At 37.5% G+C, this 72,089-nt stretch overlaps 2 protein-coding genes across 2 annotated transcripts; one reads left to right on the top strand and one right to left on the bottom strand.

Annotated features, from left to right (window-relative positions):
• Positions 1-19: 19 nt before the first annotated feature.
• tacr2 (tachykinin receptor 2) lies at positions 20-10,761 on the bottom strand. The gene is made up of 8 exons (XM_041791206.1): positions 10,724-10,761; positions 10,019-10,167; positions 9,208-9,503; positions 3,487-3,681; positions 1,419-1,569; positions 731-850; positions 578-654; positions 20-508 (listed from the first exon to the last, which is right to left on the bottom strand). Exons 2-8 carry the CDS (start codon positions 10,151-10,153, stop codon positions 226-228), a joined length of 1,257 nt encoding a protein of 418 aa, XP_041647140.1. The 5' UTR covers positions 10,154-10,167; positions 10,724-10,761; the 3' UTR covers positions 20-225.
• A 13,752-nt stretch (positions 10,762-24,513) lies between these two features.
• Positions 24,514-71,674, top strand: tspan15 (tetraspanin 15). Its single transcript, XM_041794511.1, has 8 exons — positions 24,514-24,669; positions 42,963-43,148; positions 44,581-44,655; positions 52,645-52,740; positions 63,398-63,514; positions 67,278-67,328; positions 68,817-68,933; positions 71,409-71,674. Exons 1-8 carry the CDS (start codon positions 24,580-24,582, stop codon positions 71,574-71,576), a joined length of 900 nt encoding a protein of 299 aa, XP_041650445.1. The 5' UTR covers positions 24,514-24,579; the 3' UTR covers positions 71,577-71,674.
• Positions 71,675-72,089: the final 415 nt, after the last annotated feature.

Raw genomic sequence — 72,089 nt, 5'->3', positions numbered from 1 at the left:
CTTTAGGGGATGAGTGAGATGAGATCTTAAGAAAACAACTGTAAATAAAATGTAAGGATGCATGTCTGTTTAGGGCTCCCATACCAACAACTTTCCACATTGAAGGTCACCACAGCTGTGAAACTCTGGTGGACACAGGAAACGTTCTCCTCGGTCTCCTCATCAGTCTTTCCATTGTGAACTCTGTTGCAGCGTTACAGAAACCATGCTTCCTCTCATCAGCAGTCAGTGGTTGTACTTGTTAGATGCAGATCTTGTATGGTCTGACCTCCTCCCTGCATGCACATTGTTTGAGCTGTTTCTTCTCGCTGTCTGCATGCAGACATCTCTCTCTCTTTCAGTGTCGAAGGTGTTGTGTGTTTTGATTGAGGCGTGTGCGTTGTCATTCCGATGGCTGCGTGTCATGGTCACTCTGAAGGTGTGCGTGTGCTGCAGCTCCATCTTGTCCTCTTCTGACACTTGGATGAAGGGACACCAAGAAAATGCATGACGAAAACCAGCACGAAACCTGCAGGAAAAGAGGAAAAGTTGAGTTTTCTTATTGGAAAAGGAAACTTAAGTTAAATATGCCTTATACCTTTGGTTTAGACAGCAGTAGATGATGGGGTTGTACATTGTTGAACTCATCGCCAACCAGAATATGGCCAGATACACCTAGAAGGAGACATGAGGCCCATTACTAAAATGATCAAATGAAACCAACATGAGGATCAAATAGGCAGCTGCTTACCTGTTGAATGTAATGTTGTTTATAAATATCTCTGTTAAAGGATCCCAGTATGAAGTAGATGTGATAGGGCAACCAGCACAGGGCAAAAGTCACCACAACGACAACCATCATCTTCACCACCTGTGACAAAACACAGAGATGAGGAGGGAGCATAATGCAGTTTTTTATCAATCCAGCTACATGTAGATTCTCATTAACATTATTCTAAGAGCCTAGAGAAGTGCATCTCATTCACATGAAAAAATGAAAATTTGCTTTGTTATTCTAAGTTAGTGATATGAGTGTCTCAGAATGAAGAGAGATGCTTTGTGGAGAAATCAAAACACTTCTGCTCTCTTTTTTCTGATTTTTTTTATTTATTTATTTTTTAATGTACACTCGCCTGTTCCCTAGCTGAGGCTGAAGCTTTCACCTGCATGTGGTTGCTGGTTAGAGCTTCAGCCTCAGCTGCCTTTTTTCACAAGCATCTCCAAAGTTTTGAAACCCAAAAGAAATATAAACTGGATTAAACTAACAATCAGACCATGCTTATTTATCTAAAAAAAAAGCTACATGAGAGCCTCTTCTTCAAATTTAAGGTAATTAACTCAGAAGAAAGAAAAAAGAGAAAGAACAAGTATTTTCTCATGTGAATGCATTACACTTTAGTTAAAGCCCAGATATAGTTGAAACAATTAGAGCATGTGACTTTTCTCTTGGCTGTTATCTGGCTGTGATAATGGTCTGTCGCCTCTCCAGGGATGTGTCCGCCCCACAGCGTGCGGCCGACTACACTGTAGGTCACCAACATCACCAGCAGAGGGAGCAAGTAGATCAGTAAAATCACAGCATACTGGTAACTACAAAGACAGAGGGGGAGAGAGAGAGAGAGAGATGAAATGGTATCTAACGGGCAGATAAACCTCCTCTGCCAACTTTTCTTTTAACCCTAACCATTTTTTGACTGAGAACATTTTCGGTGATGACAGTGCTTGTAAAATGGAAAACAACAGTCATTAAACCTGCTCTGCCTTGTTATGTCTCCATATGCCATATACTGCATTACGCTATATTCCTATTCAAAAAGTTAAATTCATCCCTCGGTTGTAACTTTATACTGCTGTTTACTTTGCTGCTATTAATCACACAAAGTCACCCTATCTCAGAACTTGTCACTTTTTTTGTTTCTTACTGCATAACATGTATCAATCATTCTGTATGGTCTTCTTGGCCATAAATGGGTGTATAGTTTATCTGCCCTACTAACAAGTTTTAAATCCCTTTAATCCCAAAGTGATTCTTATCTATTGTCATTTATATTGCACTTACTTACTCACTCACTTATTTTGCCTTTGTGTGCTGCTGTAACACTTAAATGTGACCTCTCAGATACATAAAAAATTTTCTTATCTTATCTTATCTTATCTTTAACCTTATAACCAGATAAAGACCAACTGAGATTGAGATCTCTTTCACAAAGGTGACCTGGCCAAGAGTTCAGCATCACATAAATAATAAATATTCAAGAGACAGATTACCTACAATAAGTTAAAATTAAGGCTACCAAAAGATTCAAATTTTTAATTGAAATTAATTTTACACCCTTTCAAAACCAAAACTGTTTTTGTCTATTTTTTTATTGTTCTATTATTTTTACCTATGGTTGTTGACCTCCTGTTTGGATACAAACCTGCTAGGGAGATCAAAGATTTCATTATCAATTTAACTAAAGAAAAAGGAACTTTTTATGATTTGTAAAGGAAATACAAGGTGCTGATGACTTTTGACATGTCCACTGAGCTGTCTGAGTTTTTTTAAAGTGACATTTTTTAAGTCAGTATACTTGCAAACACTCAGAGAAAGCCAGTCAGATTTAGCATAGCGTTCACAGTGATTAATGAGGTGACTACAACCAGTGACAAACTTCAGTGCACAGTAACAAACAATATTCAAAGACTAAGCATTTGGCTGAAGCACTCATATGAACACCTTACATCACCATAATCAAGCAAAGAAAGGCTGCATATACAAGACATTTACGAGCTCTAAGGGTGGGAGGGTTCATTTCTAGAAAGTAAATCTAATTACACTCTGAGTGTTTACTTTAAACACTCACATTCATTTAGAAAACCTTGATATTTATAGTATGAGGCTAGCTGAACAGATCTACTTCAGCATCCCTTTCAAGACTGAAGGGAAGTTCCCTGGTAGCTCACTTAAATAAGAGAATACCGTGAGTTTGGTTTTGTCTGCATTTAAAACCAGTTTAAGTTCCTACAGTTGAGATTGAAAAGCATTAAAACCAGACTGTAAAAACTCAAAAGCCTGTGTAATTGATGATGAACAGCAATAAATGAGGGTGTCAGCTGTATAAAAATTATATGAGGCATTTGACAATTTATCACACAGATTGTTAATATAAATACCTTATCTTATCTTATCTTATCTAACTTGTATCCAACATGTTAAAGACAACCATATAGGCTCACTTTACTCTTGTCATTTAGGTTACATGTGTCTCAATAAATTGACACATTATTGTCAGTTCTTGTAACTCCCTTATAATAATTTCTGAGTCAGATATCATATGTCTTACCTACATGTGCATGTTTGTGCATTGGAAGAAAAAAACTACCATATGCTTCATGATACAAATCTGCCTTGTTGTAGATGTCAACGTCTATTGTTCTATCTGTTGTTTTTATCTAGTATTCATATAAATGTTCATGTAGATCTGCCTTGTTGTAAATGTCACCATTTCTGTGTTTATTCCTCACCTTAGTTGATGTGTTCCTCCATAGTCATCAGGCCAGTCCACCATGCACACAGTCCTGGGGTAGTAAAACCTGGTCACACTGTAGTAGCACTGAGGGAAAGCCAGTAAAATCGCCACAATCCAGATCACAGCAATCACAACCTTTGTGGATGTGGAGGAGAGGCGGGGCTTCAGTGGGTGGATGATCGCCATGTACCTTAAAGGGGATAAAAGGTTTGTTCAGTTATATTTTCAGATTTATTTCATTCACTTTTACACTAAAGATCAGAGTTACTCCACAAAAGCTACAAATATTTGACCACATATTAATGAAAGTGTCAAGGTAAGTCAAACTTCTACTCAGCTCAGAAAAGTAGAGATGATTCATTTATCCTTGACAGGGAACATGTAGTCTTATCAACTGTCAGGGTTACCAAGATGAAGCATTATTATCGTGTTAGTGTTGAGGTAAATGAGGTTTCTTTTCTCTTGTTCTTCCTTTGCCTTTCCTCCAACAACCAAGCCATGATTTTTTCAACTTACTAATCTTTATGATCCTGTAATTTAGAGTAATAATGATGATTGAGGGCTCTGTCACCTTTAAATCAATTAACTTTTTCTCCTGAAAGCACTGACCTCATGTTTCACTCTGAAGGAAATGTTAACAAAATGACAACACTGATTCTGTCCACTAGATGTCTGATTCTGAGATGAGTAAGATTAAAATAAAGAGCAGCTCTGTACTAGGAGATACCATGTCTAAATTTGGTTGGTTTTGGTGTATTACCATTTTTTATGTGGTGAACAGCTTAAGTTTCATTAAACAAAGAAGAAGAGGCAAATTGATGCATGAACCTAATTTGAGTGATCATGACTGTCTTCTATCTTTAAATATCTTCCTGTTGTCTATATTTGTCTCTGGTTCTGTTCCATCCATCTGCCATAGAGAAATCATTTTCTTTGGCCTGCTGTCAGTTTGTTAGAGACTCTTTTCTCTGCACTGGCAGTATAAGAATATAGCGATAGCTGACATTTATCAGCGATGCCAGTTATAGAAAATAATATATATGTAAACGACCACATTATCTTTTGTTATAATAGAAATCCTTTTAAGCGAAGTATGTAACTGCCCATGGAGAACGACTGAACAGTAAGATGGATGTGAACACACCATATATACCTATAACATAAATTACCATAAATGAGAGCTACTCTGTGAACTTGCATATCTTGAGTGAAAGGCCCTTCATGTGTGATGGTGTAAAATGCACCATGTTGAAAAGGAAAATTTAGTGTTGTGTGAAACCAGGTAATCTACAGGTGGCTGCTTTGTTTATCAAAGTGGTTCAGCAGTGGTTCTCAACTGGTGGGTAAAGACCTAAAAGTGGGTCATGGAGGGAAAATAAATTAGGGCAGAATGTCTGCAGACATACATATGTTTTATTGCACCACATTTCATCATGACACAGTACATGTTCACTTGTGTTCTCAAGATCCTGACTCATGTACCCTGTAATTTTGAGATTGCAAAGCTGCTTTTCCCATGATTATCTGTTACCTTCTGAAGATCTCTAGGAAATGGCCAAAATTTAAATGCAGTAGTGTTAGCGCTAGCCACAAGGTTAACATTCTACTCCTGTGCATGGTTCCAAACAGCTTAGGGTCATACTATTGTTACACTCTGAAACAAGCAAAAACACTAATTACAAAACCTTAAATAAAGCACTGACGTAGCTAATTTAGCTGCATAAGCTACGTAGCTAATAGAGCTAAGTGGCTCATGGAGCTATGTAGCTTACATGGCTAATGCTAAGCTCACAAAGAAGCTATGTAAGATATTATGTTATTTTTAGCTAATTAGCTTTAGCTATGTTTGCTAAAGCTCAAGTTGTTAAAGCTATCATCTCTCGAAAACTTAGCTATGTAGCTAAAGCTAAGCTCACAAAGCAGCTATGTAAGCTACTTAGGTACATTATCCACATAGCTATGTTAGCTTTAGCTATGTTTGCTAAAATTAATGTTGCTTAAGCTTACTTAGCTACATTGGCTTACGTGGCAAAAACACCAATAAAGCTGGCAACCAACTACTATGAATGTTGGCCTATGAATAATTGATACCTGGATTAGACCTCTGACCTTTTTCTCTGTTTTATTTATGAAATGTTTCTTAGTCTGTGATGTTTGTAATGCGATTATTTCATGACAAAAAAAAAATCTAAAACTGGAAATGAGTTGTGGCAGTAAACTATGGCACTTCCTTTCTGAGATATTTCAGAGGCACGGTCTGTAAGAGTGTCCGTCAGAAATGTGCAGACTGCTGCCAGACCCCTTTTAACCTGATTTGCTCTGGAAAAAAAAAAGATTTGAAATGTCCGCAATAAATGGGCATTTAAACTTTACTTATTCTTTCCTGTTTGGTTGATATATAGTGTAAATTATTTCGAAATTAATGTACACAATGCCTTAAATTTACTTTTATAGAACAAACATTAAACTTGATTAAAAGCTCCAGTATTTCATCTGCCAGTGTTGAACGCAGCTAAAATCTCGAAGCTAGGTTTGAGCTAGTCGAATGTAGCCTAAAGTAATAGCTCACCTCCTAAATAGTTTAATCAAAGGTCTGTGAATAAAACTGTGTTAAGAAAAACGTGTACCTCATCACAAATTAAAACCCTTCTTGCCACACGTGTAGTTTAGGTCATAATGACACATTTCAACACATATGTCAACCAAAATGAAATGAACTGTTTGAAAACTGCTGGAATCATGTTTAAATGTGAGCCCATAAATGGCCCAATAGCCTGCAGCGATTCAGTCTTAGTTTTTTAAATGTACATCTAGATATTTTAGGGCTCTATTGTTCTTTTGCTCATTATTGTGTGAAATGCATTGTAAACAGATTTTCATTAAAAGTTAATTCTGTTTTTATAGCTTTCTATCCTCAAATCATTCCTTATGGAGCATAAATGAGAACAAATTACAGAAATAATCAGTGACAGTTAGCTGAAATTAAGCAGGCAGACAATTAACTGCTTTTATTTGGTAGGTATAACAGCATTTCATACCAACCCTGAGGAACTGGGCATTTCTCTCTGGTTTGATGCAGCAGTGTGGAGATAGCACAGAATGATATTCCCAATGACCCAATGATATTCTATGTGATGTTTTCATGCCATATGTACAATTGGTTTTCTGCTAGATGTTGCAGCCAAGGACACCAAAGAATGTGTCTGAATAAATCCAGGGAAAATGTTAAACTGGAAAGAAATTAAAGGGAACAAATGAGCTATAGAAAATTTAACATTGGAGACCTGCACATGCAGGGCTCATTCATCATTACAGCTGTCCTGAGACAGGCAGCCACATACCATATGTCATGCACATATAGCCTACTATATGAGAATAATGAAATGCTCCAATAAATCTGTCTCTACACTGCAGTGTTCACACATATATGAGTGGTCTAGATCCACCTGTGAGAGAAAATGACATCAGTGCTGGCGATCAAAATAGGCAGGGTATTGATTCAACATGACGTCAGCTGTTGAGGCCAAGTGACATTGGACTGAACTGTATTAACATTGGTCCCTCTGATCTGTTTACTGAGGCTGCACCAAAGCTGTCAGTCACATACATCCAAATATGACAACAGGAGACTATCCAGTCTAACCTTAGTACAAAAAATGTCTGTTCCATGTCTGACGTAACTCACTTACATGTAACATAAGCACAGAACAGACTGATCCCTCATGCTTCATGTATGTTTTAATGACTTCTCTCTGCTGCTTTTTGACTCATCTCTCCTTCATCAAGTTTCTCTCAAAACTGAAGCTGCTGATGATACAAAGTAACACCGCTGTTCAAAAAAATGAATGTAGCCTATCTGAACAAAACCTGTGACAAAAGTAACAAAAAACCTCCCTGAAAGGGTCGGAAAAGAATTAACAGTCGGGATGTCAAACACTTAACACTCAGTAGGATATGAACTATGATGCATTAGGACTATTTCATTAAAAATGAAAATAAAGTCACTTTAGCAAACAGATGTATTTTTTATTTCAATAAAACTTTAAAATTACAGAGTAGTTAATTACTCACCTACTAAATATGAACACAGTTTGTGTACCTTATCTATTTTTGAAGTCATGATTAACTAAGAGTTAACTGGATGTTAATTATTCTTTTGTTAATGGTTAACTTGTGGATAACGGGAAAAAAATGACAGGATGAGATGTGCAATACCCCTTCTTACTCCTCTTGATAGGATGACGGTTCATCTCTGATTCATCAATAGAGCAGTATTTATAGGCGCTTCTCCAGTTTAATAACGTTTGTTTATGACGGCTTCTAGCCTGATGCTCATTACATTATACTATGGAGGTTCTTAGCCGAGTTATCTACATGTCTCTCTGTACTTTAACAGAGTTAAAAAAAATTGTTTGTGCAATTTTTGATCCACACAGTCATAAGTTCTTGTTGTATATCTACCTGTGCAGATCTTGTTACATTTTACATATTTCTATAATGAGGTTAACAAGTGAGCACTAGATCTTGAACATTTGAAATTGTAAATATTGCACGTAGCCACTGGTTTGTATGTTGACATGTGTTTTTTTTTTGTCCTTGAAACATGTTCACGTGATGACTCTCAGATCAGATCATGTGATTGTCTGTAATTACCTTCACCTGTATATAATGAGGCGCTTTGCACTTGTCACTTTAGTCTGATGAAGAGCAGCTCTGCTTGAAACGTCACTACTTTGGTGCAATAAATAACTATATTTTTGGAGCCCTGCAGTGTGCGAGACATTTTTCTGTTCTTCAACTTGTGGATAATACCATCTTAAATAGTTAACTGGTAGCTAGTTGCTCATTCTTTAATGGTTAACAGTTTGTTATTCATTTATTACCTACTTACTATTTTGTTTACCTTATCTGTTTTTTAATTATGGTTAACTAATGGTTAACAGGTAGTTAGTTACTCATTAGTTTATGGTTAACTATTAGTTAAACTTTCATTGATGGTTTACCATTAAGTTACTTATTCATTACCCAATAACTATTCAATATTAATACCTTGTGTATTTGTCAAGGACATAAGGTACTAAAACTATAACACAGACAGCCAGCAGTACATTGGTGAAGTTGTTTATTTGCTAGCATAAGTGTTTAGTTGATTGGTTTCGTGCTTGTCCACAACTTCTTTAAAAAATGAAGCGGATAGTGAAGATAAAGGGAACATATCATAAAAACCTTTCAATTATTTTTACACACTATATATTTGGGTATCCAGAGTTTTTACTAACCCATATAATGTTTAATATGCTCAAACAGTGCTTTGTTTGTGATCTGCCTATGTCTATCACATGATATCTAACGATCTGTTCAGAATCTGTGCTCCTCTGACATCACAATTAGCCATTATGAAAATACCTGACCCTCACCTGGTGTTTCCTCCACCTGTGAACTCCATCTATGGCCATAAATCACACATTGTAGTTGTGTCACTGCACACCAAGGGACAGAGGGGTGGAGGAGGAAAGAGCTGAGCATTTAAAGGGACATGCACCAAGAATGAACATTCTGACAAAGGATGTTTTTAGAGCTGGGTTACACAGGGTCAAAACCTCCTCCTGTGCTTGATCCAGCTTCCTATGTACACAATTATTCAATCGAATAAAGTTTGATAAAAGTACAAGAAAACTCTGATTTATTAGTCTGCTTATTGGATCGTCTTTCGTACCTGTCCACTGCGATGGCAGCCATGGAGTATATGGATGAAAACATAGCCGTGATGGGGAAGAAGTTCTGAAACCTGCAGTAGCCTAGACCAAAGTACCAGTCATTGTGAAGGGCGTAGACAAAGTTGAACAAGGTATTGAAGGTTGCCATGGATACATCTGAGAAGGCTAGGTTGACGATGAAGTAGTTGGTGACAGTCCTCATGCGTCTGTGAGCCAGAATAATCCAGATCACTGTGACATTCCCTGTGATGGAGACCAGGATGATGAGGGAGTATGCTATAGCCCACAGAGCCACCTGAAAGAAGAGGAGAGGAGGCTGTTAAAAAAAAATCCTCAATAAAATTGTACTTGCACAAGAAGAAAAAAATTACTGAATTAAAAAGGAATTGATTATTTTGCCCCTGGTAGACTTTCTTCATTTAGTTAATTTAGTTCTTAAAAAAAACATTAATCAGCCAGGTACTTCACAAACAAAAGGAGAACAGTGCACTTAGATTTAACTGTTCTATATAATAGTTTATATTTATTTGTGGTGTCTGAACAGAAAGAAACAAATACCAGTTCTCCTGATTCTGGAAAAAACACGATAGAAATAAACATTTTAGGCGCATTTTGAGGACTAGAGCTTCCCTCAGATACACTTTCTTGAGTGCTATGAGTTTTGGGGAATAACCAGTCATGCTGCAGGGCACTATTTCTCCTTTTTGTCTCATTTACTTCAGTGTCTGGTCAAAGTTTCCCCTCAGAGCCCCCAGGCTGTTATCAGAATTGGCCCTGAATCAACTCTCTGTGATCCTGCTGCTCTCCCACCTGCCAGTCCGGCTGCTGGAACTGATTCCCAAACGAGTCGTTTCCATCCTCAGGCCAGTCAGTGGTCTCTAAAAGCGGCCACAGAGTGGGCTCCGCGTCTCGTTCAATGTGCTGAATAAGACTCTCTGCGTCCATCTTCTTTTCCCGGGCTACCTGGGGAAAGAAACAGTGTTTAGGCTTCAAGTGCACGCGTGTGTCACGCGTCTTGCGTAATGAGGCTTTATCAATGGACGATTAATGAAAGCATAAAAAAAATCCGGATGAGCTTTTGTTCGTTTGTTAAAAATTGTTTAAGTATAGAGATAAGCTTATTAAACCCAAGCCAATATTCCAAATCTATTTTTTAAAACAATATATATATATGACTCAAAAATACAACTCCCATAGAAATCACTTTCACGTATATGCTGATTTGCAAGCTATACTTAGTAAGGAGTTTGGTTGTGATTTATCACGGACTATCCTTTCCCCGTGCGTCAAATAAAGCTACAGCTGAACCATTACTGTTCCAAAGACCATCATTCATACAGAATGCGTTAAAATATTTGGCAGACTCACACAATGATGAAATGCTTCATTGGCTGCAGTGAGCGCAACAGCCTCCAGCACCAGTGGTGAGGTGATGCAGTGGATGGCACCAGAGAAAGATGATCTCTACACAAATGAAGCAAATGTCCATCAGGTTATCACTTTCACCTCACTTACCTCTCTGATTCTGCAGGCGACCTGTTAGTTTCCACACCTGTTTGTCCGTCCCATCCTTAATAATCTCAGAAAATCAGACTCCCTTTGCGTAACGCACAACCAGCTCCATCCTGTAATCCATCAGACATCTCGAGACAACACTGCGCGCGCTCTCTCTCTCCTTCTCTATCGGACACACACAACTACGCACTCCCTCCTCTGGAATGTGTACCCAGCTGATTACGTTACCTCCTCTCTTGGTGTGACATAGATGCACAGCAGGCACGAGACTGTGCGCGGGAAACTCCATGCAGTGTTGGGATGGAGATCTATAAAATTCAGAGAAAGCTCTAACTTCCCACTCCTTCTTTTTCTTGAGCAAACCACAATTAGCTCTTAATTTACTCTCCATGAATATGTAAAAAATTGTGCTATGCTATAGAAGGCGTGTGTTGATTCAGACAAGCCTAAGATATTTAACTGAGAAATAATTTTTTTGTAAATATTTGGGGGAAAAGAAAGGAAAGGCACATTCTTGTGACACAAAGAACTGCACAAGGACAGGATTCAGTCAGATGGGGTGTTCAAAAAGGAAGGTCGTTCATTACAGTCTAAGGTTCTGTGCACAAAAAGGCAGAGCAGTTAAGGCAAATAAATCCAGAGCTAACATAGCTACTCTAGCTACATAATTAACGTTACTGCATAAGCCAATGAAACTAAGTTTAGCTTTAGCAAATGTAGCTAAAGCTAACTTAGCTAGATGTTGTGCTGGAAATGAAAAGTTAGGTTGTTATGAAATTCCTTTGAAAAATTAAACTCAGTAAAAGTTTCTAAGTTAAAATTGAGGATTTAACTACATAGTAAACTGTCACTCCAACTGAAGCCTTACTGTAGAGTTTTGCTGTCAGTAAAGTTAATTTAAATGCCTTTAAACATGGTCTTACGTCTTATCTGATGCTGGTAATGTCTAGTCTTGGAAGGATGTGTTTATTTTTCATAAGGCATGTCAGTAATCTTTGTACTCACTGCAGAAGAATTGCATATTCAACAAGAACAGATCATAACAGTTGTTTTGGTACCAAAATGCCCAAACATGCATGACTGTTTTTATTTGGGGACAATAAACAAAAAAAATACATTTATTAAATAGACAGCTGAAAACCTTCGATATTTGACACACCTTGTGGAATTACCTGAAGTCATGGTTTTGTGTTACTGATGTTTTTTGGTTTATTTTATTTACTTACCTTTTGGTGACTGTGACTCAGTCAGTCATCTCTCAAACAAAAGGTGGGCTTGATCCCCCAGCTCCTGAAGTCAAATGTCAATGTGTGGGCAAGACACTTAACCCAAGTTTGCTCCCACTGCTTCGTCAGTGGAGTGTATACAGTGCTTAACAAATTTATTAGACCACTCTAACCCTAACCAAAGTAAGGTTTATGCCACAGCTGCCCTAAATCAACAGCATTGGTAATTACCAAAATCATTTTTTATGTTTCTGCAATGGTTAATACACCAATATGTAGAAGCTTTTTAACCCAAATGATATTTTTAATGCTAAAATATAACTACTATTGGTATCCATGAATTTTCAAATGTACTGATTACAAAAAACTGAAAAAATAGTAAAGCACATTATTATTTCTTGATTAATATGTCAAATTATAGTTATTTACTTGCATTCCTGAAGAGAAAAATGAGTTTTAGTGGTTGAATGTTATGCTTGATTCATTTCTGACTTCTCAGAGAAGCCCAGAGAGCCAGCTCAAATTTGGGTGAATTCAGTTTGAAATCCCTCATTCCTGTTCAGAATGGTAAAATGTGGAGAGCTGACTGAAAATGAAAGACACTGCATTAAAGCACTTAATCATGCTGGATGGTCTTTGAGACAAATATGACAGGTGGTCTAATACATTTGTCAAGCACTGTATGTGTGAATGGTGGATGGTGTGAAAGCGTATGAATGGGTAAGTGTGACCTGCAGTGTAAAAATGGTTTGAGTTGTCACATAACAAGAAACCAACAGACCAACAGAGGTTTACTTTGGGATCCACAGACATAAAACACACATATGAATACACATATTAAGGACTAAAAATCACTCACACAGGAAATTTTAATCTGGCTGTGAATGAGCTCAGAGAGAACAGAAGAAGGGCTTTTAATTTCAAGTATATTAATTTACCAGTCACAATCTAGCTCCAAATCTTTGAATCAGTGATTGAACCAATATTACCATATGTTAGTGAAGTGTGGGGTCCTCTTACAAATCTAAATTATGACAGATGGGACAAACAAAAAGATAGAGACCATGCATACAGAGATCTGTAAGAGTATTCTCAGGGTTCACAGAAACACCACTAACAATGGGTGCAGAGCAGAATTAGGCCAATTTCCACTTTGAATCCCCATCCTAAAAAGAGCCATCAAATTTTACAAACACCTAAAAAGCAGTGAGTCCAGGTCCTACCATCACAAAGCTCTACTTTACCAAGAGGGGACCCTGGAGATGAGCCCTCACAGCCAGCTGATCCTGAGGCTCAGCTCACCTTACAGACCCAGGCCTCCGGACAGGCCTGACACCATCCCAACCAATCAGATTGTAGAAAGAGAAAAATACAACTACATTACCTATTGGACATGCACAACAAGGAGTCAAAGTAAACTCCAGTGTTATTTGGCTCTAAAAAGACAGTACACTGTGGCAGAGTATTTAAGCACAGTGTCTGATAAGAAACTGAGGAAGACCTTGACCATGTACAGACTCAGAGATTGCCTTCTGAACAAAGAGACAGGTAGACACACACACACACCTGGCTACCTAGAGAGGACAGACTGTGTCAGCTCTGTACGCAGACCCAGGTAGAAATAGAAACACACTTCCTGCTGCACTGCAGCAAATATGAACACAGAAAAGAAATCAAACAAAGGGTTCCTCACTCTGATTCACAAAAGATGAAGTTAAAATGACATGTACAGTGCTTAACAAATGTATTAGACCACCTGTCTCAGAGACCATCCAGCATCAAGAAGTGCTTTAATGCGGACTCTTTCATTTTCAGTGAACTCTCCACGTTTTGCCATTTTGAACAGGAATGAGGGATTTCAAACTGAATTCACCGTTTTAAACCCAGATTTGAGCCGGCTCACTGGGCTTCTCTGAGAAGTCAGAAATGAATCAAGCATAACATTCAACCACTAAAACTCATTTTTCCTGTTCAGGAATGCAAGTAAATAACTATAATTTGACATATTAATCAAGAAATAATAATGTGCTTTACTATTTTTTCAGGGTTTTTTGTAAATCAGTACATTTGAAAATTCATGGATACCAATAATAGTTATATTTTAGCATTAAAAATATCATTTGGGTTAAAGAGCATCTACATATTGGTGTATTAACCATTGCAGAAACATGAAAAATGATTTTGGTAATTACCAATTTTTACCAATGCTGTTGATTTAGGGCAGATGTGGCATAGACCTTACTTTTGGTGGGGGTCTAATAAATTTGTTAAGCACTTTATATTAGGAGAACAAAGAATCATCTCTATAGATGCTGCTAAATACATCAGAACCTGTCAAAGCCTGAGGGACAACCATTCAGTCTCCTCCCAGCCAACACACTGAATTTTGTTTATTATTTTCATTGACTATTAATGTTATCACTGTATATAACTCCACAAACATACAAAGACAGAATGCATATAGTCTTACTGTTTAAGTAAATTAATTATTTTTTTTAATCATACATTGATTAATTATGGAATTATTTAATATGTAAATTTATGTGTAAATATTTAATGCCTTGTTTTTATTTTGTTCACTGCTTTGGCAGTAACAAATCTATTCATGCTAATAAAACAAATTTTAATTGAAAAATGTCCATCTTCATTAATACATTTCTTTTCTTCTGCGTAAACTTTACCCCTGATTTCCCACACCTGTGCCTTTCTGATTGTCTGTGTATTTAACGCCAGTGTGTCCTCCCTTATATCCGTCCCTATGTTCCTCATTCTTTCTTGTTTTTCACTTGTGTTTAATTCCTGCTCAGTTTTACCCATTCTTTTGCCTCTAAAGCATATTTGGGTCTGCCTACTGTTTGCCTTTTTATATACCAATTTTTGGAAGGACTTTGCAACTGCCTTTTTGGAGAGTCTGCTTTCATATCCTTTGTGTCCCAGCCTTTATGCCAACATTAATTTTTCAAAATTAGTTTCAGCCAGTATCAGCAGAAACAGATGAAGAAATCGAACATATCAGTACTTTGCTCCAACAATGAGTAGAATTTTCCACAAGTTTCTTGGTTCAAATTTACCATTGTTGAAGAATTACCCAATAAACACTTAATCAGTGTTTAACCAGCAATTCATGATCAATTCAGAAAGTCAGAGCACACTTAGCCATTCGTTATTTTTGTGTTTATCTAAAGAGAGGACTAAATAAGCCCTGTAAAGCATTAACAAATAGGCTGAAAGACCAGAAGTATCTTATAACTCACAAAAGTCTAACATATCTGCTCAACAGAAAGAGGAAACTCACACCATAACATTGTTGTTAATACAATGTATTCATGAGTACCGCTCTTTCAGTTGACAACTGGTTTAACATGCTCTTCTTCTTGAAACTATCAAGTGGAAGATTTGAATATTCTGTATTAAATTCTGTTTTCATTACTATTAATATTAGACCTTTTGATCCAAAATGATTGAAAATAGTCCTACAACCTTATTAAACTGACTGAGATCGCTTTTCTTTCCAGCCGAGGCTTCAAATCCCAAAGCTGTGACGATAACTTTGGACTGACCCCAGGAGCGACACACAGACTAGGGTGTTTGGTTGAAGTTGATATTATCAACACAAAAGGGCTGGTGTGATTGACTGAAGAAGGGGGGCTGGCGAAGTGGTCGAGACACTGGAGTCTGAACAGAGGCACTGGAAGAAAAAGGAGAACAAAGAAAATTAGTCTTCATGAAAAAAAATTGAGAAAAATGACAAAATCTCTTCAAAAACAGAGCAAGAGCAAGATTCTGTTAGCACAGTGGTGAAGGCATACTCTGGCAACTTCCAGTCTTCAGCCAGGTTCATATCAGCTGGGGCTGATTGCTTCATGTTGCTTGTAGCTGTGTAGCTTCAGAGCCTCAGTGCCTCTAACCACTCCCTCCAGCCCGCAACAAAGGGATACAAGGAACACAAAAAAACACACAGCCTTCCATACTACAACAAAATACAAAAACTAAGCTGTTACTGGAAAAAATAAACACGAGTCTGTTACACAAAGCCTCCTCATTTACCAAAAAAGAGAGTTTTTTTTTCCTTTTTCCATCAAAACCTTCAGGATCAGTTCACAAAGGGTCCATTCTTGCTGAGATTGTGTTCATCCTTCAGGTCTCCATCTCAGTGTATGCATTGTGATCTTCACCCATCACCTTCTGTGATCACACCTAATCAAGTGGCTGTCATCATACAGGAATTCTTTAGTGGGTATTTACATGGCTGAAGAGGGCAAACTGTATTGCAGAGTATAGATTTTGATCCTGATGGTGGAAGGTCAATGTTTCAAAGAATTTCTTTTTACTTTGATGCAGCTTTGTCAAGTGTTTGTCCTGCTTTACAGCATAGACAAACCCAGTTAACAGTGCCATTGTGAAACTTTGAGGTGGAGCTCAATTTTGTCCTTTTATCTCTAAGCTGTTATCCATTTTACAGAACTGGTTGTACTGGATTCTGTGCAGCTTTGACACTGTGGACCACGATAAATTGGTTGAAAGGCTCAAGCAATGGGTGTGTTTTCTGGCTCCACTATAGAGCGGTTCTCCTCCAAACCATAAGACAGGACATTCTTTGTGGCTGGCGGAGTGTTTTCTTGAGAGAACAGCTGTTTAGTCCATCTCCGCTGCCGTAGTAGCAGCTCTGTTTGAGAGCCCAGAAAAAGAGATTTACCGCCATCTTTTGTTTGAGGTTGGAATAAGTGAGACACCTCTGCTGCTAGCAAAATACCATCGCTCCTATCATCTTTTCCACTTACCTGACATAGCAGGGGGAATGGCCTGATCTGGCTTTTAGCTCTGCCATCAAGCACCTGGCCCAGCAGTGGCTAGTGGGGAATTTGACCATTAATGCATTAATGTCAGTGTGTGCTAGGGGCTGAAACTAAAGCGTGTAATATGACGCATCGTGACGGTCTTGTTTTGAGCTTAACAGCCAGAGTTTAGATTGTGATGCTCACTTCTGGTGGTAACTGTGGCAACCAGTAGAACTTTAAAATAATGGGTTCCTTCTGGGGTAGTGTATAAACATAACCTTGCAAAGCAGATGGATACGCTCGTTTCCTTGTTTCTCACCGGCGAATCCATCTTGCAAAGCTCCCATCTGAACTGATTGGGCCCGGTTAGAAAGTGACAGGACCAATCAACGACAAGGGGCAGTACTTTCAGGCACGGCTGAGTCGCGATGTAAACAGGCAGCAGCAAGAGGTCGGTACGATTGGCGGAAGAGCTTAGCGTGGATGCTGCTAAAGCGCCAGTTTTATCAGAACTTGACAACATTTCTTCCTTAAAAGAAGAACAAAGAACAGCAGTGAGTTGTTGTCTTTTCAAAAACGACAAAAGTCGAGTACTTACATGTCTGTAGTCACCATGTTTCGCGTTATTCCTCGGTAGCTGCCCACATGCAGCTCGAAAGCTGCTATGTCACATGTTTTGTTGCTCTGATTGGCCCATAGAGATGTGACAGACAGAACATTCATCCAATCACGCTCCGAGTTTTTTTCAAAGCCTCTGCCTTTTCTCAAACGTTTCCTATTGAAGCTTTCCCAGATGGATGTGTGAAACAAATCCATCTGGTGTGTCAGGTTAGTAGAAACATGCAAGATGCAAAAATCCAAGACAGGAGGGACCCTCCCTATGTATAAATAGCGGGCTTATTAAGTTAATGAAAATAAAACCACTTGTAGGTGATTTAACGCTAATTCAGATTGACATATTTTAAAATTATTTTTAACTGTCACACTCATCTGTATGCAGATGATACAGTTCTGTATTGTTTTGCAGAAAATGCACTGTCTGCTTGTAATATGCTGCGACAGTCATTTAACATATTGCAAGACAATTTCAATGATCTTAACCTGGTCCTAAATGCAGAAAAAAAACTAAATCAATGCTCTTCTCCAGATCAAAAGCAGTTGACCGAAATGATTTGACAATTGTAATGAGAAATGGAGAAAAGCTTGAAAGAGTCATTTATTACAAATACCTAGGTGTTTGGATTGATGACAAAATGACTTTCAACTGTCATATCAATGATCTTGTTGGCCGACTTCTGCAAAAAACAATTGGGTATTTGTACGGGAATAAATTAAACTTCCCTATGTTTTCTAGGAAGATGGTATTGGAGGCTGTTTTTATGTCAGTCCTTGACTATGGTGATGTTATTTACAGACATGCAGCCCCTACAACCCTCAAACGGCCTGACTCTGTTTATCACGCTGCATTAAGATTTATCACCGGTGATCCTTTTAATACACATCATTGCATTTTGTAAAGTAAGGTTGGCTGGTCTTCTCTACAGATGAGATGATATTTTCACTGGCACCTTTTTATTTATAAAGCCCTTTTAGAAAAACATCCATCTTACCTCACTGAGCTTCTCCATCTCTCTTTTAACAATCAATGTTACACACAATCTTTTGGCCAGCTGCTTTTGCATGTTCCACGAGTCAGGTAAGAACTGGGAAAGACTGCCTTTTCCTATTCTGTTCATGACTCATGGAACAGGTTACAGCAGCTGCTTAAGATTAACAAGCTTTTACCTTTTGGGCTTTTTAGAAATGTTATTTTAAACCTCCAACCTTATGTCTGTAATTTACCTTTACTGTCATTTTCATCATCACCAGTCGGATGATTTTAATGCCCTTCTGTCAGTCTCTCCTCTGTTTCTATTGGTTTGTGTTCTCTGAATTTCTTCTGTAATTGACTTGCCGTCATTGTAAATGAGGGTGCCCCTCAATGATATCTCAAGTATAATTAAAGGTTGATCGATTATGCATATTATGTTTCATTTTAACCAAGTTTGTTCCACTGTGCTGAAAGGCTAAATATTATACACTGTACCTTTAAAGCCCTGCATGGACAGGCATCTGGCCTTACAATCAGATCAGGACTCAGAGGTCCGCTGATCAAGGTTTATGATTGTTTCACAATCTATGCAGAAGACCAAAGGAGAACATGCTTTTGAGGTTGTAGCTCCAATGCTATACTCTCTCCTGATGGGTTTAAGATCTCTGGACACTGTGATGCTTTTAACAAGACTGGGTTAAAACCTAGTGTATGGCTGACTGCAACTATCTGGGATGCCTTTTGAAATGCCTGACAAAAATGTGTGTTCTGGCAGATGATTGTTAGTAGTTTATTATTTTTAGCCAAAGGTATAGTAAGTGGTTACTGAAAAAGCTACATGTTGCTCTCTCTCTCTGGCTGGCTCCTTCTGTGTGGGTGGAGATGAACCCTGAGCAGCACCACCCCCTTTTATTATACCGCATCTGATTGGTTAAACACAGACACACATTGACTCAGCTGACACTCTCTGTATCCTTTGATATTACTGCGCAAATGGAAGACAGCACTACAAGAAAAGGGCAAAAACCTCTCCTCTGCACAAGACAAGCTGTCGGTGTGGCTCTCTGCTCTGGATTCAACAAGAACAGCGGTCCAGGTCGGAGTAAACTGCAGCGGTCCTACTGTGACATCCAAGCTAAAAGCTAATGCCGGACAATACGGGACAAGCCCATCGCCATGATCAGAAAGCCATGCCAAAACAGACCGGGAATGGAGAGAGAACATTTTTTCTGTCACAGAAAGCTTTTAGTGTTGCTCTCTGTGCTTGTTTGGATTTAGACACTTTGTCTGGCTCAGACAAAAGCGCTGCTGCAGCTCAGTCCCAGCCTGGGGACACAACACTACAAGAACAGAGCAAAAACCTCTCCTCTGCACAAGACAAGCTATCGGTGTGGCTCTCTGCTCTAGATAGGTCCAGGTCCACAGTGGTCCAGGTCAGATAAAACTGCAGCGGTCCTACTGAGACGTCCAAGCTAACAGCTTACGGTGGACTAAATGGGACAATATCACTGCCATGATCGGAAAGCCATGCCGAAACAGACGGGGAGTAGAGAGAGAACATTTTTTTCTGTGCTTGTTTGGATTTAGAGACATTGTCTGGTTCAGACAAAAGCGCTACTGTGACTCAGTCCCAGCTAATGACAGGCATGCTGAACCATTAGCTGGGGCACAACAACTCATTAGCTGATTACAACAACTAACCATTTCCCTGTAACTATCACGTAATCATGCCAAAATGGGGGCAGAAGAGCGACAACATCGTTTTCTGTTGCAGAAAGCTTTCCGTGTTGCTCTCAGCACTAACTGTAATGAGGAAACATGTTGGTCTGGCTAAGGCAGAGCTAACGTTTGGCTAGCAGGTTGTCAATACAAGTATGCACACAACAGGTAACCCTTTCCTCCTTTAACTATCACACACTCACGCTGAAGCGGTTTGGCAGAAGAGCAAAAACACCCTTTCTGTTACAGAAAGCTTTAAGTGTTGCTAACTTGCTTGTTTTAATCAAGAAATGTCAAGTTTTGACAAAGTGCTGCTGTGACTAATTCAGAGCTAATCGCTCCTCGAGCAGCCAGCATACACAAGCATTCACACGAGAAGTTACCCTTTCCCCCTCAACTATCACATAGTCATGCCAAAGCAGGTCAGCAAAGGAGTGAAAACATCTTTCCCAACATGAAAAGCTGATAGGGTTGTTTTATTCTTTGTCATACAGAAATGTGGCCCAGTTCTGGTTAAACAGAGGTCATGCTAAAGCTATATCTGAGTATTTAGAGCAGAGGAGGCAGCCCTTAGAGGGCTTTCAGCCTATGTAGAGCAACTCTGTATGTATGGCTCTAGTTAACACAGTGGAGGCAGCCATGACCGACAGCATTCAGTACAAGCAAACAGAACTCTGTATTCTATGGCTTGTAAATTAGCATCACTCAATCAGTCAGTTACTTACTGAGTTACTTACTTACTCAGACACAGACATTGCCATGTGTAGGGCTGACCTCAGTGGTCAGCCAAAAATGTAACCTAAGGCCTGTTTGTTCAGACTTACTTTTGCTTAATTTGTGGATAGAATATTGTTCACAGCCTGTGTTTTTTTTTAAATCTTCTTTACAAAGCATTTTGTAAAATCTTATCATATAAATATTCAAAAAGCATCACTGCCTTTTAATCAAGTTGTTTCTCTATAAAAATTTAAAATAGCTACATAGTGATTTTACAATCTGCATATTTGCAGTATTTCAAATAGAATAGTGTATCTAAACTTATCTGAGAGCTTAAAACTGGTTAAAGATCTTGCAAAGTAGAGCATGATGTCTGTCACACCTTTAGAAAAAATGCAACTGTTCACCGGAAACATCATAAAACACTTAAATGTCTCTCAGGAGATATGTTAGTTTTGTGTGTATGTGCCAAAGATAAGATCATGAAATAAAAACCATGCACTCTTTAACCTTCTTTTCTCCACACAATAGAATATCCCTCTCATGAATATTTGCTGTATTTTAAAACTAGATGTTTGGTTTTATTGTCATGCCTTTAGGGTTTCACCATGATATCAATAATATGAATAGCTTCATATGCATGCAACAGGTTTGTCCTATCTTCTAGGTTGCATCTCCTGCTGCCCTGACACCTCTGATGCTTTGTGTCGATGTAACTGTCACATTATGTCCTCACTTGTGTTCTTTCTGTTCTCCTCCCTCTCCTGGGAAATCTGCTGCATGTGTTTACATGTTTGCACCGTAAAGAAAGGATACAGGCAGGGTGTGTGTACACTATCCACTGCATGTGTGTGTCTTTACATGCTCATTAATCCACACCAGCAGGAACTGGTGAAGGGTGTGTTAAAGGATAAATGCAGGTAGGGAATGAGAAGTTTTAAAAGCCTGTATTTTATTTATGTGGTCCTTTAAGTGAACAAGAGCCTGGGGCGCTGCAGAGAGATCAACATTTGTAATTATCTTAGGACTGTAACTAATAAAGAAGGGATGAAATACAGCCTGTTGACCCTGAACTAGCTCAGACAAAGATAAATGGATCCATGCATGGACTCACATTGCCTCTTCAAATCTATCAAGTATTGACAGTTGAGTATGTTTAAGATGCAACAGTTTGAACATAGACTATATTTATTTTTAGCCACAGTAAAAAATATGTTCACAAATCATGTTGCAGTTTGATCAACAGTAAAGTCGCAGGGAGATGGATGAACATTTCACTCAACTCATTTGAAAAGGAAGACAGTTCATGTCTTTCATGGTGGCAACATGGTCAATACAACATGGTTATTGATCAGACAGAGTAGCCAGCTGGTAGTGCTAAACCTGCTCCTGAAAATAGCTAGCAGTGTCTCGCAGTGTGCCTGCATTGTTGCAGATCAGCCATTCACAGCTCGTTTTAGAATCCATTCCTATCAGATGTAACTTTAGCAGATGCAAAACTGCTTGCACACAGACTGTGCTTGATCATGTTAACAGTGGGCTGTCTGATGTTACTTAATTTCAGTCCCTTTCATAGCATGCTATAATTTATTGATGTGAGGCCTAAGGCTGCTGCCTCCCTTGGCATAATCCAGACTAATGTGGCCATAGCTATGTTAATTAACATTTTTATTGTTAAGAGAGGCCAATTTCAACAGACCTCCTTGAGGACATGACATTATCAAATAAGTTCACAGCCATTGTAGTTTCACCACACTTACAATAATATAACATTAGAGGAGCACTGTTTCACTGATTAGAAAATGAGATACTGGAAAGATTAAAAATGACAGCAACAGTGTGATGAATACCTCGAACTGTTGCTTTAAAGCCTGGCTTCCCCTGGCCTCTGTGAGGAAAAAAAAACTACACATAAACTTTAAAAAGTTGTGTTTGTCATCGTAGGTGGCTTTCATATGCAAAAATGTTCTGTTGAGGCTTAAAAAGATGATGAAACGCATTTAATTAAAGATCTCCATCAATCCAGATTCCAACAACCTCTGTGACAGATTCATAAACCATTTCTCTTCAATTATAAAGTTCCTGACACGATATTGTGAGGGACTAATGTGGGCAATGTTATATGTCTTGAGTGATGTTTCTGGTAATAATACTATTTTTTCTCAGCTGCTATTTCGACCATGAAAATGTGTTTTAAAAATGGAGGATGCGGGCTGAAAAAGTATTTAAAGAATGATGCCTAACCTAGCAAAAAAAAGCAAAGAAAATTTGTGTTTGGTAGATTCTTTGTTGTAACAATGCTTTTTGGCAATAAATGTTATACTGTTGGAAAGCCTGTTTATTTCCCTTTTAAATGGTGCCACATTTGTAAGGATCATGCATTTATGAGATGGGCATCAGCGCTGAGCATGTGGGTTGCACCCATGAAAAATGTGTTAAATCTTCTCTGCCTTGTTTTGCTGTTACAGTTAACTTGTTTTGAGGTTCTAATACCCCAGAAGGCAATCTCAATGCATAGAGATATTGAGATGAGATTGTACAGCTAGCGGAAATCCCATATCTCCATAGTCGGGGACCAAACTCTATCCTCCAAGATGACAACACTTACCCCTGCAGAGAGGGGTTTATCGGTATGGATGGCCTAGTGTGAGTGCGCTCTCAGAGACTACCTCCAGAATTTGGCAGTGGAGACGATGAATGACCTGCCAGCAGTCCTGACCTCAACCCCATTGAGCACTTGTGGGATCAGCTTGGGCGTGCTGTTTGTGTCAGAGTGACCAACACAACCACAATTGCTGACTTGTGACATATGCTGGTTGAAGAATGAGACACCATCCCACAGCAGTGTGTGACCGGGTTGGTGACCAGCATGAGGAGGAGGAGCCAGGCTGTTGTGGTTATGTGGTTCTTCCACTCACTACTGAGGCTTCTGTTTGTTAAATGAATAAATTGCTAAATTGCCAATAAGCCTTGTTTCTTCATACTTCAATCATCCAATCCATCAAACAACACCAAACAAGAGTCAATGGTAGAATAAGCTGTTTACCACTGACAGAGAAGATATGGCAATTTTTTTGTAGGTGCAACCCACATACTCAGCTCTGCTGCTCATCCCAGAAATGCAAGAAATGTTGTTACATCACAGAAATAATCTACCAAAAACAACGTCCTCATTTTCTGCTAAGTTTAGATGCATGGACCTCCCTGCAAGAACTGCATTTCTTGACATGCCTATTTGAAGCAGATGCATGTAAAAAGAAAGGGTGCAAAACAAATCAGGTTTATCTATAAGATATAGTGTTTTTTATAAAGCTTACTTAATAGGCTTAAACATGGTAGTCATTTAAAATGCTACAGTATGAATATTATCGACTGCAGAGAGGAATAGTGGATTTAAAATTAAATGCTGTAAGCAGTGTTTAATGCAGCCATCTGATCAGAGCTTTCCTTAAAAGGGACATTTACAACCTTACGTCACTGAGGCTTTTACTTGCTTTGAGTAAGTTACATTTTCCAAGGTGAGATTAACCCATATTGCTAAAAGGAGTTTGAGTATGAAAACCAAGTTTGTGGATTTTGTGGGTCAGCAGCCAAGAACAACTCTAATTTATACAGCACAGGTTAAAGAAAAGCGTCAGTTGGCTGATTTAAGCGAACTGTTATTCTCATTTTACAGTGTTGTAGCTCCTTCAGCTCTCATCCATCAATCCATCCATCCATCCTGCTCACGTGCACTCCCAGGTGTGGTGACGCTGCCAACGCGGAAGTGTGTTGAAAACAGCTGCGGAGGAAGCCGCTGAAACCAGCTGTCCTCAGTCAGACACGATGTCCAACAACGATGATACCAGATACTGTCACAGATTCTCCTACTTATTCCTTAAATTCACTCTGTTCGCCTATGCCATCATCTGGTGGGTAAGTAACGTCAATATCATTGTTTATGACAGAGGAGCGCGCGCGTTGTTAGCGCAACTATTTCGTCTCGAGGGGGTCGATAGGGTGTGTATGTTTACCGTGGCTGCTGTTCGTCGAAAAAAAATCATCCACTGTGGTTACACTGAGAGAAAATGAAGAAATGTTTTTGCCAGCCGTTAGTTTACAGCTGTTAGCGTCTTTTTCTGGTTGTGTGCCGACAGGTGTTGTACCTGTGGCGTGATGTTGTTCTGCAGAGTTTCAAAAACGTCTTTCCACTACAGTGGCCACACCCTCTCTCTCCACCTTTACCCTGCTCTTACCTGTCTGATCGTCACAGGTGAACACAGAGTTAGAGCCAATGCAGAAGAAAAGAGAAACAGTATCTTTTCCAGGAGCTGTTTATCCATCTTATTGTCTGTTTGTGGTCAGATTGCTTCACATCAGGAGTCATGTGTAGGTCACCACAAGACAGACAGCAACATGTGCTCATACAGTCATATTAAATTACTCAAAATGACAGAGCTGCTGTAGTTATTGTTCTGCCCAGTGAAACCAATAGTCTACAGTAGCATTCAAAGTACCTTCACTTTCGGTAAATTACATCTACCCTACCTAAATCAGAACTTTGTCAGTGACAAAGATTTGGCACTGAACTATGAAGCCTCAGTTTTTAGTTCATTTTTTGTAGTTCAGCAGAAAACAACTTCTCTTTTTAGCACATAGCACATCAGGATGTTTTTGCTTGCTAGTTATTTTTAACTGCCACTTGGCTCATAGCCTCAAAGCTTTGCCAAAGAGCATGAAGAGAGCCTTGAAATTAAGGAGAAATGCTTCAGGGTGTAATTTCAGTGATCCTGTGCCATCCAAACAAAGAGGTGAAATTGAAATATTTGGTTAGTTTACAAACATGGTACGACTGAGGCAGTCAGCATTATGAAAATATTGGTGTTGACGGTAAAAGGCTGAAAGGTAGATAAGGTGAACATTCTCATATCATTGTGTTTCTGCATACGCTGCCTGATTACTGCAGAGCGACACATTTAGCTTAAGGATAAAATAAATACATTTGAGAGAATATCACAAAGGCACAGTACAGATATGAGATAATAAATAGTGTTGATGAAAGTCATGTGAGTGCACAAAAGTAATTTTAAGACTGTTTGCAGTAAAGGGAAGTCAAATGATGTAACTTCTTTAAAAGAGAATAAGAATACACTGTGACTTATATTTTTGTTGCATGGTGCATAAATGGTTGTATCAATAAAGGAAATTAATCATTTTTCACTACCATTGCACATGAGTAAATGTACAGTTACTCTGGTTAAAATTTACTTAAGTTCAAGTAAAAGTACTGGTCTATAAATCTACTCAAGTAAAAGTAAAACATGTTTAATTTATAGTTTGATTACTGAGTACTGAGTAGCTAGTGAGGAGTTCTACAATTTGATTTGTTATTAGGACCCAGCAGTCACAGGTCTCAGGCTGCAAATGCTCACAGTCTTATACTGTCAGATTGATATGGTTTGGTATTTTCATGTGTTTGAGGATGCTGTGCATAGTAAAACATTGATTGCCCTATTTGTTAATCGTCTCAGTTTCACCTAATTATCAATGCCACGTCTCCTCATTTCTGTATCATTACAGCATTAATTTTAATATTAAAATGATCAGTCTGTTATCACGCTGTTGGTCCTGATATATGTCTGCATTTGAAGACTAATAAAGGAATATCTTATCTTAAATTTAAACTAGCTGCCAAAAAGGAACTCTACAACACAGTCGTTGGCTGTTTAACATGAGTCCAGTTCAGTTTGAGCTCTCTGCCTGTTAAAGGAGGGTTTGTTTTCTTGCCAATGTAACTTTGATAAATGTTACAGGGTAAAGTACTCATGTTCGATTACTGTTGGGTCTTTGTAAATTAACTGTCCAATAGTAAGGTCTAGACCTGCTCTTGTCATAACATGTCCTTAGATAACAGAATTGGTGCTATAGTAATAAATATTAATAGATGGATGACTATACTTACTTTAACCAATTAATTACTGATAGTTTGTGACTTAAGTCATGATAATGAGTTGTGCAGATAACACTGTTTTTCTCAAATACCCTGAAAAAACATTGACACATTTGCTCTGATGGTTCTCATTGTGTCTGTTTTTCTATGCTGCTTAGCCAAACTCAGCAGCTGCTTCCTTTCATACACAACCCGCTAGATTATACATCTGTGTAGCTAGACAGATGGTTGATGGGCACTTATTTAACAATCACTTATTTGTTTCTTCAGAGAGACATTTGTGAAACATCCTTTCATAGAGAGAAAGTAGGAGGGAGTGGTATGGTGTGGCAAAAAGCAACGGAGGAGTCGTTAAAGGTTTTGAAAATGGAGAATACATGCTTCCTTATAGGGGAGGTGAAAACGATTAGATAGTTATCTATATTCAGCTCACACAACTTGTTGATTCAGTCATGCTAAGGAGCTATTTTCCCCACAGGGTTTCTGTCACTGAAAAATGTGGTTTATCTCAGCGTGAAGTCAAGAATAAAGAGCAGTTAAGGTCATATTGCCACATCCTACAGGAAAATGTTCACACATTCTGCATTCAGTGGTTCTTTTATAAGTGAACCCAGAACTGAGATTGTTTTTGCCATAATATTTCATAGAGCAGGTGTGGGAGTAATTGAAGTGTATACTAAGCCGACTGCATGTTGTATATCTCTCATGCCTTGTAATTATAGGCTAGAAGGAGCAGACAAAAAAAAATGAAACGATATTCAGTTTAATGGGCAGCATTGTTGCATGTTTAGAAACGTTGCTCTCTCAGAGGCTTTTCATGATGTCACCTTCTAAAAATCTAGTTGCTGGTAAAAATCCAGTTATATCAAAACATTATCGTGTTTGACAACATGGAAATACAAAATGAATCTTAGCCTCTCAAATTTGGGCAAACTCTTGTTTTGGATCTCTAAATATTAAAGATAAACTGCTGCACAATGTTGAAATTGATCTTCTTTAACTACATTAGTAAGTTGACTGATTTGTTTAACAGCCATGTGAGCCATTATCATGACAACAAAAAGCTCTGCCAAACAAGTGTAGTGTAAACAACAACATGGAAGTCGGTAACAAATAAGGATGAATAATTTTGATATATATATAAAAAAAGAAACATACTGTGATTATTTTGACTCTTATTGCAAATTCAGCACGAACATCTCTGTGCTAAAAAAATGCAATAAACTGGTATTTTGATGCACATTAAAGTAATATTGCAACTTCTTTGATTTGAAAAATGCAGGAAATATTGCAACTTAATCTAAATTGTGATTAACTGCCCAACCTTAGTAGTTACTCAGTACTTCAAATAAACTTTAATTAAATATTTTTGGCTGACCGCTGAGGTCAGCCCTACATATGGCTCTGTCTGTATACTGACTGACTGACTGACTGAGTAACTGAGTGACCCTACTTCCAAAGGCCTAATATAACAGAGTTGCATTTGCTTGGACTGAATGCTGTCGCTAATGGCTGCCACCACTGTGTTAACTAGATCCATTCATACAGAGTTGCTCTATGGGTGGGGTTTAGGGGGACTGAAAGCCCTCTAATGGCTGCTTCCGCTGCTCTAAATACCTCAGATACAGCTTTAGAACAACCATATAAGCTTTTCATGTTGGGAAAGATGTTTTCACTCATCTGCTGACCTGCTTTGGCATGCCTATGTGATAGTAGAGGGGGAAAGGGTAACTTCTTGTGTGAATGCTTGTGTATGCTGGCTGCTTGTGCAGTGATTAGCTCTGAATTAGTCACAGCAGCACTTTGTCAAAACTAAATATTTCTTGATTAAAACAAGCGAAGATAGCAACACTTAAAGCTTTCTGTAACAGAAAGGGTGTTTTTGCTCTTCTGCCAAACAGCTTCAGCTTCAGCAGCTAAATGTTAAAATCTCAGCATTTGCGTCGTTAAGAGAATGCTACTTAAATGTTTAGCACGTCTTCATTCGCAGCGAATATGATAAATGTACAGTATATAGATAATTAACAAATATAAAAAAGGATAGGAACACTAAAGTAGAAATTCAGCTTAATGTTACACATATAAAGACCCTTACACACCTGTCTGAGGAGGATTAGTAATGTTCATGAAGCCTGTTTATTTTAGAATAAACCGTTCATTAACAGTTAATGTTTTATAGTTAGTATAAACTTAATACTAGGGATGCACCGAAATGAAAATTCTTGGCTGAAAACCAAAACACCAAAATAAGTTATTATGCCAATTATTAGTACCATTGCATTTATGGCTATGACTGTGTACTAACCTCACTAAAATCAACTGCAATCACATACATTAATATTAATGCTTCAAAGAATAAATCAGTTACAAAATTATGTAAATATTTATTAAGCACTGACATTCCAACAATGCACAATATAAAATAAAATAAAATACAAAATAAAACGTTTAACTTGACCCCACTCATGAATACATTAAATCAGTGGTTCTCAACCTTTTTTCTGTCATGTACCCCATGTGAAGTTTTTTTTCAGCCAAGTACCCCCTAAACAGCGCAAAGCTTTTTGGCCAAAAAGAAAGACATTAAAGAGTGCTGTGACAGCCGTCTGATTTATCAAACTTTGTAACTGATAAACACTTTAAAATTACTAATATTAGATTTTTTTTCCAAACATTTTAAATGTTAAAATACATGACTAAATTCATGGCAAATCTTCTCATCACTAAATGTGGGAATTCAAATTAATGTAGTGAAAACTGTGAGTGGAAAGGCATAAAACCATCTAAACCCAGAGGTGTGCAAAACACTGCTCAGCTGCGGTGGTCTCTCTGGAACTCTTTGGAAATAAAGACATAGAGCTAGAAAGAACTAAAAACCTGTAAATAATTAACAAATTATAAAAAAGACCGCTTAGAGCCCCTTTTTGGGATCAAAATAACGATCTCTTCTCAAACTGAAATCATGAACTTAGTTATAGATCAGCATGTCTTCACAAAAAATAAATCATGAACCTTTTTATGAATGGAGTGCGACATTGCTGCGGATATTATTTCAAAGTTTCGCTCTGACAAGCACACATGGTGGTGGTACCGGTTTTTAAGGCAGACAGAGGAACAAAAATGTCCTCCTCTCCAACAACACCTGATGTTTGTCCTCTCCTCATATCTGTCTGTATCAGTTCTTGTGTTTTTGCCTCATGTAGCCTGGTAGAGAGGGAGACAGGCAGCAAGCAGCCCGACATGTCCATGTGAATGTAAATGTGCTACTTGCACAGCTGGAGCTGTTTCCAAACTAACTGGACTTTAGTCTAGTGAAATATTTATCAACACAGTCTCCTCTGACCTCAGACATACAACTTATAAATACTCTGTATCAACCAGCTCACTGAAATTACCAACATCGTGTTTCGTCCTTGTTGTTTCAGTGATAAAAGTCTTTCAGATGAAAACTGAAAATGCACTTTTGGGCCATTTTCTGCCGAAAATTTTCGGTGGCCAAATTTTTGGTGCATCCCTACTTAATACCGCATGTAGCTATGTACATTTACGTAGCCACGATAAATTTGGCTCAGAAAATAACAATAATGGCAAAATCCTTCTGCCAGTCAGGCATTTCAGCAGGCATCCCAGATAGTTGTGGCCAGCCATATACTAGGTTTTTACCTAGTCTTGTTTTACTTCCACTTTTGTAGATTTATCCATTTGTACTTTTACTTGTACATAAGTAAATTTTAGCCAGAGAACTTTTACCTGAGTACAGTTGTCATCTACTCTTTCACACTGCTTGTGTGTCCAGCAGAACAGGATGTCTGCTTCAGCTGCTTCAGCTGCTTCAGCTGCTAACACCCAAGGGAAATGGCATGTGTTGGAGGAACAAAGTACAGGAGGAAATTTGTTTTTTTCTGCTCACAGTGGAAAAGTACTTGAGTCATAAAAGGACATGACATGATCTAATTTAGCATCAGGCATCATGTATCTCACGTTCACTGTGTCCCAGAGTACTGTTTCCTCCCAGAAATATCCTCCCTTCTTTTGCAGAAATTTAGAAAAAGCGCACACATCAAAAACAATAAAATATAATATGAACCAGACCGCTGCCTTTCACAGCACTTCCTAGTTTACGTATACATGATGATGTATGATGATGTATTGTCTGCACAAAACCTATCGCATTGTTTTCTTGCAGGCCATGAGTCGCACTTGTTATTGTTTCAACATGGCCTTCTGCAAACATATGCATGCTCAAAAGTATTTGGCACACTTAGAGATTAGATTGCACTACTGAATATAGTTTGTTTTTTATAAACATGCTGTCTTTTTACAAATTGAGTGCAATCATTTTATCTTCATTTTTGCCTTCTATGGTAGGTCATAAAGGGTCAATAAAAGATCAGAGTTGGATCCACTACATTGGTAACAGGGATATGATTGTCTTAAAGTTTAAATTTCTAACTTGGGAGTATGATACCAGCGTCAAACTGATTCTTCCCTTGGTTTCACTTCAGCCTTCTGTCTGAGGTTATCAGCTTTCTTCCCCCTTATTAACCCTGTCATGCTTTAACAGACACACCTAAACGTGCTTATACTGGGACTTCCTTGTTTAGTGCACGTCTTTGACTTTGACCGCTTGACAGTTGTAATAACTCTATCATTGTAGGACTATTTGCTGCTGATTGACAAAACTAAAAGTTATTAAAAGGAACCCTGGATGATCAGACAAGTATATCTTGTTGGATAGATATTTGTATCTCTCAAATGTGAATTGAACTAAAAAACTCACTAAATATCCCAGATATCTGCAGTTTGAGTAAATTCACAATTGAGAGATACAAATATCTATCCAACAAGATATACTTGTTGGATAGATATTTGTATTTCTCAAATGTGAATTGACAAAAACTCACTAAATATCCCAGATATGCAGTTTGAGTAAATTTGAGCTCATAAACCCACCAGGAGGCCGCCATGTTTTGGTCCGTGTGACGTCACAGTGCCGCAGCGATCTTCGCCGTTGCTATTAACCGTTTTTCAGATGGTTTTTCTGCTTGCAGCTGTTACTGCCATAACAGCTTTCATACCAGACAAGAGTTTACTGCATGTTTTTTTTGACTCCCTGCTGTCAAAGCTCTGTCGTTCCTCCTAGTTTTACTTCAGTAAAACTCCCTGCAAGTGACTGGATTCAGTGTATAGCGGAAGCGTGCAGGGAGCTTTTCAAAATAAAAGCAGTATGTAAGAACAAACAGAGTTTCTCCAAAGAAATGCTAAAGTGGACTTTAACTTTGAAAAGCGCAAACCGGAAGTGCTTTGGTTCTGTGTTTATCTTTACCTGAACAGTGTGGAAACAGAAAGCTTTATAAAGAGTAGAAGTTTGGGGAACAACTTTCTTAAACAGACGCACTTAGCTCGCGGCCTTCATCTGGTTCATCAGGAAAAGGATTTCAAACATATTCTGCAGATATGGACATAAATATTTGCTACAAGAAGATGGCTCTGCATTTATCGTTTTCCTGTCTAGATAAACAGATAACTGCTCGTGGTGCAAATAAAAAATAGAGGAGACCTTAAATTTTAGAATTCTCCATGTGTAAGACATGCTGTGTCACTGAGATGCAGCCTTAACTCTGGCTGCCAGTATACAACAGCGGTTACTGCACAGAAACAGCGAGCGCCATGGAACTGTGACGTCAGAGCGCATGGCGGCCTCCTGGTGAATTTATAAACTAAAATTACTCAAAATGCAGATATCTAGTGAGTTTTTAGTTCAATATGTATATGAGAGATACAAATATCTATCCAACAAGATGAACTGGTCTGATCATGCAGGGTTCCTTTTAAAGGAAACCTTTGCTAACACCACTGTGAGTCATATCTGCAGGTATTTGGGGTAAACTATGCCTAATATTTTGGCATACAAAAAGATAAAAAAATTATAAAGAGATTATAAAGAGGGAGAGACAGTTAATGACAGTATTTCATCAAAGGAAAATAAACATCTATAGCAGATTTCAAAGTGCACCACAGTACTCTAAAAATCAACAAATATGAAAGATGTTAAATCATTGTAAAGTGGATTAATACGAGCAGCAGTTTACATCTGAAGACTTCTAGTTTTTTGTCAATCCTCTTTAAAGTCTTTGATGTAAATGGAAACAGGACTCAATATTACATCTTGTAGCTGAATATTTCAGTTTAATCTTGACAGTAAACGTCTTGATTTGCTTTTTATTAATTTATTAATGATCAGCCCATTTAAATGCAACTGAATCTAATTTCCCATTCAGTCTGACAACTGGATCAGTAAATTTAATTTGACAAAAGAAGTCAGTTTATGAAACCATACTGAAAACAGAGATGCAGACCTCCGCCATTAGCCCTATCTCCCAATAGTGAAGAATCCTTTAAAAAATTCCTGGATCTAGACGGTGATCCGGATCACTCCCAAAATCTAATCAGTTTTTCTTATGCCATTTCTGACATTTCCTGAAAATGTCATCAAAATCCGTCCACAGTTATGTTGCTAACAAACTAAAAAACAAACAAACTAACTAACTAACAAACCCTGCTGATCACATAACCTCCTTGGCAGAGGTAAAGATCATTCTTGTTGAAATACTTTCTTCTGTTTTCCTTCCTATATAGTCACAGTCATATTGTGAGTCCATGAATCAGCGCATTTTGTCTCATGCATGCAGCTTGTTGCCTGGTTTAAGAGCTTCATTTGAGCTTTAGCTCTGTACTGTACGCCTCCAAGGCAGTTAGTCGAGCATGCTAATAGCACTGTGCAGTTTTTTTAACAGTGTGTTTTAAGTTATATAATACAACTTATCCTTGACATAATGCCCTAAAATTGTCCCAAAGCCATCTGCAACTATAAAGAGAAAGCAGTCTATTAAAGTAACCCTACTTTGCCTTTGTTACTTCATTATCATGGTTATTTTAGTTTTCATTTTTGATTTTTAATAACGAGGGATTCCAGCTGGACTCACTGTAAAGATGGTTATCCATCATCAACTTTACTTTGACATTAAGATTTTCTCAGTTTATGCCTTGATGTTAAAAGAAAACCTTTTTTTCCCCTTTCCCTGTCTGATTCATTGTTTGTGTTCATTTGGAACGGCTGAAGAACAATTGAGAGAGAAGAACATAGCAATAAACGCAGAATTAGCAGCATGCTGTGGTGTGGTTATTTGCAGTTGAGTGTGGTTGTTAATAGCTGTGTATTTACAGAAAAAATATAATTTTTAATGATTGATCACTTTTTACATTTTTTGTTTTCCCATCAAATCTCTTGGTTATGATAACATTGCTTTGTCACAATAGTTATAAGAGTTTTAATAGCTACATGTTGAAAAGTTAATCAGATATAAAATATATCCTAACTTGAAATATTTGTAATAACTTCCTAGTCATTCAGAGGCTACAACATATTTTTTTAATCATTTTTTTCCTGTGAACCCCTCTCTCTCTCCAACCATTAGCCACCTCTTAGGGAATGAGATGCAGTCCTATTCAGTGCGGGCGCTGTATGTAGAAGCAAAATGGTGGGGTTATTATTTTTCTAGATTAAGAGGCTTGTGCTGAGGTGTGACATATGCTGGGTCAATACTCACATATTGCACCTTTAAGATCTTATATTTCAGAAGTTTGGTGTCTAGTGCTAAGAAGTAAAAGCTGCCTCTCCACAAAACAGTCTGGCTGTGAACGGTTTATCTGAGCTGCTGTTTATCTCAGAGCAAACTGCCTAATTTGCTGGCACAACATGTTTCCAGTATTACATTATTTTAGAATCAAACTTTATTCACAAAAAAGTCTGGCAGTTACATCCATTGCAAACATTAATAATTTCATGAATAAAATAGAGAAAAAGGTCAGAGATCTAATCCAGGATTGAACTATGTATTGACCTCTTTCAGAAGTAGTTAGACAAACAATGGCTCGCTTTAGCATTGTTAGCTTTAGATAAACACAGCGTACACAGCTAATGGAGCTACATGAACTACGCTGGCTTTGTTACAATGTTTTATGGAGGAAGAGCTTCTTTCATGTACACAGACTGTTTACTCAACTTTATTAATTGTTTTGTAATCAGGTTTTGCAGCTCAGGTTTTTTTACTTTTAACTTTTGATAACCCTTGCCTTACCCCTTACCCTCACTCTCAACAGAAGTTAAAAGTAAAAAATTTTATCTTGAAAGTTTTAGCATGTATTTTCACTCTGAACAATTAGCGTCTCATATTAAACGGTCTGTGAGAGTGGCTGTCAGAAATGTACAGTCTGCAGTCAGATCCCTATCCAAGCTGCTGTATTGGGATGATTGGACTTTATGGATAACTAACTTGGTAAACTGTACACCAAATCCTTCCTGTTAGCATTGTATTTGTAAGATAAAGCTTAAACAAAGCCTTGTCCTCTGTGTAGACATATACTATTCCTACTCCCAACAGTGTTTTTGTTTTCAACATATTTAGTTAAAACATTGTCAATGTGCTCAAAGGACATGGCATCTTTTCAGTGTGCAGTACTGTCAGTACACATGTTCATGATGGCCTCAGCAATAAAACGCAGGTGTTAATGAACCACAGTTCGATGAAATGTGTTTACTTTATGTCTTGTATGGGTTGTAAAATATATATTTTCTTTATTTTTTAGGAGAGCTGACTCCTCAGGCCTTTTCTCCCTTCTCATAATGTGACCAGTAGACCTTAGCTAAAGCAGATTTCATAATGAGCTGCTTCAGATGATAATTGAATGTAGAAACAGCTCTGTTGCATGTTAATGTGACACTGAAAATATGGGAATGGGTTAAAAGGGCACAAATGCTGGACTACATAGCTTGCAAATTATCAACGACTGCACAGCTTTTGCCTCAATTAGAGCTTCTTTTGTCATTGTGCTGAGAGGTCAGCTCTGTCCAAACTCTCGTTAATGTGAAGCAAATATTGAATCTTCAAAGGGGGTAGTCTTTAATTGAACCGATCCATCATTATCAATATCGACCTTTTAAGGAATAGAATTAACAATTTTAATTTCTTTGTAAAGAATTGTCCTGAGTCTGAAGACGCAGCCTCTCTGTCACTCCCATCCTCCTCCCTGTTTCTCCTCTCCTCACCTGAACCCACCATGCCTTCATCGTCTACAGAGTCAGAGTCCTGGTCTGAGTGGAGTTCTAAATCCCTGTGGTACTCTGTGCCCTGTTGTCAAACTGGCCTCTGTTGGTTCAGTTCAGGCTGTGTTTGTCCTTCAGAAAATCTGCAAACAGGGATCAGACGGCAGCCTTTGGCAATGAAAGGGGCGAAACATGAAATATTATTGCCATATGGTCTAGTTTCCACAATCATAGAGTAAGTTATTCAATTGTGTTTTTGTACAGTATTCAAAGGCCCCGGCCTAGAAACAATACTAATATTCTTTTCCTACTTACCAGACCCAAAAGTGTCATCATGACAGTGAAGTGACTAGTAAGCCTGCTAAAGGAATATACAGTTGCAAGAAAAAGTATGTGAACCCTTTGGGATTTCTTGGATTTCTGCATAAATTGGTCATAAAATGTGTTCTGATCTTCATCTAAGTCACAACAATAGACAGACACAGTCTGCTTAAACTAATAACGCACAAAAAATCACAGTGCAGGGTGGAAAAAGTGTGAACCCCTAGGCTAATGACTTCTCCAAGAGCTAATTGGAGCCAGGAGTCAGCCAACCTGAAGTCCAATCAATGTGATGAGATTGGATGTGTTTGTTAAAGCTGCCCTGCCCTATTAAAAAACACACAACAGTTTGCTGTTCTCAAGAAGCATTGCCTGATGTGAACCATGCCTCGCACAGAAGAGCTCTCAGAAGACCTACGATCAAGAATTGTTGACTTGCATGAAGCTGGAAAGGGTTACAAAAGTATCTCTAAAAGCCTTGATGTTCATGTGTCCAGGGTAAGACAGACTGTCTACAAATGGAGAAGGTTCAGCACTGTTCTTACTCTCCCTAGGCGTGGTCGTCCTGTAAAGATGACTGCAAGAGCAAAGCGCAGAATGCTTAATGAGGTGAAGAAGAATCCTAGAGTGTCAGCTAAAGACTTACAGAAATCTCTGACACATGCTAACATTTGTGTTGACAAATCTACCATAAGTAAAACATTAAACAAGAATGGAGTTCATGGGAGGACACCACGGAGGAAGCCACTGCTCTCCCAAAAAACATTGCTACACGTTTGAAGTTTGCAAAAGTGCACCTAGATGTTTCACAGCAAAATATTCTGTGGACAGATGAATCCAAAATTGAGCTGTTTGGGTGTGCTGCACCTTTTTTTGGTAAAAAAAAAAAAAAAAAGCCCAGGCACACCAACATCAAAACCTCATCCCAACTGTGAAATATGGTGGAGGGGCCATCATGGTTTGGGGCTGCTTTGCTGCCTCAGGGCCTGGACGGATTGCTGTCATTGACGGAAAAATGAATTCCTTAGTTTATCAAGACGTTTTGTAGGAAAACTTAAGACCACCTGTCCACAAACTGAAGCTCAACAGAGGATGGGTGATGCAACAGGACAACAACCCAAAGCATAGAAGTAAATCAACAACAGAATGGCTTCAACAGAAGAAAATACGCCTTCTGGAGTGGCCCAGTCAGAGTCCTGACCTCAACCTGATTAAGATGCTGTGGCATGACCTAAAGAGAGCGATTCACACCAGACATCCCAATAATATTGCTGCACTGAAACAGTTTTGTACACTGTAAACCCGGACTTTATATCTAATTAAATTATTTAATTACAATGTACATAAATTATTTAAGTTTGATTGCATTACTATAAAATGCTAAGTATATTCTACTCATTTGTAGACATAGTTGAATGTGTGAATAAATTTAAGTTAAATGCCTTTAAAATACTAAGTTTTAGTCATAACCATGCCTCTTCATCCCCTTTGCTTTGTGGTCTTCAGTGTTGGAGTTATTTGACAGTTATGATCCCATCAACGCTGCAGAGAGTCAAGTGATTTAAGCCCCACCCACTCTCATTTCAAAATTTGAATAAATTTCCCATGATGCCCTCATGCGGAGTGTTTATATGTATTTGAGATGTTTTGAATTGTGTTTGGATATGTTTAGATGATGCCTGTTGTACTGTAATCATTGCTTGGAGTCCTTTGCTCATGTTTCTGGTGGATTGTTGAAGATTTTAAAGTTTTTAAACTTTCCACCATGAGTGAAGTTGTTTACTGGGTAAGTGACTTCCTGCCTGTGGCAACAAAATCTAGTATATCTGTGAAGAAACAGAGTTTACATGAGTGAACAAAGTGTAAGTGTCTACCGCTTACCATGAGTCTCAAATATGTAATAGTCTTGTTATATTGCCTTAGTATTACACCTCAGCAATTACTATGGTGATACAAAAAAGTAACACTTAAATGCTACGATGTATCACTATTGGAGAACTAGCATAGTTGTTAAATTTAACACTGTGGGAGTTGAATTAACACTGGCATAGAGTTGATTTGCTATTACAGAAGAACAGATAACCAAAACAACTGGGAGCAATTGACTTTGCAAGAGATTTAAAGTTAAATCAACTTGGCATTTAGTTTGTTGTACTTAAAACTTAAAAACTTAAGTTGAATTCACTCAAATTTTAATTATACATTACTTAAATTTTTTAGGGCAACCGGTTTCCTCAAAGTTCTTAATTAAATTCAAATCATCCAGACTTACAGTATAAAGAGGAATGGTCCAAAATTCCTCCTAATCGTTGTGCAGGTCTGATCTGCAACTACAGGAAACATTTGGTTAAAGTTATTGCTGCCAAAGGAGTGTCAACCAGTTAGTAAATCCAAAGGTTCACATACTTTTTCCACCCTGCACTGTGAATGTTTACATGTTTTGTTAAATAAAAACATGAAAACATATCATTTTTTGTGCATTATTAGTTTAAGCAGACTGTGTTTGTCTATTGTTGTGACTTAGATGAAGATCAGAACACATTTTATGACCAATTTATGCAGACATCCAAGAAATCCAAAGGGTTCACATACTTTTTCTTGCAACTGTAAAATAAAAAGTATTCACCCCCTTGGATGTTTTTCTGTTTTATTGATTTTATAAATCAATCATGGTCCATATAATTTTGCTTTTTTGACAAAAAATTACAAATCAACTCTTTAATGTCAAAGGAAAACAAATTTCTACAATGTAATTATATTAACTTCTGTAATGTAAAATGACTGCATGAATATTCATCCCCTTTAAAGTGACTGACCTAATTCAATAGAGGTCCAGCCGATTAGTGCTTGTTGTCTCAGGATTAGTGAAATGGTGGTCGCCTGAGTGCAGGGAGTGTGTCTTAGTGATTGTATTGTAAAGACACCTGAGTCTGGAAGGTCCACTAGCTGGTCAATCAGTATTCATGGCTGCCATTACATCATGAAGACAAAATAACAGTTCAGTTATCCATTATCAAAAAATGGAATGAATGATGAATCAATGGGGGTCTGAATACTTTCTGAATGCACTGTACCGGGTGGCCCACCCGAGTATAGTCTATAGCAGTGGTTCTCAAATGGTGTGCCTTGAGACAAGTCTAGGTGTGCCTTAGGAATTTGGATAACCATACATTATTACTACAACTATACAGCAACTAAAGATTCTGTAACTAGGGCTGTCAATAGATTAAAATTTTTAATCTCTATTAATCATTGCACAGCCAGTAACATTATTGAATAATACCACAATGTAGTGTCTAACTTCAGACTTCTAGAAGTTAACTCCACTGTTCTCAGCATCTTAACTCAGAACAACAGATCTCATCATCAAACATGGACATAAAGAACATGGTCAGTGAAGTTTGAATCACTGAAAGATTGTTCCTGATCCTCCACACTAAAGCAGAGAATTTCAGCCTCACATGGGAGAAATAAAGACTCACAGAAGCATCCCTTTACATCAAGAGGACTCACAACAGGGTGATACAAAAAAGAGAGACTACAGTTAGAGAATTAAACTATAGATCACTGGGAGAAGTCAAGTCTCCACTGAGAGCTCAGCAGTGGCACAGACACATCTAATGGTGTTTCACTGTTCTGATGTGGTCAGAGGTTAGTAAGGTGGACACAACTGCCCTACTCAAGAGAAAAAGCAAGTAATTACTTTAAAAATGTCTGCTATTATTTATCATCTTTTATTTTTTTAAACTAAAAAATGCCAAAATGTAAAATAAAGCTGACAGTAAGAAATTGCTGTCATCAGTCCCGTAGATTTACTGAAATAATAATAAACACAAATTTGAAGCTGCTTTTCAAAACTCATCAACACACAAAGTAAAAGAAGTCTCAGTGGAGAACTTTTAAGGTGTAGTAAAAGAACTTAACCATCTTTTCATTCTTCAGATCATAGAAGAGCTATAGATTTAATCTCAAACATTTTTTCTTCATAAATAAAGGAGACCCACAGTCTAATAATGCTTTTTAGCATACTATGATACTCTACAGAGCTTCTTCCCTGCTTTACTCTCAGGCTCACCTGTAACAACTCTGCTCCCCTGTCACACACCAGCCTGTCCTGCTCTGTCTCCTCCTCCTCCTCCTCCTCCTCCTCCTCATGATGTAGCCAGACACACACCATGCATCAGACCATCTCCTATATCAGGGCTGTACAGTGCAACATATATGTCACAAATGCTACGAGAAAATTGGTCTGTGCTAAGAGGTTTTCACTCCTCATCACACAGGTGCTATGACAAAGTGAGAGAGGCATGTGCATGCCAGACGCGCAGATAAGACTTTAGGTTTGACTTGTTGCTCCAAAAACTTTACTCCACTTTGATTTGAGATTTGAATTTCATGCCCAGTCCATTTATTTCTTATTTCTGGTACATTTTAGACTCAAGTTGAATGTTTTTTTCCTCTCGTCATGTGCAATCCTGTGCGTCTGGAGTGTGAGTGGCCACACTCCGCAATGGTGAGAGAGGGACCAGCTGCAGCTCTTACAGATGGGGCACGCTAATTTATTATATTCCCATGATGAAAATTTTCAAAACTGACCTTTTCTAGTTGTTTAGCTAGAGGCTGTTAATACTTGGATTGTAGAAAAATGTCCCTTTATGCTTTATCTTACTGTTGCAAAACTGTGAAAAGCCTCCAATTATAAATACTTGTAAACAGGTGGAAAAATCACAGGTTCTTTTAGTCATGAAGATAATTTTCTTTAGAAAACTGGGTGACTTGTGTAAAAAGTCTTGTTAATTTTGTACTTTGCAGTGCTGGTAGTTCTTCAGCAGTCCCTAAAGTCTGACTTGATTTTATTAGTCTGTTATTTTGAAGTTTTAGACAGAGTTGGTGCCTGTCAATTCTGTGTATTCCCTCCAGACAGCACTGACTTCCTCTATTAGATCACTGTAGTGACTCAGTATAGCCAATTAAAGAAAGCTCTCATTGACATTAATAACTGAGTTATAAATTGCTGCAGTCTATTCTGCTGTAATGAAGATGCAGAGTTAAATGCCTCTACTCAGACTGTTTGGTTCAAGTGTCTTGAAACTTGTGAAAACTTGTCAGCTCCTGAGATTCTTAGAAGCAGGACAATACAAAATAATATAGCCAGCCTTGGTCCACTGAGATTTTAACCAGTCTCTCTTGCCGCTCTGAGACTGTAATAATGCACATGGCTGTTCTGAGTAGGGCTGGGTATTGCTAAGAACCTCATGATTCAATTCGATTTCAGTTCTTTAGGTTGCGATTCAATTCAATATCGATTCAATATTGATTTAAGTGCTTTGATGTTGATTCACTAAGAAGTAGAAATACACAAATGACCTGTTGACAGTTTTTAATAATTATTTTTATGCCCATGTGAACATGTGGTAAGTCACCTCACATTTTTTTTAGCAATAAAACATCTGAAAATAAAAATTTGCACAATAATAACTTATTTGTGCATAAAGAGTACAAAAGTAAAAAACATGCCAGTTCTGTCTAAACACTGAAAAAGTAAAGTGCATGTCACTTTAATAATATTTCTTTCCTCTTGGAAATTGTGATAAACCTCACATAACATGGTTATGGTTGGTTGTTGTTTGGTCGAGTGCGGCCTCCGTCCATACAACGCAAATCACACACAGTGACCCCAACTGGCCAGGGGGTGAATCGATTCAGAGAATTTCCTGAATCGATATTGAATTGAGGGGGGAAATATTGTGATGCATCGATTAATCGATATTTTTACCCACCCCTAGTTCTGAGCTGAACATTTAAAATAGTACAACATCATGCATACAGTTTGAATGCCAACACGACAATTATAATTAAATGCTGTGTAGCATGACAAAATTCTGTTTTTTTACGGGGTGTCTAAAAAGCAGCGTGATGTATGGATTTTTGCACGTTTTGCAATGTTATCTGTCTATGTACAGTATAAAACTTTCAGCAATGGAATTAGTATTGCCAGTACCAGAGAGAGCAGTGGTTGATTGCATAAGGTGGTGTACAGTAAATTGAATGTGTGTCATCACAAGATAATCACCTTGTTTTATATGAAGTATCTCATTCTTATTAAAGATTGCTAAGTACGTGCCAAAAATGTGTCTTACTAACTGTATATCTGCAATACTAGATTTTGCTCCTGATGATGTTTTTTGTGTAGACCTTATTTCAGTCAAATCTTATCAATATAAAATAAAAATTAGTTCAGTTTAGGCTTACTTCAAAATGTCATAATGGGTATTTTGATTATCTTTGAATGTCATGCCTCAATATTTATTCATTACCTTTTTTTTTAAATTAGTGAAGTGTGAATACTCTTTAGATATACAAGAAATACTGATCATCATCTAATCATTACCTCTGCCAAAGAGGTTATGTGATCGGGTGGGTTTGTTCGTTTGTTTGTTCGATTGTTAGCAACATAACTCAAAAAGTCATGGATGGATTTTCATGAAATTTTCAGGAAATGTCAGAAATGGCATAAGGAAGAACTGATTAGATTTCGGGACTGATCCAGGTCACCGTCTGGATCCAGGAATTTTTTTAAAGGATTCTGTACTATTGGGAGATAAGGCTAATGGCGGGGGTCTGCGGTCTCTGAGTGCTTTTCTAGTTTCTGTCTTTAAACTTGACACTAATGTGGCCAGATGTGGATGTACAAATAAACCTCTTCCAAAAAGAAATGTAAAGCGTTCTGGTCTGCTAATGTTTCCTGTTTTAGTGACATTAAAGCTGCTGAAATTGTAGTCTTATAAATCACGTACGGTCACCTGTTGTTTGTAACTGACCTGTCCTTTCTGTGTCACACTTTGTCTCCAGCTGATAGGGGGCTTTATTTTGGCCATTGGCATCTATGCTGAGGTGGAGAGACAACGCTACAAGACTCTGGAAGGCGTGTTTTTAGCACCAGCTCTAATCCTGATTCTTCTGGGAATCGTCATGTTTATAGTTTCATTCATCGGTGTCTTGGCTTCACTCAGGGACAATCTAACCCTACTGAAAGTGGTGAGTGGTGTGCTAAGAGCCAAATTCTTCCTCTTTTTTTTTAGGCATGTGGTGGCTTCTACAACGCCCAGAATGAGACTGTGGAGTCTTCATTTAATATTTGATTTTTTTTATTTCTGCATGTTTGGAACAGTTCATATTTTCATTAATGAAAAAGAAGGGAAGTCTTTGTAAGGTCCAAATTCTCAGTACTATGAATACCAACACTCAAAATAATACTGCAGGTCTTTGGTCATATTTCAATGAAAAGCTGCTGTAGGAAACAGAGAGAGAAACGTATTTGAACAATTTAGGCAATGTGCTGGAGGTGACTGCATTTTTTGTTCATTTGAAACTAAAAAAATAACCTGTATTTGGTGTCTGGGATTTGTAGTTTTTCCCCCTAAAAGAACTTAAACTGAGGTGATGATATTAAGTAAAGATTAAAAAACCTGTTATTTTGTAAACCCCAGACAAATAGACACTGAATAACACATGCCTTAAAACTGTTTGTATTTGAATTAAGGAGGCACCAATCCTAATAATGAAATTACAACAATCATGCACATATCAATACATATCAAACTATAATTGGTTTGCCTGATATTTCGATTCCTGGTCTTTTCCGTTTCTATCAGTTCTTTGTCAATGAAAAAGTGAATTTTCTTATGTATGCTCTGGAAGCGGCCATAATAGGTTAAAAAAAAGCCTGGCTCAGTTGGTTGAGTAGGCACTCATGCAGAGGCTATAGTCCTTAATGTGCTGGTCGAATGATCAGTTCATGGGCCGGGAGCATGTTTGGTGCATGCCTTCCCCCACTCTTTCTCCATATTTTCTGTCTCTGGCTGTCCTATCCAATAAAGGCAAAGCTAATCCTAACACTATATATATTTATAAAAAAAAATAGAAAAAGGAATCTTGCCCATGAGGATGGAGCTTTGAGTATTTGGGAAATTCACTATGATATGACTTTCTTCAGAGTGACTGCTCATATGTAAAGGGAAACGGTGGTCAAAATGCTCCCCTTAATGGTAAAAAACAGCATGCAGAAAAATTAAAACATTTCTACCAACACAAGACTAAACATATGCAGAATTTGCCTATTGCATTAAAGCATTAAAGCATTAAGCCTCTTGGGCTTGACCAAAACACATGCCTGGATGAAGAATATTTAAATGTATAGCATGCCAGACAAAGTAGAATTTGTGAATCAATAATGAACATTATGCAGAAACACCATGGCTATGCCTCCATGTGCAGAAAGACACGGTGTGAATCCAGACTATAGATTGAAATGGATAGCTGTGGGGCACTATTAAAATACTGTCCTCACTGGATTTAAGTCTGTTTTAACTTCAACTCTGAAGCATTCATTAAAAATATACAAATTTAAGTATAAAGTGTAAATTATGGATATGTACAATGACTCTTCCTTTTTCCTGTTTCCTCACAGTTCATGTACACCCTGACTGTGTGTCTGATCCTGGAGCTGCTGGGAGGAATATTGGCGCTTGTGTTTCGCAACCAGGTGAGCCATTCACAATGATAAATTATCAGTATTATTCATGCGTGCGAGAACATGTTTCTGCTGAAGGGTGCTGCAAGGTTAAAGTGCGTGCATTACTGTTTATGTGCAGGTGTTTATACACCTTCAATTAAGGTAACAACTTCAGATACTGCCAAAACAAAACGCAAGTGTTAGCCGCTTTAATATCTTTGAAATGCCGTTTATATTGCAAGACCATAAATGTTCTTAAGTTTACACATGTGAATCAAACAAAATCATTTTTCCTTGATTTTTCTGCAAAGGCACAAATTCTGTGCAACAAAAGACTACACAAAAACAAGGCTCAGTTTCCTGACATTTTCCATGAACACCGCATACACATCAGCCACATTGTTCAAGTCCAGTCGCTCACACACAACTCATACCTTAAAACACATTTTTAACAACTAAAACCACCAAAGACACCAACCAACAGTGCATCTGTTACTGTGAGCTTATTCTGTGTTTAAAAAAAAAGCCACTAGATATACACTTCACATGCATGTTTGAACGGTGCTGTTTTGCTCTGACCCTCAAGTAAACTGTGCAAAAATCCAGTATAGCCAAAATTCTAACAAGCGTATATCTAACCTGACATACCAGATGGATGTGTTTCACACATCCATCTGGTAAAGCTTCAACAAGAAACGTTTGAGAAAAGGCAGAGGCTTTGAAAAAAACTCAGAGTATGATTGGGTGATTGTTCTGTCTGTCACATCTCTGCAGGCCAATCAGAGCAACAAAACACGTGACGTAGCCACTATCAAGCTTCACGTGTGCAGCTACTGAGGAATAATGCGAAACATGGTGACTACAGACATGTACATACTTGACTTTTGTTGTTTTTGAAAAGAAAACAACTCACTGCTGTTCTTTGTTCTTCTTTTAACAAAGAAATATCATCAATTTCTGATAAAACTGGCGCTTTAGCAGCATCCATGCTAATCTCTTCCTCCATTACCGCAACAGCCTCTTGTTGCTGCTTGTTTACGTCATGACTCAGCTATGCCTGAAAGTACCGCCCCTCGTTGCTGATTGGTCCTGTCACTTTCTAACGGTTCAGATGGGAGCTTTGCAAGATGGATTCACCAGTGAGAAACATGGAAACGGGTGTTTCCATCTGCTTTGCAATGTTAACGTATCTCTACAGCAAAATACGTATAACTGTGAGCTAACTTACTTCAATTGATGACTCTGTAGGTGGCTGAGTGCTCCACTGTGCGCTGCACAAAGATTTGCGTCAAAGGCACAGTGTCCAGCTTGTTCAAAACATAGTGATGGACATGCTGCAGAGCCATGTGTGTCAGTCCTTTTTGAGTCACGGTGCTCTTTAACCCTGTTTTCAACCGCCTAAGTGTGGAGAATCACCTGTCAGAAGAGGCCACAGACATGTGCAGGCAGAGGCAAAGTTCTACTAACTTTTCCACCTCTCTCAGCAGCTCCTTAGTGTGTGGAGGCCACCCAGAAAACCTGCAACACTAGTGGCTGTTTTTAATCCATTTTCTTTCGTAAGTTCCCGCAGAAGAGTGAGTTGCATGCAGGCAAGACTTGTCGAGGCACTTTGACCTGACGTGATGACGTTTGTTGTCAAGTTGGAGAAAATAATATTATTATATATAATAATAAATTGGAGAGTTGGTGGAGAGTTTGAGCATTTTGGAGTAAAGTTTAACTCCTGTCCTACTGGAGGACAAAATATATTCAGAACTTCATACTGCAGATGACTGAAATGTGCTCATCAGTGCATTTGTCTTTTAGATATACAGACCAGACTAAATTATGCTGATAATAAAAAAGAATAACTACAAAATGTTCCTCTTTACTGAATAGACCAATTAGAGAAACTAATGATTGCCATCTCAACTGCCTGTTGGCATGTTTTAAACTAATGATGAGCTAAACTCTGCAGTTTAAAGAGTTGATATCAGATCTTCCATATTTCTAATCAGGGAGTACACTGACACTGTTATCTCAAATAATGTGTTTAACAGCAGACAGGATCATCATTAGCATGCTGATAAGACAGTCCTCTTCCCTGACTTGTCTTTGTCTTTCTGTCTTCTCTCCATCTATCTCACCTGTAATGAAACCATCCTTATCCTTCCTTTGAATCTTTTCTTTGTTCCTTCTGTTGTCTTGCTTGAAATCTCTGTCCTCAGTTTCCAATCCTATTTCACTCCCTGCAATCAATTACAGTAATGTTCCTGTGGATGTTCATAGACACATCTGGATTGGTTTGCTTTCTCACAGGCAAGAAAGATTGTAATGATGAGAAGTTCTTTGAACTAAAGGAAAATTTAAGTGACAAAGAAACCCTAAATAATTACAGGTCTTGTAATCTTTACTTACAGTCCTAGAGAATGCAAAATTTATACACACGGGACTGGACTTTGCATAAGAAATGCTGTGGATGCTGTTTATGTAATGTTTATCTTCTGAGTAGAGTTAGTCATTCATGTGCCCACAAGACTTTGGTGTACCTGATGTACTCAGGAACAATTGCCCATACATCAGAAGTAAGTAGAATGCAATTTTTGTGTGAATGGCATTCTGGCAATCTGATGATGACTGGTTTATCTCTATACAGATATCTGCGTGTACTATCAAATCCACTGTAGAAGATGCACTCTAAATTCTGATTTTTTTCGTCTAAAAAGTTGGCTGTGGCTGATACATATAGGCGACTAATATACCTGCATAAAGTGCTGAGACTGTGACATCATTACAACAGGTGCGTCCAGCTGCCCTGTCACACACTTCACATAACGAGGGTCCTCCACTGCTCAGAACGTGCTGGAATACATACCACACAGAGCAGACCAGATCGGCAGGGTTGGTGCCTCTTTTTAACCGCTTTCTTCCTCATTAGGTCATGATTATGCATTTAAAGAAAACAGGAAGTATACCATTATAGTGTTACCATTACTGTTGAGTGCTGGTTTGGCTAGAAACACTCCTCATTGAGGAGGGCAGGGGGACTCGTGGTCCAATTACCAATGTTTACTGATGACTCCATTGGATCCTAAAAAAATAAGCTACCGTAATTTGACTTGTGGATGCACAACTCTGTAAGGCTAAAACACATTGTACTAAATTACTGACAAAGCTGCTCTGAAACTGCACATAAATGACAGTTTTTGCCTTTTTTCCCTTTGAGAGATTAATAAAACAGACTGTGGATTATATACTGGGGTTTCCTTTAGTCTGGATTTTACAGTAAGTGCAGTAAAAATCAGGTCTGAAACAAAATTTTGACTTGAGCAACACATTTAGTTGAAGCTGTGTTTCAAAAACTGCTCAGTGTTTAGATTTCCCTCCATTAATGCATCAGTAATGACAAGTCTACAATAACTTTATTTATGTAGCACTTATCAAAACATTGTTTCAAAGTGCACTACAAAATGCATAAAATAAAACAAGATTAAAACAAGGATACATTTAAAAAAGAACAGTAAATAAAACAGGATGAGTACACATGATAAAATACAGCAAAAATTGGGGGGTAGATACAGAGTGAATATACACCAAAATTAACAAGGATTTTCAATTTTAAAAAGCCTTCCTATAAAATTAGTTTCAAGCTTGGATTTGAAAATGGGAAGTGAGTGTGTCAGCCTTACATTCTCTGGTAGGGAGTTCCAGAGTTTAGGGGCTCTAATGGCAAATGCCCGGTCACCTGTGGTAGCCAGTCTGGACCTGGGAACAGCAAATGAAGGTGCTCTTAGAGATCTTAAATTATAATTTTGGCTATACAGAGTTAAGAGCTCAGTGGTAATGGAAGGGGCCAGATGGTGTTGTGCTTTAAAAGTTAATAAAATAATTTTAAAATCAATTCTATATTGTCTGGGCAACCAATGGAGGGAAGAAAGGATTTGGGTGATGTGGGACCTACAGTTTGTGTTTGCTGAAATCCGAGCAGAAGCATTCTGAACTTGTTGGAGTCGAGCCATTGCAGACTGACTAATGCAGGTAAATAAAGAATTGCAGTAGGCCAGCTGTGAAAAAACAGGCATGAATGAGTCTTTGTAGATCTGGGATCTGACGTCCATTTAACAAAAAAAAGCAACATTTGTCTGTTCTTTAGGACTGACCTGACAAATCTTAGGTTTTTACTGTTTATGTATCTGTATCATGATGCTATTATTGTGACAAACTTGGGACATGTTTGCAAGTTAATCGTATAAAATTGGTCTCTATACTGGGCCCATACTGCTGAAGTAAGCCAGGGTGAAGCCTCAGTGTGATTTAGGATTGAAAGTTAAACTGGGACTCACCAGAAGCAGATAAACATGTGCATCTCCAGTGAATGTAGTGAGGCGGGATATATGGGACAAACATCTTAAGGGGTGAATTCTGTTTCCTAAATACAGCATCATCAGACAATAAAAGATGATTGCGTATAGCTGCCATGATTGTCTGGCATGTAAAGACTGAAACTAATCAACTGATCAAGCTTTGCCTCATTGAAAAGATCGTACTACAACTTTGGATGCAAGAAGCAAGTATCCAATAAAATCTATGTGACATAGAAAAATTGTGTAATAGTGTCAACAGTAAAATAACTTTAACATTTAAATAATTATTGATAATAATTGATGGACTTCAGAAAGAACAAAAACATGCATTTAAAAGTTGCAGACCAAGGACTCATGCTAATGTGATCACACAAGATTGTGATATTCGTCACATTTGTTTTAATTTGTTCCTTTCTTAGTGGGGCTTGTGTCTGTCTGCATTATGACGTGATTATCTAAATAACTAATTCGTCTTATTTTAAGATGGCCTGGCTTAGAACAACTTTCATCAACACCAAAAGATACATCTTAAAATTAGCACCTGTTTACTGAGGAAGCCAACTGATCTACACCGTGATTGTCGATTTCATGGTGTCAGTTGCAGTTTCATTTTACAGGAATGGCTCAGAATCTGCTTTTAATGTGTCTTAACTTCATTTCAATGTGGTCTCATTTACATTGAGATTAGAAAATGTGGCAGGCACATACATGTGGAAATGTGTTCATATTTATCTGATTTCAGTCCCCTCATCATAGAAGAACATTTTTATCAGAATTAGATAAACAGTGTTTAAGTTGATAAGGCTATATAAGCTTATGGAGAATTCTTCAATTAAGATTTATTCTTTTGTCTCGGGGGAGGAGCCTCTTAGCAGGATAAATGTGACTCCATTTCTAGCCACTGTAATTTGGTTTAATGTGGTTTCCCCTATAGATTCAGTATGAGGAGCTCTTATGTTCAGGGGGTATGAAAGGAAATGAAAATGTTTAGCCACTTCGGTCTTTTTTATCTTAGAAGCTCTCAGTCCTATTATTAGTCTCAATTCATTTTTATTGTCCATTGGAAGAGAGAATTCACTAAGCAGTGGTGGGCAGGCTAGATTCAAGTGAACAGTCCTCTTTTTGCTCTCAGCCGATAACCTCAACCATGGCTGATTTTTCTGGTCTTTTGTGATTGAAAAACTTGCTAGAGCCTTGCTAGTATATGCCTTTACAGAACGGTAAGAATGACTGAATTATAAATGTTCCTCACTGGGATGATAGATGGTATATTTGTCAATGCATAGAACGTAGATCTTGGTAACCCTGTGGACAAAGAGGTACCATTTATCTTCTCTCTGATCCTGTCCTATTCATGTGTAAGTTGTATTGACTCAGGCTGGAGCATTTTTAAGGAAAGATACCAATACCAGTGGTTGTTGGGATGCATTAGAATAGATGAATAAGAAGTTCAGGCCTACTGTTTTATTTTATTTTATTTTTTTATTTGTTGAATCATGCTAATTTAAACTGGTTTGTCTGGCAACAAAGAAAAGATTAAAAAGGGTAAAAGTAAAGGGGTAACAAAGGATTAATCCAAACATGTTTTAATCATTAATCAGATTAAACTAATCTTAATAACTATCATTGATACCTAAATCTAGTAATAGAGTTTACTTGACCTCAGCAATCAGTAAATAAAAAAATGTACACAACAACCAAACCACTGTAAATATGCAGTTTCAAACAAAGGAGGCTGACATGCCAGTCACACAGTCAAAACTATTTGGCTCAGAAAGCCTTCTACAGGTGAGCCGCCAGCTTCTATTGGCTTTGATGCCTTATTCATGCAGGTAGCACAGAGCCAGAGGAGGAACAAGGAGTTTCTACAGGAGCTCTATAATGAATAAAAACAACCCCTTCTTTAACAGTCAATCATATAATTCACTGTGAACTTTTGCTGTAGAAAATGTAAACAAAAGCTGTCTCAGCAGTGTGTTGTCATTCACCTCATCTGAAACAGACCTAAAGCAGCAACAGGCCTAGAAAATAACATCAGGACGTTGTCAGTCTGATCCCTGGTGGCCTAATTTGCTTTTGTTTGTCATAAAAAACAGGATTTCTCAAGCTTTTCAACCTGCGACCCCCAGAGTAAAGGTGCCAGAGATCGGGGACCCCCACTGTACCTGAAGGGGGTTTAAACATAGATGAACACAGCTGGCACATTCAAGACTATGCATGTGCAGACTTACATTTTTTTGACACACTTTCATTTCAGCATAATCCCACCAACTATGTTTTTAGTTAAGATTTGACTCATTTTATGCATATATTTTCATAAAAATGTAAAATATTCTTAGTTTTTTAAGGTACCACCTCTCAGTGTCTTGCAACCCCCAAGGGGGTCCTGACCCCACGTTATACTGATATAGAGGCATCCACACAGGCATTAATACTGACACTTTTACAGTGTCTATATGGGTCTCCACCGCAGAGTGTTGATTTGACTCTTTTTGGAGAGTTGGATCCTTTACACTGATTAAGTATCATTATTGACTCATTTTGGAGTTTAAAATCAACTCTTCTTAACACTAACCAGTCTTACTTAAGCTCAAAACTCCACTGTAGTGTTAGAAATTTACTCACTCTGTGTATCAGTGTACCATTTTAAGTTTTAAAGGGTTGTCATATTAACACTGTAAGATTTAAATATTTATGTAATAAATTACTAAAAAATATGGAAACTTTGCAAAAATAAGCACTTTAACACAATTATATGTTGTCTACTTTTGTTCAGGTATAAACTTGAAGTTTTAATTATTTAATTATTTTATATTGGACACCTGTGGCAAAGTCAGGTGTTGTCTGGTAAGGATGGAGCAATTACACATGCAGATGCACATACCCTTATCGCTAGGCAACCAACTGCCAGAGGGGGAAGTCAGTGACTCGGTGGATAATTTCACTCATAGTGCAGAAGTGTCTCATATCAAAAACAACAATAATTCACCTGAACCATGAGTAAAGAAATCCCCCTAAACACATAGAAATACATCAAAAATATTTAAAACACATCTTGAACACATCTAAACACTTTGCCCAAGGACATAATGGGAACAGTCATACCCCCATATTTGAAATAGCAGTTGGCAGAGCTTGGACCAATTGACTCTACAGAGCTAGACTAACATTGAATGCATTGAAAGCATAGGCTAAACTACTAGAGGATTGTTTTAGTTAGTTAAAATTATTTGTGGCATTCAATTCTTCTAATGCTGGCAAATTTACATTGATGCCTATAGCTGATATGGTGATTAATGTGTGCTATCTTGATACCCTAAAATGGACTAACTAGTGATTGGTTAATTGACGATGCTCACAAGAAACTCTTCATGAATGTAGATGGTAAGTTTCCTTTTGCAGAACTATCTCCTCTGTCACATCTGAGACTATATCCTCATGTGACTCTGCTGCACCAGATTGTGAGTGACAGATGTGAACTGTCAAACTGTCATATTTTTATATTCCACTTCACTGAGCTGGTCACCTTGACTAATCAGAGCTTCTTTCCCCAGCTTGAACTCTGGGACACTCCGTCAACTGTGACTCTGTATCAGCTGTGTCCTGTGTTAACATGAACTCATCCATCTGAGTAATACTCATATACAGTCTCTCTTTTGTTTTCTTTTTCCTGCAGACAGTTGAGTTACTAAACAAGAACATCAGACGAGGCATTGTGAACTACTACGATGACCTGGACTTCAAAAACATTATGGACTTTGTGCAAAAGAAGGTAAAGTGAAAGTCACTCCATGTTTTCTGTTATTATGAACATTCCTATTTACAAACCGCAGGATCAGAAAATTGTTGTACTGACTGTGATTGAATGCACTCTACAGTCTGTTGTGTTGCAAGGCTCAGTACGGATTTGTTTATTTGGGGAAATGGCATCAAAAGTGAACTGAGTTGTGTCCAATATAATCAGAGAGCTGTGCAGAGCCATCTCAGTGCACCTGCTCCCAGAATCCATCATGCTGCCACACACAGCCGCAAGCCCAAGATCTCATTACCAACTTTTATCCAGCACATGAGGGAACAGTGTCTGTGAGCATCAGACTGATCACATATTGAAATTAAGAAGCAGCCTGCAACAAACTCCACTGATTAACTATTGAGGGAAATGACCAGCATCCAAATGGGACTGTTGTTTTTTATTGGATGACATTCTGGATGCTCGAAGGCCCAAGAGTTGTTTTTTGGCTGGTTAAGGAAGAGTTTATTAGATGTTTTGGCTGATGAAGCTTAAATAACAAGCCTCAGTTTAATTTTCTGTTCTATGAAACTAGGGTTATAGTCAACCAAAGACAAACTTGGTTGACTGAAATTAAACCCACACATGGAGCAATATATTGGTTGTTTAAAAAAAAACAAGCAAATAAATTACAAAAAATAGCATGTTACCCAGTTCAAATCGTTGACAGTGTAGTCAGAGCATCCTGGATTGTAGACTAAATGAACTTAGAAATAAACATAACAAGCTTTCACAGTCTTTACAGACAGCATGTTAGGCAGGCTTGATTACAGGGGTGAATTAAAAAGTAATTCCACAGGTTGGGATGTTAAGGAAGAACTTCAGGGATCTGGAGCATCTGGTGTCTCTCTCCTCTGCTCTCTGTCTGTCCATTTGTTTATTAACAGCCAGTGCTAATGTACTATTTCTAATAAGATGATAAAGGGACTTAATATAATATATTTGCTGATGGTGAGTAAAACTAGCAGTGGGGGTTTAGGCTGCCACACAGATCAGACACTTGCTACGCACTGTTTGAAGCATTTCTAAGTTCTTATGAACAGTGGTTCTCAACTGGTCTAGCCCCAGGACCCACCAATATCTTTGATGACACATTTTGACCCAAATTTCCAAAGATTTTCAACAATGCAAGTTTGGTAAATAAAAGTGTTACACCAAAGATCTTGGATGGAACAGAATTTATGACAGGAACAGGAGACTGGACAAAACTGTATGTTTTACACCCCCCTTTTCCCCATGGTAATGTGTACATTTTTGCCAATTTTCCAGTGATCTTGAGAAATTACTCCATTAACGTGGTAAAAGCACCTCTTTTATTGAAAGAAAAGGAGATAAATAAGTCGAAATATTGATAAAACATTTAAATTTACTCCTTATCACAAAAAGAGTAAAATCAACAGTACAGTTAAATGGTCTTCATAGACTTTTGCCACCATTTTTTTTCAGACACACACTGGCAACCCACTGAAAACCACTCTGCAACCCACTTTTGGGTCCCTACCCACCAGTTGAGAACCACTGCTTTAAGACATAACCATTGCTAAACATTTAGAATTTTTTTTTTCTCTGCATCACTGCTTGTTTTTAACTATCAGTGCTCCGACACTGCTCTCTCTCTCTCTCTCTCTCTCTCTCTCTCTCTCTCTATATATATATATATACATATATATATTTTTTCCACAAGAATATACCTGTGACTTGGAGTCTATGTACAGTAAAGGCCTTTGCACATTGAGTCATTTTTTCGCCTGAAATTGCTACACATTAAAAAGATATGTTTTCCAACCTGTTAGCCCATTGACGCTGAACTTCCTTCAGTCATTTTTTTCGGAACAGGCTTTATTTATTTATTTATTTATTTATTTTGCATCCATCTAAGTAATTTACAGTGCATTCAGAAAGTATTCAGACCCGCTTCACTTTTTTCAGTTTTGTTATGTTGCAGCATAATGCTACAGGTAAAAAAAAAATATTCTCATTGATCTACTCGCTGTACCCCAGAATGACAAAGAAAAAAAAAAAAAAATATATATATATATATTTTTTTTTTTCTGCAAATCTATAAAAAAGTGAAAAAAAAAACTGAAATATCACATTGACATAAGTATTCTGACCCTTTGAAGCAATACTTATAATTTGGCTCAGGTTCCTCCTATATCTCTTGATCTTTGCTGAGATGTTTATATACCTTGATTTGAGTCCACCTGTGTTAAATTAAATTGATTGGACATGATTTGGAAAGGCACAAACCTCTCTATAGAAGGCCTCACAGCTGATAATGCATATCAGAGCAAAAACCAAGCCATGAGGTCAAAGGAACTGCCTGCAGAGCTCAGAGACAGGATTGTTGCAAGGCACAAATCTGGGGAAGGCCACAAAAAAATCTGCCACACTGAAAGTTCCCAAGAGTACAGAGGCCTCCATGATTCTGAAATGGAAGAAGTTTGGCACAATTGAGACTCTTCCAAGAGCTGGTCCTCCAGCCAAACTGAGCGATCAGAGGAGAAGGGTTAGAGTTAGAGAAGTGACAAAGAATGGTCACTCTGAATGACAGTATGAAGATCTTGTTTGGATGGAGGAGCACTGTTTTTTTCTCTTTGCAGTACCATGTTCTATGAATTTTCTCAGTTGATGCAAAAAAAATGCATCAGACTGGGTATGCAAGGTTTGAGTGTGTGACATTTCTTAGTGGATTATGGATCAGAAAAACACATTTGGTAAAATCAGACTCAGTGCGCAAAAACCTTAAGGATTGCAAGAATTATAATTAATTTCTCAAAGTACTAGCCAAACAACAGGCCTTGGCTAGAGATATTCAAGATGGTTTCATGTAATCAAAAGTGCAGTTTAACCAGAAATAGTAATCCAGTGTAGATTGAAAATTACTTCTTATCTTCATTTTGTTTGAATTGGACATGTTCACAGCTTTGTTTGACTTTGGATGTTTACTGCCCTTTAAACACATTTATCAGTACTCCTTACAAAAGAGGGCCTGCTTGCTTTGGCAGCAGGTTTTGTATGTTTTCCTCTGATGTATAGACTCCGATATCAACAAACAGCACAGCTGTGTGAAGCTCTGACAGTATATTCTACCTGTCATGCTGTAAAGCTGCTGTAAGACTCATGTTACAGCATGTTGGCTGCAGGAGAGATTTAAGTGTTTTCCTGGCCAAAAAACCATCAGAAAACCTTTGAGAGGATTGAGGCTATCACATGTATAAATAGACTCTCTGGATTTATGTTTGTTTGTGAGCACAATAGCCTGAATAATCCTGAATGAGCTATGGTTGTGGGCTTGTGTTGAATAAATGAGTCAATTATGGCATGTCTCTTCTCTGAAGAAGAGGGAAAGAAGTCTTGTTTGTGACTGTTTGCTAGTTAGGGAAACACTTGTTTTTGACTTTGTACAGTGTTTTTACTCCCTTAAAAGGCCTGGTTTTTTAATCAAGGAGACCCATTTCTGCTCCAGCAAAAGAGAATGTTTAAATGAAAATTTAGAGCAGGTTTTATTCTCTTTCTCAGTTTGATGATAAGCCCCGCTGTTTTGACAACATCACGGCATCATTTTGTACCATCACTTACTACTCCAATCAGAGCACAAATCTGAATCGGACCATTGCCGCCTATAAAATAACAATCTGAAGAGGACTTCCACCTTAAGCAGTAATTTCAGCTTTTTTATTACAGCCTCCACCTGGTTTTCTGGTTGGGAAACTGTGTCTTAATTGCTTTACATTAGCAACAGTAAGAAATGAGAAAGAAATTCATGCAGAAGCCAAAACACAAATGAAAGAACAAGAGGTTTACATCCTGTATGAGGTTAATATCAAGCTGACCTTTCTCATCACACTGCCTCTGTACTCTATAGAATAGAATAGAATAATTCTTTATTATCCACCGAGATGAAAAATTGTCTTTGGCTCACCAGCACAGGAGACAGACAGCACTAAAGTACAAACATTGTCATACATAAACACATATAATAGGCACAATAAAAACAGAGGTAAAAATGGAAATGTGATGTTTATTTCACCAGGAATGACTGCCTGCCTTTAACAAGAGGAAAGACACTTACCCCTCTTACATTAACACTACATGGTTAATCACTAAAGTAATCATTGTGTTTGCTACAAAATCTTGGTTTAATTGCAAAACGGTGTCATTTTTCATTTCAGTCATTGGAGGACATTTAGACCAAATCATGCACTCACAAAAAGCAGACCTGCTCAATTTCCACAGCAGTATCAGCATTTAGCCAGGCCGCAGAGATTGTAACAGGAGTTTTGGGTTTATATCAAGACGCCGAAAAGCACAACACAAAAAGTCACTGAGTCATCTAAACACTGGCTTCATTTCCTCGGCGCCGTACAGCCTGACACCAAAGTGATCATACATATTTATAAGGTCATTTTGGATTCATCACTACAGACATTCAGGTAAAGTTATGAGAAAAAGATGTTTTTTCATGGCAGTTTACTGGAAGTCCACTTAATGAGCTTCACATTAAAATTCATACAGCAAGAGTATTTAAGTATATGACAATATGAAAAAAGTAATAACCAACAGAAAAGCACCAAAACACAAATAAATAATTTTTGATTTTTTTTTCTTGAATATGAAACCTGATTATTGACTGTTGATTGTAACCATTATTTTTTTCTAATAAAGTCTTTCTCTGCACTACGATAGGCCCAGAAATAGCTCCTCTGCATTATGTTGTTAGCCAATAACAATAAACCATGAAAATCTAAAATAAAACTTTTTAAAATCTGAAATCTGCTTTTTATAGTTTCAATGAAAACATTTTACAATCATTAAATATGAATTGGTTGAGGTGTAAAACCAAACAATGAGTTTAATATTTATGTTTACCAAGGAGAAATTGGGCTTTCCTGGTGCTCATAAGCATAAGCCTTATGTTTTAAGCATAAAGATAAAGGTAAAAACTACATAGAACATCTTATTTTATATAAAAATACAAAATATAATACAATATATAGAAAGAAATAAGAGTTTAACTCTACAGATATGTGTACTGGATAAAGTCATTGCTGAGCTCTGAGCTAAATGTTTGATTTGAATATGCCAATTAGAGTGAAAGGAACACTTTAAATATTATAAAGCACTGTAACAAAAGCTGAATTATTGTACAGAACATTGCATAATTGTCCATTTGACTTTAAGTATTGATCAGTTAGATTATCCTTAGATAACTGTCAAGTAAAGAAACAGGTTAAACCACTACAGAACTTAATTGTTGTTTTTCTGAAGTTATTTGAAACTCAAAGCTGTTCTCTCAGCAGAGATCGGTCACTTGTGTGTCCATTATTGACACTAGTCTCCTGATATTACAGCTGCAGGAGCCATTATTGATCACTTTGGTCTTCAAAGTTAGTCCATCCATCAGGAAGAGCCGGCTTTGAATCGGAGAGAGCAGACCATCATTCACGTCATACCATGGATTGTTTGCTTCAGTCACTGTAGATCCTTTGTTGTCTCCCTTTTTTCTTCCTTGTTGTTAAACTACAGACTGTTGTCCTCTGGGACATCAGTGTAAAATGAAATTCATACTCATTTTGTGTTCTGAGGCTGTTCATCAGTGTTTTTTAAAAAGTGAATATTGGTTTTATGATAAAAGCTTTTCTGTTGCTTGGAAGAAAAAGCTGTGGAATCGTACCAAGCTTTTTTAAGTTTTAAAGCAGAAAGAAACATGCTGCAACTTGAACTGCAGAGGTGTGCTAACTGGGCATTGTTATGTAAAACAAGCAAGTTGAAACTAAGGCTGGGAAATTAATTGAAATTTAGATAAAATCACAATATGGTCTAGTGAAATTTTCAAAATGTAGAAGTTACAATATTTCTTATCCTGAAATGTGTGTGGTGAGTCGGCCCTTTGAAATAAGGGATGAACCTCAGAGCTCCATGATACACAGTGTCCAGAGCATGTAAGCTATGAGACGAGGCACTGGTGGAAAAGTTGCAGCTACCAGTCTCTTTCTAGACTCAAAAGCTAGGTGGGATTTAATCCCGAAATAGAAACCCAGTTTCAGTTTAAACCTTTTTACCAGCTGCTGAATATGTTGAATAAAAGGGAGGGAATTATCAATGAGAATACTAAGATATCTGTAACTCTAAACAGACTCAATCTGTGACTCCAGCAAGTGATGATTGAGGCTAGGTTCTGGGACTAAACATCTGAAAACAGCATGACTTTTGTTTTGTCTGCAACAGCGCTGACCCCTGCGCCGCTATGCGGCCCTTTAGCATTAACTCACTAAAAAAAATATGATGTAACATATTAAGAAAAGTTTAAGAACAAAGCTTAAAATAAATTAATATTGACAACAAAGTGTTAATACATTTTTTTAAATAATGGTGAAAGATTAGATGAAAAATACTACACACAAAAAATATAAATGATAAAGTGACAATCAATTGAGATCAAAATTAGATAATTAGAACTTATCTTTACCTTCTTTCAACAACTTTAAGTTGACTTGCACTTTACCAATGTTGGGTTTAAGTATAGCTAGATTAAATTTACAAATAATTTGGAATATCAAAAAATTATAACTAAAAAGATAGGTCATTATTTTGTCACAATACCATTTTTGAGTGAACATCTAGTTGCTGCAATAATACTGTTGTAAAATTTTCATTTTCATAATCAAGTCCATCATTTTAGTCTGTCACATACTGTGGAGACTTAAGCATCTTATTATAGTGAATGAGTTGTATATGAATTAAACGTTTCTAAAAAGGACCTTTGATTGTCTCATTAGCTCCAATTAAGGTGTTTATTGTGCTTTTATTGACACCTATAGAGACTTCTTAATGTTTATTAGCATCTTCTATTAACTATTAATGTATGCTTACTATAAGGCCTTTAATAGCATGAGTTACCTGTGCTCTTATTAAAAATATGATGTGTGCAGTATTGAAGTATAAGCCCATTAGATTTTGCTACCAAAAGACACCATAAAAGCACAATGTACCAGACAGCAAAGGACTGAAGGGAAGCTGTGAAAACTGAGTTTTCCTGATGTAGTTTTCAGATATTTGTGAATTCGTGACTCATCTCAGGGGAGACATAAAGTGTGCAGGCAAGGGAGGGACAGGAGATGAAACTGAGGGAAGAAATGTCTGCAGGATAACATGGAACATGTTCAGATCGATTAAGAAAAAGGAGGTCTGTGTATGCTGCAGATATTTCTTCAGAGAGAAATGTTGCCTCTGTACCTCCAAACCAGTCTTCCTAGTGGAGCAGCATCACTACCATTAGCAGGCTCCTTAAGAAAGTTCTAGTTCTGCTGTTTTCTTTCTATTACCATAATAAAAGCTTTGGAAGTGAATCTATCTTCAGCCAGTGTTGACATTATAGTGGTCTGTGCCTCTTGAAACAAGCTCTGTTCTATATAATCCCAACATCCTGCTCATAACACTAATTTGAAGCCAAAACCTGTAATTATCTGTTTCATCTCAAGTTGAACAACATGTTTTAAGAGGATCTTTAAGAGTAGAAACCCATTTGTTGTCTGATGTTTTTTAATCCTCTGCCTTCCTCCTCTGCTGTCTTTATAAATGGAATAATAGGAAGCTTGACAAGCTTGACATTTAGAAGGATGGTGGATAACAGTTCTTAAGTACTTCCTGGCCTCAGGTAGTCTGATTGGAGTCTAGTTAAAGGTCTGCTTGAAAACCTCTTTACAATGTTCCCAGCACAGTGAGAACACTACAAGTGATAGAAACACATTAAAGGACAGCATGTTCTCATCCCAGGTCCTCATAGCAAACTTACTTATACCGTACACCTAAAGCATCTTGTACAGTCTTTGTAGGGTGAAAACTGATGAATATTATTATTTTTAAGGGAGAAAAAACACAGCTAAGTTCAGGAGAAATACTTAACAGAATGACTTTAAATATAAGTCTGTATTCATTTCCACATGGGTCAGAACAAAGTCGTTTTAAGACAGAAAACGGTCACATTTAATCCTCTGAGCAACATGTTTAACTATAAATGTTATAATTAATGTGAGAAGGGAAAAGAAAACTGGTTTCACGTAAACTATGCTAAAATAGCAATTTAACAGTGTTAAAGTTTCATTTAGCAGATGTTTTTGTCCGTAGCGGCAGACTTTTAAGAGTAATTACAACACAGGCAAGGCTCTAGACAGGAGGAACAACAGTAGTGAGAGCCACATGCTGCTTCAAGTCTGATCGGATACAGTCACTGGCATACAGCGCTAAAGTCAATGCACAGGGTAGAAGCTGGGTTTTATGTTTGTTTTTAAATTATAGTCCATATCATAATCAACAAAGCAGCGAAGGAAATGATCATCATGAGACCTCAATATCATAATCATCAGTTCCATTGTCCACATCATCTTCAGCATCATCTTTGTTTTTGCTAAGGTGTCAGAAAATGAATGGCACAAAAGATTTAGCAAAGGCAGAGAGGATGTCCAAGACGCTGAATGTTCTGGGCGCCCGTGCATGCCAAAAACTTCTGTAAACATTCAACAAATTAAATAAATTGTTTGAAATGATAGACAGCTCAGTATGAGGATTATAGTAGAAATGTTCTCCATCGATAAAGAGACAGTTCAGCAAATTTACATCAGCATTTTAGCATGACAAAAGTGTGCCAAAGTTGTCCCAAAACTAATGACTCCTGATCAAAAGGAACAATTAAAACAAATTTGTTGAGACATTTTAGGACAAACTGAATCAAACCCCAATTTTTTATAACTTCAATTTTTGTATAACTTTAAATGAATAGTTTGTAGTGAAAAGGGCTCCAGTCATCTTCTACAGTCTCAAGTGTTGTGAGTGATTGGTCCCCCAGGTTGACCCTGTGTAGATTGAAATGTCTATTTCTGAATTCTACATCATTCTACATCAAAATAGCATTCACTGCTGGATTTTGAACAACATTTCTCTGTACAGCTGTTCTTCAGAAAGGGTTTCAAGTTGTCCTCTTTCTAGACTTCCATTCCAGTTGCTGACAGTTAAACACATCAAATTGCTTTGACTTCCTTTGAATTCCTTTGACCTTTGCTTGAGTCTTGACACAAAGAAAGGAAAATGCCCTCGGTCGAGTCATACCAACAAGAATAGAAAGTAACATCTTCCCACATGAGCGCTGTGCACACATACTGATCACAGAGCCTCACAAAGAGCAGCTTCATATTTATTCATTTATTCATCTTCAGTCTTTATCTCTCTGTCTTGTTCTCTCCTCCTGCCTCCGTCAGTCTGACCCTTTGTGCCTTTTCTTTTTCTAAATCTCTTTCTTGTTATGTTTTTCCTCTATGAATGACTGAAATAAGATTAAGCGTTGCTCTCTGGTTACTCTGTGAGGATTTACTTTCTGAGGCAGCAAATATTGTCTCCTATAAAGGTCTGAATCAAATTGTAATTACATTTTAAACTTATGAGGGCTGCTTTAATTTGTTTGGACTGTTTTCAATTTGGGTTCTGTATATATTTAATGTTGTTTTTTTACAATGTGAAAAACATTTCATCTTCATGGTTGTGATATCTTTCCTATTAGACTTCTCTCTTAGTGAATAATTATTTCATTTGAAGCTTATAATTTTTAAACATGTGCTGACGTTTAAACTTGAAAGGTGTATTTGTAACTTTGGAAAGTTCTGAGTAGTTATTTTAATTGTTTTTCAGTGATGTTTTAGTTTATGCCATGGTAGCTATTGGTTTCATTTGTCACATCTGTTTTCCCAGCAGGGTAATTTCAAACCATGTTACAAGCACTTAATTTAAACTATTACAAAAGTTCTTACTTTGACCTGAGAACTGTATTGTCCTGGCGTCTCTAAACCTCTAGGCCAAAACCAATAACGATTACCTTCATTTAGATAGCTAATAAAAGCTCATTTATTTTCCCTGTGTTGTAATGGTGTTTCCTTCTCTCCAGGATTTGTTGTTAATGGCTGAAACAGAGGGCAATAAAGGATAATTGGTTAGAGTTTATTTTGTGAACTGAAACCAAGAGGTCTGCTGGTACCACTATTATTTTGGGATAAGAGTGTTACTGATTCAGAGGGACACTCTTCAGTCTTTAAGACTGCCATCTGTGAAACTGTGAGACAAGCAGCAAGAAAGTTTAAGTTAAACATTTTCAAATTACGAGCTGCATATTGCCATGGTATTGTATCGTATAGTAATATAATACTGATTCTAATAACTGTTTGATTTGGTTTATTCCATCAAGAAATGGGATTCCTTGTGTCCTGTATTTCTGTTTCCTTTACTTTGTGGGTAAAGATGCACAATATTATCAGGATAAAATCAGCAGATATTGGCTGATAAAGTGAAATAACAATATCAGAAGATATGAACATTTCTGTCCATATTTACAACCAATATTTTGTAAGTATCCATTTAAAAGGCCTTTGTCTTTAGGAATTGATTAAGGCCTAAGCAGGGCTGCTGTTTCCATTTGACAGTTCAAAGGTTGTAAAATAATGTGTTGGGCTGTTAGCTAGCTTTGTAAGCACTTTACTCTATACATGAATATAGCGCTGTAAATAGCGCTGCCTTTCCTTGTAAGTCATTTATTATCTTACTAAATTTCGCTCTTTTGTCTTTTTTTTTCCACCACATTTCTACCTGGTAGTTTAAATGCTGTGGAGGTCAGGAGTATAAAGACTGGGGGGTCAACATGTACCACAACTGTTCTGCACGTGGTCCACTCGCCTGTGGTGTCCCTTATACCTGCTGTATCACTTCTAAGGTAGGTATCACTAATGCCACCTTTACTGTTTATTATATCACCACCACTGTAGCTGCTCTGACCTTACAGTTGCATGAACCAGTGGTCTGTTAGGGCTTTCTAGTTGCATTCACCATTTCTACCCCCATTGGTACAACACTTGAACACATGTTACAGCTGCAGTGCATTGTATGAAATTAAGTGTGGGTTTGATTTACCTGTTGTATCCTTACATCTTGTACTTTCACAAGGATGATTCTGTCACTGTTGCTGTCACAATTAACTGAAATGCTCTATGCTTTCTGGCTTATTTAATGAGCCAGAATGTCAAAGTTCTTAAAAAACTTTAAGGTAAGTTATTATTGCTGTGTGTTAATGGAATATCATTAACTCTATATTTTGATGTGTGTCTCACACAGCACCACATTATTATTACATTATTCACAGAGGACAGAGTACTGACCTAGTGGTGCGATCATTTATTTAAGGGCATTCCAGGAAACACAGGATGCAGTTATTTTGTGTAATTTAGTTTAGACATCACAGTCTATCAGTGTTTTTTTGGAAATGTATATGTGAAAAAAATCGCATGTAGTCTTTTTGACTTCAAAGGGAACTGAGCCAAGTCTTATGAGTGGTATCAAGATGTCACCTGAGTCATTAGTAGTGGCTGAAGACTATGGGTCAGATTATGATGAAAAAGTTAGGTTAGAAGTTAAAATGTAGTGCTGTCCAATAAAATGTCTGTTCACTGAAAAACACAACCTATATAAGTAAACACACTACATATTACTGCCTAAATGCAGCGAATTTGGGAAATTTCTACACATATGCAATACTCTGACACTCATACAAGCATTTCTCTCGTTTAGAAGGTGTGATCCTGGACATTGATCATGCAAATACACCATTTGGCCAATTAGATAATCAGATTGGATGGGTTCGATGTAGTGAACATTGTAGCTTTAGCCAGCTTGATGGCTTAGATGGGAGAAAACAATGAAGGTAATGAGTTGACTGTGATTCAGTTAAGAATTTGGAATTATTTGGGACTCCAGAGACAATATGCAACAAATATACTCTTTAAAACATTAGGAACAGCCATTAAATGTCTATCAATATCAAGAAACAATCTCTAGCTCCACTAGCTGTACACAAGTGAAGCCAAAAGACCCCTGCTGACAGATTACACCGGTGATGTGATTGGGAGCTAAACATGAGCATAAGAGTTCTGGCCAGGTCTTTTCTGTTAACCAAAGCCAACATTAGACTTGACCAATAAAATCCCTCAGATTGGCAGAACAGATTGTGTGGTTAGCGTTATCATAACACTTAATACACTGTTTTTAGAAACAACAGAAAAAAGAAGCTGTAGGATGAAGCTAATACAAACACTTCAATATTTATTCATTGTGAGTTATATTTTCATACTGGATAACCTTTCCACACATTACAGATGTTCCTCATGTGATGTAGACCAGTCAGAACAAAACACACTTATAGGAACTTTGTAGCGATATGAGCTATCATGCCACGGTATGAGCTTAGATTAAGCTGATGGCACCACAACATTGAGCATGTCATAGAGGTCTAATGTTTAATCAAAGCATCACTCTTTAAAACAGCTGAGATGTGCAGTTATCATAGATTAAGTATGCTTTTTTCCCATGCCTGCTGAATGAAAGGTGCTGTTTAAATCCTGGTTTAGAATCCCCAACACCACCTACTGAAGAGAGACACATATTCCAGATCCATTGTGGTCATTATGTCTTTGATGTGTAGATAGCAGCTTGTGTGACATTACCCAAAGAGCATGGATAAAGCTGCTGTTACGTAATTCCAGACTATATACATTTATAATGGCTCTCTGAATCCTTGAGCTCTCAGTTTTCTGTGTCATTATTGTAATAACTGTAATGGCTGGGCGTTTTAAAATGCATCCCAGCATCCTTATAATGGTGATTAAGCCTTTGCCGAGCAGACAGGCTCACAGGCAATTTTCTCCCACACATAACAGAAAATTCACTTCCCTTAATCTATACACCTACACTGTGCAGAGTGAACGGGGGAAAAAAGAGTCCAAACAAAAGTTTTATTTGAAGAGAAAAGAGCCCTGGTCAAAGCTGGACTCACGAAGCACTGCTGCTCCTGTATTCTGTGTTCTCAGTGTTACATTCAGTCACTAGAGTAAAGCCCGTTTCAGACTGGGAGTGTGTTTTGCTGCCTGAGTTTGCCGCACGTGTCTGCTCTGGCTCCTGCCGGTGCGGCTTTCGCACAGGGCGCGAGTTTGCTGCATGACAGCTGAATCTCCCTGTTCTCAAACCCCGTCCTTCTTCACAAGTTTTACCTGGATAAACCCCCCTACAAGCTACTTGTTGAGTTTATAGAGGAAGTATGTCAGGAACTATTTAAAACAAAAGCATTCTGTACAAGTGAACGGAGTTTCTTTACAGAAATGCTAAACCAGGCATTTAATTTGAAAAGCACAAACCATAAAAGCACTTACTGTGATTAACTTTCCTGTGACATATTCTACCAGTGTGGAGACAGGAAGTTTCACTAATAGTAGATCTTTAGAGAGCAACTTTATCAAACAGGCGCATTTAAGTTTGTGGCCTTCCTCAGGGTTATCAAGAACACATTGTAAACATATTCTATGTGCATATGTGCTACAATGATGTAAATATGGCTCCCCATTTATCACTTTCCTGTCTAATATGGTCCATAGCTGCTCGCGGTGCGTAGAAAAAATAGGCGAGACTTCGAATCTCTAAACTCTGATCTCGTGCATATCAGGTGTTCGAGACGTGCTGCACATGCAGGCAGTCTGAAAGCCCTGACTTGTTAACATGCAATCAAACTGAAAATCCAGGCGTGTCGCTTTTGAGAGGCACGTGTCACGCTCCCAGTCTAAAATGGGCTTAAGCTTGTTTTCAATACTTAGTTTTTCATGTCACCTGTTTTAAAACAATGATCTCCATCATTTTGATGATCAGGAGTATTAAAAAAGCACTGAAGCTACTGGTTGAGTCATATTTTTAACCAAAAGCTGAATCGAGTGAAGAGAAATATGAATAATATATAAATTCTACAGATGCTGCCAATGTTCAGTATGTTTTTTAGCAACTGAGACAGTCTGCATGAGTTTTGCTATAAAAAACAAGAAGTTATGCAATGCTGGGAAGCTGTGGCTTTAATTTTTATCACAGTTGTCTTGAAATTGGTATTGATAAAGTTTGTTTTTAATAGTGTGATATATAAGGGTAGAGCTCTGGTATGGTGACAACCCTATACAATAGCTCAGCTTAACAAAGTTTTACTTTAATATGCTCTTATATTATTACGGACCACTTGTGTTGTCTGTGTCGATGATTTCCTAGAATTTCTTTGAATGAGTTGACAGTGTGTAAATGTGAGTCCTATATTTTATCAATAATTAGTGTTAAGTATTATATATTCTTCTTGTACTAGAGGGCTACAACACAAGAGACTGGCAGTTCATCTTATTTAATTTGAATAACAAATGTGTTTTGTTATCTGGAAAACCACAACTGAAATGTCACAGGGACAAGTCGGATGTCACAGTCAACAGTATTGTGGTCGGCTTTTATCTTATTGTCAAACAGACCCACGACTGTTACTCTGGTGATGGCGTCTCAGGCACTTTAATGGCTCTGAACTGTCATCCATGTCTATAAAAGGGGCAGTTTTGAGGTGTGTTATTGTGAGTGCTGTTAGTGACCATCTTTACATCTCTCTCTTTCTTTTTCTCTCTCTTTCACAGCCTAATGAAGTGGCCAACACTCTGTGTGGGTACCAGGTGTTAAATAAAGAGGTAAGACTGACATACATGAGGAATGTAAGTAAACATTGATGTATTTTTAACATCGTCCATTGAACATACAATATGTAAATATGAGAGAAAAAGACCAGCACTGCCCAGTTCCACCGATCTTTACTGTTTCCTTCCTGTTTTGAATTGAGGATGTATTTACGAAACAGTGTTTACTGTCCATCCATGAAATTAATGCTTTACAAAAGTCATATGGATTTACAAGAATTATTAACATCTGGTGCAGCTTAATAATACATCGAAATCATTTTTACAGATCATGACTAGTGTATAATATAGTTGGATGCTTTTAGTGCTTTCTAGGGGTTTTACAAATAATTTCTCTAAGCTTTCAATCAATGCAGCATATGAAGTTATATATGCTAAACATGCCATTATTTACAAACATGATAACAACCATTGACAAGCGTTAATGAAGTGTCAACCATTTATCTTTTATTTATACTAGTTATAACAATGAGAATTTCACTGTTGATTAGAATATTCATGATTTTATATATATATACTGTATATATATTTATTCGCTTCAATTACTGTACCAAAAATGTACCGAACCGAAATTTTTCTGTACCATTACACCCCTAATACATACAGTGCTCAACAAATTTATTAGACCACCCTAACCCTAACCAAAGTAAGGTTTATGCCACAGCTGCCCTGAATTAACAGCATTGGTAATTACCAAAATCATTTTTTTATGTTTCTGCAATGGTTAATACACCAATATGTAGAAGCTCTTTAACCCAAATGATATTTTTAATGCTAAAATATAATTATTATTGTTATCCATGAATTTTCAAATATACTGATTTACAAAACAACTGAAAAAATAGTAAAGCACATCAATATTTCTTAAATGATATGTCAAATTATAGTTATTGACTTGCATTCCTGAAGAGAAAAATGAGTTTTAGTGGTTGAATGTTATGCTTGATTAATTTCTGACTTCTCAGAGAAGCCCAGTGAGTTGGCTCAAATTTGGGTGAATTCAGTTTGAAATCCCTCATTCCTGTTCAAAATGGTAAAATGTGGAGAGCTCATTGAAAATGAAAGAGTCTGCATTAAAGCACTTCATGATATATATACTATGTGTGTGTGTGCGTGGAGAAGTAGATGAAGTTAATGATGATTATTTAAAAAAAAATCTGTTTGATACACCCTGTTCTGTCAGCATCTGTCTCCCATCAGACTTGAGGCTGTTTGTTGACACCTGCTGATGTTGTTACCTCCTGTCTTCATCCTTGTTTGTGTTGTACTTGCTCTCAGATATGTTTTGCTTTGGAGGAAATCACTCAAATATCAGTCTGTTTCTAAACCAACGGTGCATTTGTTATCTGCATATTTTGGTCGAAAGGAGCAATGTCTTTAATAGTTGAGTATGTAGTAGTTGTAGTTTTAGTAATTCCCTGTCCTTTAAGCAATTAAAAAAAAAAAATAACTGCTTTGTGTAACAAGTGTCTTGTCTTGCAGCGTTTGGATTTGATCGACTCCATCTATATCAGAGGCTGTACTGATGCCTTCTTCATCTGGCTGATAGACAACTATAAGATAATGGCTGGACTTCTTCTAGGGATCCTACTTCCTCAGGTATGCACACACCCATGCACACACACAGCAAGTGCATTTCTGTCCAGCACACCTGGCTGATCAAATCAGGATTCAAAGTGTCTTTGGTGTCACTCTCAACACTGCAACTTCCAATCCAGTGTGACAGATCTGATCTGAGTCACTGCAGCAGGATCAACTCATCCATCAGTGAGTTTATCTGGTGGGAAAGAGGACATTGGGGTTTGGGCTCTGAGATGATGAATCTGCCTCTCTCTTCTTTTGCCTCACCAGTGGTCTTGATTGTTGGACCTCAGTCGTTACCATAACTAATGTAGATGGGTTTGTAAAGTCTGGACCACTTACTGTATAATTCAAGTCAATCAAATATCCCTCAAACTGGCATTGTCTATAACAGAACAGATTGTAAAGCAATTCAAAGCAGACAAGTTATAGAAAGTTTAGTAAATACAGTTTTGGCATTAAGTTGTTTTGTTCCCGCTCCTCTTCCATTATGTAAATTTCCGGTCAAACATGTGAACTCCTGAACAGAAAAGCAGCATGAAAACAACTATCTATGATGACAGAATCTGAGTTTTAAGTATTTTATTTGATGTGTATCATTGCTTTAAAGTTTGCCCCATGTTCCATCTGTTAACACGAAGGTAGGTTTAAATCATTAATGTGGGGCCAGTCAGTAGAGGAGTCTACTTTTTTTTTTTTTGCCTGACCCTCAGGGGCTGTTGTTCTGTCCATCATATGGCCTGTATGCCCAAATGCAGTCTGATCACTCTGCAATAACAGCGCAGACAGAGATTTTCAAAGATCAGATGAGGAAACAGACACGCTGGTAAACAACATTCAACTTTTATAACTTACTTTGTAAGTCTGCAGTGAATTGGAGCTCCTATAGGGTTTCGACATAACTGTGTCCTCACAACAAAGCTAACTCTACTAAAGTGTCCTTACTATCTTACAGATAATTTTCATTTCATGATTTACACAATGAAAAGTTCAGCTTTTCTCCTTTGATTGAAGTTTTTGTAATACTCAGGGTATGTAGATTGCATTTCTGTGTCTGTGAGTGTGAACTTGATACATTTGCTAAATCTCTCATAGCAGGGGGGGATTTTAAGAGAACATTCAGTGTCAGTTTCAGTATGAAAATGAAACTTATACCAAAGATCAAAGGAACTACTGAAAGTGCTCCCTCTCAGGTACATCTACAACTCCACACATCAGGCATGATAAAATGAGCATTAAGGTCCACGCTGTACATTTAGATCAAAGAGGCTGAACTCCTGATACATTACTCTTTTGTAACGTTACAGGATGTCGGACTTTGGTGTTTTTCTAGCTTTACAAATCATCTACAAAATGCAGTGACATTAATATTTTATCATAAATAAAACATAGTAAACATTTATATTGCACTTAAACATGCCCCTTTCCCTTCCTATACGGTTATTTTTTACCTTTAGCAGAGATAGGCAACTTTGGTAACTGAGAGGATCACAAATAATACTTAATAATGAACAATCACAGTAGATGATATTTACTGATTTCAACCAAAGAACAAACATTGCCAGTTTAAAAAAAAGATAGATAGATAGATAGATAGATAGATAGATAGATAGATAGATAGATAGATAGATAGACAGATCAAGACATCAATCAATGTATAGAAATATTGATATAGATTTAATTTTTTTATGTTTAATTGCAGTGGGCCTTGTATGTTTTCTTGCTTTTCCACCTCAGGTTTAGATCTTTCATGACAGATTTTGTCATATCACCTGTCCAGCTTAGGTGGTCTACAAGGAGTTAAACTCGCACTGGCATAGCTCTAGAGGTCACTGAGGCACACGAGCTCCCTGACCATGACAGGGTGGTAACCCAACAAGAGAGATTCCTGCTCTTTCACATTTCATTTTGAATTTTCCAATACATTTAAACAGACACAACAAGACACCGTCAGCTACAAATATGTAAATGTGTAAACATCGCCATGTTTGCGGGAAAAAACACTCTTTCATAAATTAACTATAGTCTCATGTTTCCACTGGATTCATGTGGTGGAATTTAAGACAGAGTAAGGAAAAAGCTGCCAAAGCTTTTACTGGGTATACTTTTACTGGGTATACTTTCCTACTTTTCATCGTTATAATCAGTGAACCTCTCTCTCTCTTTCTGAATTCAATTCAATTCAATTCAATTCAATTCAATTCAGTTCAATTCAGTGAGCTTTGTTGGCATGGAAAGTGTGTTAGCATTGCCAAAGCAGTGTACAAAAGCATTTTTTAAATAATGTATTTTGTACAATAACAGAATTAAGATTGCTGTATTATAATTGGTATATATAAAAAATAAAGTTTGCCTCATAAATTACAGATTAAAATGAGTTTTTAATTGAATACTTTATGAAGTATTAAAAGTTTAGTATCATATTAATATAAGTAAGATCTTGATTATAATAATCAAGTATTTTTTCTCTCTCCTCCTCTCCCTGCTCTCTAGTTCTTCGGCGTTATAATCAGCTGGCTTTACATCACGCGTGTTGAAGACGCCATCAGTGAGTACGGCAACTACACAGATGGACTACTGAACTCAAACGCTCAACAAAGACAAGCCAAGCACCAGGGTCACATGGCCAAATGGTTTAAGTGTATGCCAGAGATTGACTGATGGACACATAACACAATAAATGGACTCTGACCAGTGCTTGCCTTTGCAGCATTGCTATCGCTCACTTTCACAGGAAGAAATAAAGTGTTTTTATTGTTGTTCTGGGAATGTTAATTTTTAGATTAGATACAGATTGATACTGAAGTGTTCTTTAGTCCAGTTTTATTCAATGTATGTATCCAAAAGGAGGAATGTTTGCACATCATTAATAATTAATGACTGTGTTCACATACAGTATGCTAATGTATCACTGGGAGATAAGAGCTCATTAAGCTGTGTGCTTTTAGCTGCAGTGTGCCTCAGACTAGCTCAGGGACAAACACAGAAACCAATACAACCACTTTTACTCTGGTTTTATAGTAAGATAAATACATTTACTCTTATACAAAAGGAATCTACAGAAATGAAATTTTAGTTGTCCTTTATCTTTCTTATTCTTCCTCTGCCAACTGAAATATTGCCAACTTTTTATGCCATTATTTCTGTCTTTGAAGCAAGACATCCTTACTCTAT

This window comes from Cheilinus undulatus, linkage group 1 (assembly GCF_018320785.1).
Source record: "Cheilinus undulatus linkage group 1, ASM1832078v1, whole genome shotgun sequence".
In the NCBI taxonomy this organism is placed as follows: domain Eukaryota; kingdom Metazoa; phylum Chordata; class Actinopteri; order Labriformes; family Labridae; genus Cheilinus; species Cheilinus undulatus.
This window is presented reverse-complemented; position numbering and strand designations above follow the sequence as displayed.

Excerpts from the sequence above, each read along its gene's own strand:
- tspan15 (XM_041794511.1), top strand. The coding sequence starts at position 24,580 with ATGTCCAACAACGATGATACCAGATACTGTCACAGATTCTCCTACTTA. Across the intron at positions 67,329-68,816 it reads ACCAGGTGTTAAATAAAGAG|CGTTTGGATTTGATCGACTC; the intron begins GTAAGACTGACA and ends CTTGTCTTGCAG. Across the intron at positions 68,934-71,408 it reads TAGGGATCCTACTTCCTCAG|TTCTTCGGCGTTATAATCAG; the intron begins GTATGCACACAC and ends CCTGCTCTCTAG.
- tacr2 (XM_041791206.1), bottom strand. The coding sequence starts at position 10,153 with ATGGACGCAGAGAGTCTTATTCAGCACATTGAACGAGACGCGGAGCCC. Across the intron at positions 1,570-3,486 it reads GGAGGAACACATCAACTAAG|TTACCAGTATGCTGTGATTT; the intron begins GTGAGGAATAAA and ends CTGTCTTTGTAG. Across the intron at positions 655-730 it reads AACAACATTACATTCAACAG|GTGTATCTGGCCATATTCTG; the intron begins GTAAGCAGCTGC and ends GTCTCCTTCTAG.